This window comes from Seriola aureovittata, chromosome 9 (genome assembly GCF_021018895.1).
Source record: "Seriola aureovittata isolate HTS-2021-v1 ecotype China chromosome 9, ASM2101889v1, whole genome shotgun sequence".
NCBI classification, from domain to species: domain Eukaryota; kingdom Metazoa; phylum Chordata; class Actinopteri; order Carangiformes; family Carangidae; genus Seriola; species Seriola aureovittata.
Window position 1 is genome coordinate 18,579,250 of NC_079372.1, and position 72,089 is coordinate 18,651,338.

General features: G+C 40.9%; 3 protein-coding genes across 3 annotated transcripts; 2 read left to right on the plus strand and 1 right to left on the minus strand.

The window, feature by feature from the left end:
* Positions 1–468: 468 nt before the first annotated feature.
* znf341 (zinc finger protein 341) lies at positions 469–9,049 on the minus strand. Its single transcript, XM_056386129.1, has 16 exons — positions 8,996–9,049; positions 8,049–8,159; positions 7,602–7,792; positions 6,972–7,121; positions 6,474–6,791; positions 6,101–6,284; positions 5,714–5,807; positions 5,522–5,612; positions 5,150–5,333; positions 4,676–4,932; positions 4,156–4,364; positions 3,732–3,828; positions 3,479–3,611; positions 2,888–2,999; positions 2,671–2,741; positions 469–2,287 (listed from the first exon to the last, which is right to left on the minus strand). The coding sequence occupies exons 1-16, from the start codon at positions 9,024–9,026 to the stop codon at positions 1,698–1,700; spliced, it is 2,823 nt and encodes a 940-aa protein (XP_056242104.1). The 5' UTR covers positions 9,027–9,049; the 3' UTR covers positions 469–1,697.
* Positions 9,050–9,652: 603 nt separating this feature from the next.
* On the plus strand, positions 9,653–19,899 carry e2f1 (E2F transcription factor 1). The gene is made up of 7 exons (XM_056386170.1): positions 9,653–11,032; positions 11,389–11,488; positions 13,198–13,417; positions 13,590–13,742; positions 14,627–14,741; positions 14,831–15,116; positions 16,134–19,899. Exons 1-7 carry the CDS (start codon positions 10,781–10,783, stop codon positions 16,373–16,375), a joined length of 1,368 nt encoding a protein of 455 aa, XP_056242145.1. The 5' UTR covers positions 9,653–10,780; the 3' UTR covers positions 16,376–19,899.
* Positions 19,900–22,830: 2,931 nt separating this feature from the next.
* On the plus strand, positions 22,831–36,477 carry LOC130174315 (protein-glutamine gamma-glutamyltransferase 5-like). The gene is made up of 17 exons (XM_056384036.1): positions 22,831–22,907; positions 23,522–23,713; positions 23,971–24,207; positions 24,305–24,423; positions 24,512–24,640; positions 24,816–24,993; positions 26,089–26,224; positions 26,480–26,583; positions 26,733–26,972; positions 27,139–27,165; positions 27,645–27,698; positions 28,217–28,273; positions 28,807–28,863; positions 30,308–30,523; positions 30,658–30,818; positions 32,419–32,558; positions 33,771–36,477. The coding sequence occupies exons 1-17, from the start codon at positions 22,832–22,834 to the stop codon at positions 33,919–33,921; spliced, it is 2,274 nt and encodes a 757-aa protein (XP_056240011.1). The 5' UTR covers position 22,831; the 3' UTR covers positions 33,922–36,477.
* The last annotated feature ends 35,612 nt before the right edge of the window (positions 36,478–72,089 follow it).

Consider the following 72,089-nt stretch of genomic DNA (forward strand, 5'->3'; position numbering starts at 1 on the left):
AATTTAAATGACATTTACATACAGAGAAGAACATGTTTGTCTGTGTAAGGGAAACATCTGCAGCAAGTGTGGACAACCCAGAAGGATTGACACTGACCTCACTCACATTGCAGGTGTGTCACACTGTGACTCTGGAGGAGTGGAGGGAAGAGATGAAGAGAAGACAGGAGGATTTATAACTTTTAATTGAAATTATTTATTATCATTATATTTTATTTGTTGCATTTGGAGTGGTGTTTGTCACCTGATGTCTCATGATGATCTCAGTCCAGTGTTCCCTCTCTTTTAGCTCTGTGTTTGGTCTCCACCAGCTTCTGAGGGAAATCTGTCTCTTTAGCTTCTTAATGCTCCACTATGTTCACCAACTGCACTGACAGTGTCTGTCTGCTATTTAATGCTGAGGAGGTCGTGGACATTGGCTACAGCCTAAAAAGTCTATATATTCAAAGATGACAAAGACTTTTACTGCACTGTTCTGTTTCTTTTCTTTTAATTACATTCTTAAATTGCATTCACGATGGCCTTAAAAAGGTCTTACAAACTCTTCAACACCAAGATAGAAAGTTAAAATGAACGCAGTGCAAAAACTGGGCATTGACTGTTTCCCTGGTAAAAATGTTGTAAATAGTTTCCATTGGGCACAATGCTGTTACTGTATGTAAGAATTAATTTGTAATTTGTGCTTTCTTTTATTCCTGCAGCTCACATCATGTGCTGTGGTACAGTGGATGGATGGGCATCGGTTAAGAAAACTAAGGTCATCACAGGGTGAGGAGCCCTGGAGAGAGATCATCAGTTTCACCTGTACCTCAAATTCTGTTAGTAAGTTATATAATAAGTTTATCGCACTACAGTGACTCACTATCGCCTCTTGAGGAACAAAGTGGTGTTACAAGATGAGATGGACCGTTCAGGACATCTAGCACCAGTTACACAGTGAAGCTTTTCAAGGCAATCTGCAGTCACTTATTTCTGCCCCATTAAAGCCATTACCATTCTGTTCAAATAACCTTTGAGACACGAGTAAACTTAATGATAATAATAATTCACTTTTTGCTACATAAAGTTGTTGTTTTGACCTCTGTGGTTTGAAGGAGCAGTGTGTAGGATTTAGTGACATCTAGTGGTGAGGTTGCAGATTGCAACCAATTGAACCTACAGTGGCCTTAAGGTAATGTAAAAATGTGAAAGGACCCCTATAGAGCCAGTGTTTGTTTTGTCCCTTCTGGGCTACTGTAGAAAACATGGCAGTGCAACATGGTGGGGGCTCCGTGGAAGCAAACCCGCTCCCTCCGTAGAAATGAATGGGCTCATTCTAAGCTAACGAAAACACAACAACTCTTAGTTTCAGGTGATTATACACCAATGAAAACCTAGTTCTGAATATTATATTTAATTTCTGCCAATAGATCCCTCCTAAACTCGACACACTGGTCCTTTAAGTTGCACAAAATCTGTACTTCAGAACATGGAAATGGTTTACTGGTTATCTTGGCAACACAGATCTACCAGGTAACATATCCCAAAAATCATCTTCATTTACAGGAAAAGAAGTAAAATGCGTGCATATGATTTTAAATAGCGTTTTAATTTAAAACAAATAATGAAATCATTCCCCAGACTCTGATTGTTTTTTTTTAAATGATGGATAATTGGTCCACGTCCAGGAAACGCTCCCGCAAAGGTGATGTTTAAAACTACAAACATGGCTGCTGCAAACAGTTTCGGTCATTGCTCTGAATCTGCTCCAGCGCTTCGCCGCCATGTTCCACCCCGTCATCTTCTTCCTCCTCCTCCTCCTCCTCCTCTTCCTCCTCTTCTTCTCTTTCTGTCTGTCCTTCGATGGTGATGATAGACATCGCAGCCTGACAGCCCTCATCAATCCTCCTCCGCTCTCCCTCCTCCTCCTCCTCCTCATGTCTTTCCACCTGCTCGTGGCTGCCCTTTGACCTTTCGTCCTCCTCTCCGTCGTCTCCTCCTGTCCCCGGCCTTTTTGCTTCTCTCGTGAACCTGCTTCTCCTCCCGTCATCCTCTCCATCTTTCTCCTCCGCCATCGGCAATCCTGCCACCTCGTCTCCGTCCGCCTCTCCGGCCCCTCCGTCACTTCCTGTCCCGTTCCCCGCTGCAGGACACTTGTGGTCTCTGTAATAGCTCTGCCGGGTGAATCCCTTGTTGCAGGTGGAGCATCTGAAGCGGTAGTTATCTGTGTGGGACTGCTGATGCTCGAGCATGTGAGCTCTGCGGCTGAACGCCTTCTGACAAAATAGACACTTGTAGGGTTTTATACCTGGGGGAGAGACAAGTTTATAAGAATCATTTTTTGCTACAAGTTTCAGCGCATGTGCTGTATGCAACTGCAGAATGAACAAACAATTCTTGGATGTTGAGCTGCTGCGGAGGTAGAAACTGGCTTTGAGATGTTATTCCCATCAGTTGTATCTCTTGGTCTTACAAACATGCCATTAGGATTTGCAGTCAAGCCTTGGGTATGTCCAGAAAAACAGCAATTATTCCACATCTGGATCACTATTAACATCTAATCTGGTCGAGCTGTTCACTCAGTTTTTAGTTATTCTAACAGATGAGCCATTTAAGAGACAAATCACGTGCGAGAGGAAGTTTCAGCGATGCTAATATAAAATATTAATATTATTGGCATTAATTACTCACCAGAATGAGACAGGATGTGAGCTTTGAGTTTGTCTGGTCGGTTGAATTCTTTGGTGCAGCCAACATGAGTCCTGATGAGAAAACACACAAACGTCAGCATAAAATTAAATGGAAAAACTCACAAGACGGTCCGAAAGGAAAGAGTCAAAAGAAAAGGTGGCATAGAAGCACAGGTGAGAGGCAACAGGAAGAAATGATATCCACTGAGGAGCCTCACCTGAAGGGACACTTGTATTTCTTGAAAGGTTCGTGGATGAGCATATGTCGCTTCACTTTGTCCTTCCTGTTGAACGTCGCCTCACAGAGGGAGCATTTGTATGGCTTTTCACCTGGGAATGGAATTGGCATCAAACTTAATTTGAATCATTAGTTAGATTACAGGACAAAACTGTGTTGCTAGACTTTTAACTAAAACAAGGAATATTATTATATATTATCATTATATATTTTTAACTCAAGCGTTTGCTTTGGCAAAATTCTTGCAATTGCACAGCCTTCCAAAGCATTAGAGATTCATCATTAACTTCGCATTAATCATTAATTAGTAGCCGCGGAGTTTCCTCAGGTATTATTATGGTACTATTAAGCATTTCCTTTTTCTGGTGTAACGGAACAGAACTGGGTTATTAGTCTAAGTCAATGTGGTCACAGTGTGTGCAGACATCATCATCTCATCTCCAGCGTTGTGACTGCAACAACATCAATACATCTGCCCCTGACTCTAGCAACAGAACTAATAAAAAGCACAGTTCTCTAGTGGCTAAAAGTTTTCCTGTAAAATAAGTGTTTTCAGAAAAGTCGTCCAGACCTGAATGAATGCGTGTGTGGAGTTTGAGGTAGTGCTCTGTCTTGAAGGCCTTCTTACAGATCTGACACTTGAACCTCCCTCCGGTGCCATGAGTGGGGAGGTGGCGTCTGAAGTACCTTTCACACGGGAAAACCTGATGGTCAGAGAGAGAGAGATTGGATCAGACACTGCTGGGTCTTTACATGAAGACAGATTTATAAATTTGAAAAAGGTGTATAGTCTGTGTTTGTTCACGTGAGTGTGTGTGCTGCACCTTTTGGCAGTGTGGACAGGGGAAGTTGTGTGAGGCAGTGAGTAGATGTTGTTCCAGAGCCTCATGGGTAGAATATCTGCTCTGACACTTCACACACCTGGAAAAGAAAAAGAAAAGTGTTTTAATTTTTTTATCAGGAGTAAGAAAGATGTTCTGAACCAACTGACCACAGTAACATCATCATACCAGACAAGTAAGAATCAAATCAAGTCTATTTATAAAGCACATTTAAAACAACCAGTGTTTGAAGATATAATCTTTATAAGTGGCTAAAAAATATAAAGTTTCATTTTTAAAAAGGTTAAAACAGCTGGACACTGATTTTTATCAACTGCTCCTCAAACAGGATTAAATAGTGAATTTATTAGGGACTATTTTTCCTGTGTTCTGTCATAATTAATATGTAATGAGCGGCTGAGCTGACCTGTAGACGGTGGTTTCCTTGCGTGTGTTCTGCTGCGGGCAGAAGCAGTGGGAGTACTGGTGGACGCCCAGTTCGAACAGCGAGGGGAACACCTTGCTGCAGAGGTGGCAGCGGTAGGTCAGCTGCTCCTGGTGCGTCCTGATGTGCTCCAGAAACTGATCCAGCTTCTGGAAAGTCTGGGAGCAGGACTTCAGCACACACTTGTAAACCTGTAGGGGAGCAGACATGTAGTCCAGTTCACTGATCCAGTTTTTATCCCATTTATTCAACTCCCAGTTACCAAGTAATGTATAATTTACCTTACTGCCCACCATTTTCTAATGCGTACCCTATCATGTATTTATGAGAATGAATAGGAACTTACAGATACCTGACATGTGCATAAGAAAGGTAATTTATGACAGAGAGCATCATACTCAATTTTAATTTTGCCAGAACTTCTCTATCGCTGTGCTCTGTTGGTCTCATGTGAGTCTGTACTGCTGGGAGACTCTGAGGGCTTTGGTATGCATGTGCTCACCTGCTCCCCTTTGTGCTGGGTCAGGTGCGACTTGAGCTGGAAGTAGGTCTTGAACTTGTTGGCGCAGAACTGGCACTGGTAGGAGCTGTCGATCACGACGATCTGTTTGGTCGGAGCTTGGCACTGTTGGCTCTGGTTGGACGGCAACTGCATCTGTGCCTGAGGATGCCCGTTCTGCAAAGCGTTCTCCCCAGCTTGGCTTCCCTCCTGATCAGCCCGAGCCTCAGTCGCACTCTCCTCCAAATCCCCCGCGGCTTCTGTAATCAAGGATTGCACTTACTGTGATGACATACAGAGCCATAAATCTGATGCTGGATCAGTGAGCATTCATACTTTTACAAGTGGGACCAGCTTTTCTCAGTCCTGAATTAGTAGCAACCTTAAACTAGATAAATTATGAACGACGTGTTGATGATGTAACTGGTTTATTAACTTGTCGTCATAATGTCATCAGTGTCATTTTACAGATTTTACCTGTTTGAGCTGCTGCTTCCTCTGCTTGTGTTTGACTGGTCTGCTGCTGAGACCCCTCCTCCTCCTGTTCACCTTGCTGCTGCTGCTGCTCCCCGCCTCCCTCCTCCTCATTGGACGACACTGGCACTACCTTCACTGTGACTGGTAATCTTGACACTGTGCTGGCCACACCCATAGGCCATACCTTGAAAATTAAAAAAATCAGTTGTTGTGCCTGTGTTGGTTGCCTTCATGTTCAGGTTTAACATGGAAGTGCTTTCTGATACATTTTAAATTATGTTCTAGAGAAAACTGGATATGGCAGTTTATTCAATGAATACATGTCCAGAAATGCAACATTAGGTGAAAGAAACTGCAGCTGGTCGTGTGAACCTTGTGCGTCTGCATGTGTTTCTTCACGTTGGACTTTTGGGCAAAGGCTCTTCCACAGACGATACACTGAAAGGGTTTCTCCCCCGTGTGGCTGTGAAAGGAAAATGGTTGTGAGTCAAAACCGAGTCACTTTCTTTCACAAGCATCCATTTTGTAGTTGTGTACAGTTTTCGGTGCCGGTCGGTAACTCGCCTTCGGATGTGCTGCTGGAGATCAAAGTTTTTCGCGAAGATTTTGTCGCAGAAATTACACTTCAGCTTCGGACCTTTTCCTTTCAGCTGCTCGGCTGCGGAGCGAAATTTAGAGAATGAATATTAATCCTAAAGTCATCATCGTACAAATCAGTGGTAAATCATTATGTCAACATTTTAAAACTGATCAATATTTGTTGATTTTGAATGGATCTGACAGAAATACGCAGGAATACATTATACACATTGGATGTGTTGTGTCTGAGAATTTTCCTTCATGATGGTTTCGTCATTTGATATTAAAATGGGTCAAATATAAGTTTAGGCGACAGCACAGAATATCACCTGTGAATAGCTTCAATGCCCTTTAACCTTTTTCCTCACAGACCTGTTGCTCCGTCGGGGCTCTTCTTGTTGCTCCTCGGACGTTTGGGAATGATGACCTTTTCGAAATCGCCCAGCTCCGTCAGGTTGGTGGTGATGCTGCAGGTCTTTGTTTTGGTGCCCTGCTTCCCGGGGCTGTAGACAGGAGGGGTGGTGAATGACTGGCTCTCCACACACTGACTGGGCACCTGAGGGACAGACACACACACACACACACACACACACACACACACACACACACACACACACACACAAACACAAACACAAACACACACATAGGCTCAGTGCTTTGTCTTATACTGCCAACAGCTTTGGAATTAAATGATGCATAACATATTTAATACTGCGATTGTAAACAAACAGCAAACTTTTCTCACTTGTACAGGATGGAAGGGCTGCAGACCCAGCGTGTGGATCTCTGCACCACCACCACCACCACCACCACCACCAACCCCAGCCATATGGGGCATGGCGCTGTACACCTGGACCACTGAGTTGCTGTGGCTCGCTGGGACTTGAGAAGAGAGCGGCTGCTGGGAAGGCTGGCCGGCTGGCAGGGGGTGGGCCGGTGTTTGGCTGGAGGGCAGGGGGTGGGACGACTGAGTCTGTTGCTGTTGATGGTGATGATGATGATGGTGGTGGTGGTGATGGTGCTGAAGGTAAGATACGCCGGCTGTGTGCATGCTCAGGTTACTCTGCAATGAAAAACAAATACATTTGATAATTGCTGTATGATTTCATGATTATTTCATTCTTTAATTAAAGCTCCTAATGGACATTTCCAGTTGTCCCAGTTTAGCTCTTAATGAATCATCTCACAGTTTTGGTCATTTTTATCTCGGGTTATGGTGTAATGCTTCCCCCTGCTGGTTTACCTGAATGGGCGTCTGCATGGCGGCCATGGGCTGGTCGATGGAGGTGAAGGCTGAGATGGCCGACATGAGAACGTCGTCACTGACCAGCACGTTGCCTTGGACCAGAGTGTGTGTCAGAGGGGAGGGAGGGACTGTGATGTAGGTGGACACCTGGTGTAGAAGTGCAGAGTAAAACACAAACATGAAACCTAAGTTGGTGTTTGTTATTTGATCCAGAAACGATCCACTCCAGGCGAAAAGAAGTGCACGATTGCGTCAAAAACTTATAATCCTTAATACTTTGCTAAATACTGTAATCATCATTATTAATCATACTTATTTACAGTCATTCTGTCACTGTTGTCATATTTAACACAAATTCAAATATAAAATGACATGTATTTATTCAGTTTTTTTTTATTGTTTTAATGTTTATTTTTTGTCCTCTCTTTGTTTCCTGTACCAGTGATTTGGTCACTTTCTTTGTTCTCTATATATTATTAAAACCTATATTTAAAATCCTCAAAATAAATGTCTAGTCTCTTTTATTACTGGTTTATATACTGCTAGTGTAACAACAAACTGTATGACCTGACCTGAAAGAAATTGTTTCTTTATTATCTGATGGAGCATTAAATTCTCTATCCTCACCTGTCTGTTGGCAGGAGTCTGTGGTCCGGAGCTGATTGACGGGACGGGCGTGTAGACGTTGGTGGAGGCCAAGGACACTGTGGACAGGGAGGGGGCGCTAGACTGGCACTGCTCCCTCTTGTGTGTCATGAAGGCTGGCAAAGAGTTAAACTGTTTTTTACACTTCCCACACAGGAAGACGTCCTCGTCGTCTGCAGGAAGGACAAACGAGGAGGTTTGAGAGAAAGGAATAACACACCTACACTGCTGCACACTGCAGTCAGAACCTCCAGCATGTTCACACAAAATATATTCACTTTGATAAGATTAATGTATTTCGCATGTGAATAAAAAGAAGGAAATCAGGCAACTTGTCATGAGCAGCAAACGCATCCCTGGCTGCACAATCAAAGACAAAAGCAGGAACAAAGTCGTACTGTCACCATGTACTGTATTTGTTGTACAAACCCATAGACTGGATAGTGGGTGTGCCAGAGACGTTCTGGTTGTTTGGGTCAGGAACTCCGCCTTGGCCATCCAGCAGAGACTGGACCGCCAACACTGTCTGGTTGTCCATCCCTGAAGAGGAAGAAGAAGAAGAAGAAGAGGAGGGTGGAGAAACAGCGTAATAAGTAACAAGCTCAACTGCACTCTGAGCACGTTGTTCACTGAAAACTTCAAATATGAATGTAGTTTTTATGTCTCTAAAGGGGTCTGGGCGAATAAGGTGAAGGGGAAGAACATTGATTGGCCCTGAAAATGATAGAGAAACCGTATCTTGTTGAAGGACACTGACTGATCCATGCATTAACTGCTAAATCCTCAGTGAAAAGAAATAATATTATGTGCCTTAAGTCAAGACTAGCAGCTTTATATAGGGTAATCTACCAGCCACTGCAGCTCCACTTATAGTTACCATATTATACAATGTGGAAGAATGTACACACATCTATTAATAATAAGGATTAATACCTCAGGAGATTACAATACACAAAGTATACGGTCGCTTTAAATTAATTAACTCAGACACACTATTAATCTTTACAGGTATTGTATAGGGATATTACAGTGGGATTTGATCAAGATGGCCTGCTGCAAAGATTTAACATGCAGTGTGAATAGCAGCTGGAGGCCCACATCATTTTTGCTGCCTGACTCCAATAGATGAGACCAATTTACAGTCACTTGCTGCTCATAAGGTCTAAGCAATAATCAATCTGTTTGTTTGTTTACAGTCCTAGACACTCTGCCTTCCAGGGGATGTTTTGATTGTTATATCAAGAGTATACGCATTGCATAGTTTTATACTGAGTTTTGCGTACATCGAAATGGGCCCGGTATGTTGACGTTGTTTAAAATAACATTCACGTTTTATTCTTGCTGTAGTAACGTGGTTATTAACAAAATATTCCTACCTTCAAGCACTTCAAATATTGCCTGCGCCATCTTGTAGCTCTCCAGCTGCGCGATAGGCGCTCGATTGGCAGGGTCTGCCTGTTGAGGTACGCTTCACTCAACTGATCGGAAAACACGATGGAAACCCTCAAACTCAGAAGTTAGAGGCAAAACATTTGAATAATTAATGTCCACACTACACTGACGAGGGTATATAAATATATACCGGCTGGAAGTACAGATTGCTTGTCTAAAGGCTCAAAGGCTGGCAGATGAGGTTTTCGTTTCTCCAATGAACATTTTCCCCAAGTAAAAAGACAAATAGACTAAACATAGCACCTGACAACTGAGTACAGCAATGTCAGGCATTGCAGTTTAAATTATGAACAACTTGTGCAAGAGCAAGTGCAATCAATCATCTGTTAATTTGTAATAATATAAGAAAATGAAAGTGATGCGAGTAAGTTTTTTTTCTTCCGTGGAACATGAACGCACCTTTGGATCGACGAATCTGCGCTCGGTAAACGGACAGACACCCTTCTACACCAATCAGAGAGCGTCAATCCCGCCCTGCGGAAAGAGCAGCTTTTTGACCAATAGCAAGCGTCGGATCGGTGCACGTGCCCGTTTCGCGGCAAAAAAGATTTCGCGCGAAAACCGTCCAAGCCTTGTTTAGATGTAGATCAGCTGGGACAATAACAACAATAACAGCCGATAACGAGGTCGCGACGGCGCTTTCACGTATGGACCGCTCCCGGTGCGAACAACCGAAGGACCGGCGGCTCCTGTTGTAAAGGATGCGTGTGTATTTCACCGCTTTATTCCTTTTATTTCCAGTTTTGTCGGACTGCTTCCTGCGTGCCCCAACAAAACGAGGGGGTTGAAGAACTGCGGCTAATAACTTAGCTAGCATGCTAATCTGCCATATAATTTCATATGTAACGATTTCTATGTATTATCTGCTGAAATAGTGTCGCTCTCATACGTGTACTGTCAAAGATGCTTTTGAGATACGATGATGCCTTTTGCTTAGTAGGTATTTTATTTCGATAGCTTACTTCTGGAAAGCTGCTATAAAGTTTTAATAGCCTTTTAACTAAGCCCCGTCTCAGGCGTGAGGAGAAATAATACAGTTTTATAGACGTAAAGAGCTAGTTTAGTGGCTGCTCCGGGTTGTTTGTGAACTTGTGTCAGTCTGTGTTGTCAGGACAGAAGCTAGCTCGTTAGCAGGGTCGGTAGCTGTGTTGAGGGCAGTGTGGCCAGGCCTCGCGGCTGTACTGTACTGACAGGAGAGATGAAAACAAAAGATTAGCTTGCTCCCTTGCTAGCTCGCTAACCTCCAGTTTTTATTACTGCCACGGCCAATGCATGACTCTTTCTTTGATAACATATCAGCTTCCGAGCCTCGAGGCGCAGAGTTGGTAATGCATTTAGCAATATTATTTTATTTACCAAATTTCCTGTTAGGCAGAACACCCTGTCTTGCTGTTTCACCATAAGCGTAAAATTGATTTAGCACGTCGCCTGCGATAGTTGTCACTTAAAGTTATATTGTTAGTCAGGGCATGTGTGTAGTAGCTTCTTTATAAACAATAAGGCAGACAATAGAGAAAGAGAAGCATTTTATAGAGATGTTTGGGAACACCTGCAGGAAAACTTTCAGGAGGTTTCAACATTGTTCCTTAAATTCACTGAGTACAGCAAATGCAAGTAGGTGCTGAGCCTCTGTGTAACCACAACGTCTTAGTTTGTGATCCCTCAGCCCCCCTCAAGTCCAGTGAAGGGGTACTCAGTGACACACTGCAATGTCAGAAACTCTGATAACAGGGCAGACATCGGAGGATCTGTTGGCCGACTTTGAGACTCTGCTGAACTCTGGCAGCATTGACCTGGGCGAGGACCATCAGATAGTGATCATCACCAGCCCCAGCAATGAGGGACTCCACCCTGCCGTGGCCCCCACCAGCACAGGGGAAATCCTGCTGTTTGCCACACCCCAGGGCCCCGCTGACGTGGGCATCCAGGACAAGAGACGACCGGCTCTGGGAAGACCTCCGGTGAGGAGGGAGGGATGTGGTGTGGGAAGGAGGGACAGGGACAGATGTAAGAGAAAGTGAAAGAGCGAGATGGGAAGCGGTCGGCTGAGGAGTTGTCTGTCAGCGTAACGCTTTGAAATATTTACATAAACGTGCATCTGCCTGCATAACATAACTGTACAAATCCCTCCACCTGTTGCTTTAAGACATTTAGTTTTGCTTTCCATTCACCAGGGCATTTCTTTTCCAGTCATGTTCACTTTACTTTTCTCTTCTCAATACAGAATTAGTACATAATTGTAATAACATGTAGTTTATAATAATGGTAGGTTTTGACAAAGTATTTTTTTTTTCTTCAAACATTTGTATTTGTTCAGGTGAAGAGAAAGTTGGACCTGGATAGTGACCATCAGTATGTCAGCACCACTCGACCGTCCGTGGGCCAAGCACCACCCTCCACACCTGCCCCTCCCAGAGGTATACACGCACACGCACACACACACTCACACACACACTCAGCACACTCTCAGCTGATTTGTCTTTCATTGTTACAGACATTCAGAAGCTCCACATCAGATGTGAGTGAGCGCTCAATCCATCCATCCTGTCATCCATACTCTTACTTCACCACAACCCACAACTAGTAGAAATAATATAACTTTGTGGTCTGTTCGAGTCAGAAAAGATCAAGGGAGACAATGGTTATTATTATTTGTGATTTGAATTATGTTGTTTCCTCCCTACCATTAACATTCACCAATCATTGTGGTTCACAAGCTCAAAACATAAAGTATGAGATTTGAATGGTTGATTATTGGAGTCATGCTTTACTTCATGCCTTAAAGGGAAACAAGAACTTTAAGTGTAAAAAGTGGTAATGTACCTACCGATTATTTTCATGATCAAATAATCAATTGATGGTATAGAACATTAGAAAACAGTCAAAGGAGGCAGTTTATTTTCTTTCAATCAACTGATCATTGCAGATTTAAACGGCGGACAGGATCAGCTATTGACATCTGACACATGCATTTCTTAGAGTTAACATTAATGGACATATTTGTGGAAATAGAAGCGCCTGTGTTCTGTAGGACTGATCACTGACACACATCAGACAACGCCTTAATTGTATTTCTGTTGCACTTCCTCAGCATAAAAATCAGCATTCTGAACAGTGTGTGGAATAAAGTAGATATTATTTTAAAAAGAAGAACATGAGAGAATTGGTTGTTGGGGAAGTTTCACACAGAATAGGACTGGAACTGAACTTTTTTAGTACAACACCGAAACTACTTAAAAAGTGACACGGCTCATCCGAAATTCTCTCTTAAGTCACAGTGGTAGTGAAACCGAGAAGCTGCTGTGAATGGTGTGAATTTGAGGAGAAGCCGTTCAGCTTTTTATATATTATTCATCTGGCGTTCAAGTGTTTTTTGAATTTTATATTTATTGCCTCTCAAATTGCCAAAGACTTGATGTTTTATACTGAAAGGGCATTTGTGAAAGATTTCAGCATTTGCCTTCTGGCCATTTACCATTACCATTGTTCATAAAAAAAAAAAAAAAAAAAAGGAGGAGAATGAAATATGTACCAGAAACAAATCATGGCTCATAATGTCTAACTGAAGCTTGTTTCTCAGAAACTCGGACATGTATCTGAGGAAATACCTCCGTTCTGAGGTGATATGTTCATTATGCTTCGGATGGCTGACATAGATAACATGTTTAATCAAAGTTATAAGCAATAAGCTGTAAGATCACATGTAATTTGTGCTATAATGACGTTAACAAAAGTAAAATGACGGGCACCTCCTCTGATGTAAATGTTTAATTTGATAGAACTGAATATCCTGGAAATATGAAAATCTGCAAATGACTGACATTTGTTTTTAATTAGATGTAAAGTATGATAAAGAATATTAACTAGCCAGTTAAAACTTAATGTTTCATTTAAATGTGATGTACAGTCATAATCCTTTACCCCTGTTCATCCACCAAACTCTCCCCTTTTTGCCATCAGTGGCTTTCATGACAACACCACGTGTCTCATTTAATTCAAAACCTGGGAAAAATTTTTTTGATGCATTGACCTCCATTTTTGCTGTCGGCCAATAAGGGTGTAGTATAACAAGAAAAGAAAACGTGGTTATAAACAGAATTTCTAACCCTTTCCTTTCCTTTTCCAGTTCCTAGAACCACCACAGAGAAGTCACGGTATGACACGTCGTTGAACCTGACCACCAAACGCTTCCTCAGCCTGTTGTCCCAGTCAGCTGACGGCGTGGTGGATCTGAACTGGGCCTCGCAGGTCCTGGACGTCCAGAAGAGACGCATCTACGACATAACCAACGTCCTGGAGGGAATCCAGCTCATCTCCAAGAAGTCCAAGAACAATATCCAGTGGCTGTGAGTAAAAAATTTGACAACATGAAATTTGTGTGTGAGACAAGATAATAGGCACAAATGTAAAAATCTGAAGACATGAATGACAGAAAATAAGCAGGAAGTACTGTGGCTGTTGTGTGTTTTATAGTCCATAAACCACTCATCTGTTTTTCTGTGCTGTCTTCCCCTGCAGTGGTAATCGAATTGATGCAGCATTGGTTTCCCGCCACAAGGAGTTGCAGAGGGAGGTGTGTGACCTCACAGAGGCTGAGGAGCAGCTGGACGAGCTCATTTCCAAATGCAACCTGCAGCTCCGACTTGTCACAGAGGACCCGCAGAACAAGAAATATCCTTTTGGCCACGATCAGGTGTCCTAACTGACACGGACGCTAGCTTAGACTCGTCAGACGGGTGTGAATGGAAAGTGATTCTAGCAGCAGCAGTGAAGCCTAATTGCTTCCACCACCTAGGGTATGTTTTCACCCCTGTCTGTTTGTTTGTTGCTGTCCCAGCTCTTTATTCTGAATACACAATTAAATAGCGCAGATCAACACAGGTCGACGTGCGCTCCGGTTGTGTCTGCAGCGCACTCTGCTCCACACACGAGTCACGCTTGTTCAAACTGAGCCATTTCGATGGTGCACCGCTGTGTCTTCACCCGCGAGCCCCAGCACACTTCTGCATATGAAGAAGAAGAGAGTAATTAGTCACCCAGATACAGCCGCGCACTTATTAACCCACCTCATCACTGCTCCCTGAGCCACACTACCACCCCCCACCCCCGCAGCTGAGTATTTTTTTTTTTTTTCCATACAGTATTATGTGACCCAGATGTCTCTGGTCCAGTCCACGGAAGTTCAAGACAAATCTGAAGGAATAGGAGCTGGAAAGGATAGTTAGTGCCCTCTAAAAATGAAACTAAAGTAAAACAATAAAAGCTGGATAAATATGATATAACTGTCAAACAGAACATGTAGATGTCATAGTAGTAGTGTACAGTAATCAGCCAGGTGCTAGCAGAGCAGGGTGTCATGTCGGTGACATTGTGCTGCGGCATCTGTTCCAGCTTGTTCTTCACATTCCTCCTCAAACGTTGTGATTTAGTTAATTTTTCCAATGCCATCAACAGCAAAGCTTTGTTCAGGGTGGTGTTGCAGCCATGGACTCCGCCGGTCTTAGTATGAGACCACTTGTTGCTGTGTTGTGTTCCTTAATTGTTCTGATCGCCACGTTGGGTTATGTGCGCTGCCAGGACCTGAGGAAGTCATTTGATTCCCCGGACCAGCTGGTGATGGTGATCAGAGCTCCGCCAGAGACCCAGATGCAAGTTTCAGAACCCAGCGAGGTACAGGCCTTAAAGATAAATTTGAATGATACTTGTGTCTTTATTTTGAGGCCGTGAGTTTTTCATGTCTGTTTGTCTGCATCTCTCAGGGTTACCAGGTGTCGCTGAGGAGCACGCGGGGTCCAATCGATGTCTTCCTCTGTCCAGAAGACAGCTCCGGCGTCTGCAGCCCCATGACGGGCAGCAGTCCCTCGAAACCCGCCGCTGCTGACCCCTCCCTGGTCCCGCCTCCCACACAACCCACGGACCAATCGCAAGCCAAAACCTCCACGACCCCCCTGGAGGTGGGTTTATCATCCCCAGCGTCGACCTCGTCAACAGTGACGGCAGCCTCCCAGCAAGAGCCCTCATCACTGGTGTTAGGTGGTTACACAGGTGAGTGTCGTTTAATGATTACACATCTAATTAAAAAGTGTCAGCTTCATGTCAGTTACAGTGGATACATATTAGAACAAAGATAATACATCTCTTCTCTTTCGTACTGTCTTCGGTAACAATGTGCCCCGTGTCATACGGTAACATTTTATCATATTAAAAGCAAAAATTGTGGATAGTGTGCACATCCAACCGCAGCTGGATACAAGTAGAGGACAGCAAACAGCAGCGAAGGAGCTATTTGTATGTTTTGCTGTTGCTACAGAGTTAGCGTTAGCATTAACAGTTGTTTACTTACCAGTCTAAAAGAAACTTTACAAGTCCAGTGTCAAACTTCAAAACCAAACCAACTGCTGTGTACAGCTGTGTCCAAAGGTGGAAAGCAACACGGATGTTAACGCTTGTCTCTATCACGTCTTTTCTTCCTCTGAAGTTAGAACGCTAACCAGCTAGCCCTGGCCCGTCTTGTCACTTTCCGATAGCGAGTCACTGTAGCCTCCAATCTGCCCTGAAGATGTAGCGCTGCTCAGAGCGCCATGAGGATGAATGGAGGGTGTTTTTAAAACATCACTTACTATTTTTTTCTTGAATGTTTTCCCCCCCTTCAAACTTTAATATAATAGGGCTTCTTCACCTCAGACATTTCAACACTGCAGGTATTACTAATATTGTTAAAAATAGTTTGGGGGTTTTGTTCCATTTAAGTGCCCAGGTGAGTGAGCATAAACTGTATAACTGTAATATATTGCATGGATCCTGGAACTGACACACCTGGAACACCTGGAATGCAGACACCATAAATCCTTCTAGCAACATTTCTGCTTTTTCCTGCTGTGACATGTCAAAGTGTCCGCTGTGAAAAAGGCCTCTATGAAAGAAATCTGTTACAGGTGTGATATGTACAAAATGAAGACGGTTAATAAGGAGAGTCAGTCGATCAATTATTAGTAGATCATTAGTCTACCTATCAAATCCCAGCACAGACCAGTGTTTTTTACCTTTTACCTTCTGCGACAGAATCGCTCCTGGGAGGCGATCCCTTCTCCGGCCTCGGGGACATGCCAGACTTTGACCTCTCACCCCTCTCCTCCTCGGACTTCCTGAACGGAGAAGGCCTCCATCTCCCATTGGACGGTTTCATCAACCTGTCCCCCCCCCACAGTCACGACTACCACTTTGGACTGGAGGACCACGAAGGCATCAGCGAACTGTTCGACTGTGACTTCGGCGACCTGTCGCAAGTTTTGGGCGACAGTTAGACGAAAAGAAGAGGAGGTGGAGGAGGAGGAGGAGGAACATGGGAAAATGATCAAATTTAGGACTAAATGAGGCCTGGAAATCAACATTTTATGGACAAAATGTTTGTTAAGAAAAAAAACAAAACAAAAAAAACACACAGGCTTAATGTAACCTTAAATTTGGGGATGGAGGAAAATTATTGGCGGATAAATTGCCTGTGAAATGCCCCAAGTACAAAATCTTAAAATTTCCCCCAGATTATACAGCACATTATTAGCACTTCTTCTTTGGCCAATTAAACATTTTAGACCAAGACTTTAGCTTTAGCCTAGCTATTTAAATTATTTATATGAATGTTATTTTGATATTTTGTACTAAGTGAGGTTCCTGTTGTTATTGATGATGTTTTATCCAAGTGGATTGTGCAGGTGTTTGTGTGTGTGTGTGGAGTATGGACTCATTGGGCTGGTTTCCTTAACACTGATTAGTTTGCATGCATAAGGCTCGGCTCCGTAAATGGCTCAGTCTGAGGGGGGGAAACGGTTTGCATCACACAGCTTCAGGCTGGTGCTGCTCTAATGAAACCAGGATTAATATTAGTACAGATCCATTTGCCGGGCTTTCTGAAAGCGTCTTGGAGCTGTGGTGTAGTTTCACACTCTTTTTCTTTTTTCTTTTTCACAATAATGGTCAATATAAGCTTGAAACTAAAGTCAAAGTCTTCTCCCTCACAATTAATTTGTGTCTAAAACTGGAATCCTGAAAAGCTGGATCCTCCTAACGTCCCAGGTCCAGACTAGATTTGCACATGTTCCTCAGCCTCCCACAGTTTGTAATGAACGGCTGATGGTCTGTTTTCAGCCTTTTTTTCAGGGGGGGTGAACACAAACTAAGAACTAAGATGAACCCTCAACTTTCTTCAAGTTAGGTAAAAGGGTTACCATGGCGTTTTTTAATATTTGATTTATTTCTCTTCACATTGTCATGTTTCCACATTTGTCCTTTAGCTGTCCGGAGTTTGGAAGGAAAAATAAGCAAATTAAAGTTGGTGTGTAGGAAACCAGGTGATGATAGACTGCTGCAGTTATGCTAGCGGGTGAAAACTAATACTGAATATGTTGTTCTCTATTAGTTAGCTAGGCGTTTAGCCATAGTCTCAGGTGTTCGGAGCAGAGCAAAATCTGAAATCGACGTTTTTGATGCAACATGAGAGTGACTGTTTTAGATGTGTTTCACAGGTGACGTGTAGGTTGACAATAGATTCTTACAGTTTTAGAAAGCGCTGGAAGGTGGTGCATGAGGTTCTTTTTTTTTTGGTTTGTTTGTTTGTTTGTTTGTTTTTTCAGCCGGGGGTTCAGGTGAGAAAACTTCAGTAGATCCTCACAAGCCGTTCACTCTTCATCGCATGTTTTCTGAAAGCATTCTCTCTATGGTTTATTTATCATTCACGGGCAAATTAAAGCACAGCTGCATCTTTACTTTTATCAATCTAATCAGTGTAGAACAGTGATTGCTTCAGGAGGAAGTTAAGTGGAAGTGATGGGCTCTCACTTCAGCTATATGCACATCAGATCAGTTCAGGAAGTTAATGTTCAAGCCTTAAATCTATGACCTTTACCAAGTAAAGGGACGCACATCTTAGTCTCAGCCCAATAAGGATTAATTCCTGCTTGTTTTTCCACTGTAGTCGGCGTCAGGCTTCGTGTCCACATGCTACTACACATCTTGTTTGTGTTTCTGTTGAAACCACATTGATTTTTTTCAATTGAATTAAGCAGCAATAACAGATGTTTTCTCATCATGTGCTCAGTGTGAGATGGAAAACTGTCCTGCTACGTGTTGTGTGTCGTCGTCGTCATTGTTGTTGTTAGAAATGTCTGCATCAAACTTTTTTTTTTCTCTTGTTCTAAGTTATGTAAGCTAACATGTTTTTCCATTCCTGAAGTGTAGGGTTTTAGTGTGTGTGTGTGTGTGTGTGTGTGTGTGTGTGTGTGTGTGTGTGTGTGTGTGTGTGTGTGTGTGTGTGTGTGTGTGCGCGCGGGTGCATGTGTGTGGGGGGAAAAAAAAAAAATACAAGTTGTTTGTTGAATTTCATATTTATTTAAAAAGGAAAAAAAAGTTTTAATAGAAAAAATGGTACAAAATTTTTTTATTCATTTTCTTGCAGGAAGGGACTTTATACCCATACTTTTATTTTAAGTCATGCTTTGTTTAATTGTCCTTCACTGGTGAAAAGAAGAATTTTGTTTTGTAAATTAGCTTCTCATTAGTAGCACATTTACATTTTGCCATGTTTTTTTCTTTTGTTTTGTTTGTTTGTTTTTGTTTTGCCCTTATGGAGAATATATATTTTCCTATCTTACCTTTTGTGCATGTGCAACCTTCGCATTGGCCAAATGATGCCAACAAATATTTTTCAAGGGAAATTCACAAATAGAGTATATTTGTCATTTTTGACTTAATGTGACTTAATGTGTAAGTTAATTCTTCAGACCCTGCCAGGTCGCGGCGCGGTCAGTCACTTCAGTGTAGATTATTAGACATCGCAGTTGCAGGCAACATTGCTGTTCTAAGGTTGTACATGTATTGTAGTGTAGCCCTTGGGTGCCTCATGTGAATGTGTGAAAAACCTTGCAACCGCAGCCATCTTTTCTTTTCGTTTGTTACGTTTGGAAACCTTAAAAATCCAGCGTATAATTTTATCAGCATCTGACAAGTTTTTTTTTCAAACTGACAGCATCTTTATAAGCCACTGAAATGCGAGGCTTCCTGGAATGTATCTTATGGTATCTTTTTTTTTTTTTTTTTCTGTCTCGGTCTTCAGCTTCCACCAGCGGCTGAAATGATCGACCGAAAGTGAGCAGTTCATGTCGCCAGCCTTTTGTGAAAGTTGTGTGATGTTTTGGTTCTCTGCAGGACGGATGCAGTGCCTTGTTTGGCGTAAATTATGAATTGTTAACAATTGTCAAAATGAGGATTAATTACTCTGTGCGGTCATGGTGAAAGAATGCAGTTTTGTTTCGGAAAAAGTTCAAAGGTAACAACATTTGCACCTTTTTGTTTGAAATCGAATCTCCTTCAGTTAAAACTGCAGAAGGAGACGATGATATTTTTGAAATAATGGGTCGGAGCTCGATTGAATTCATCATGAAATATAAGATTTGATCCAAATGATGTAACACTATCATATCTCTATAAAAAGGTGTTTTTTCCGTGTGTTTAAGTCACCGTTGGGACACAAAGGTTTATAAGCTCAGTCCGCCGACAGAAGCTATGACATTTGCTTTAACAGAACAAAAGCGAATTGACTCTAATGACTCCTGATTTAGTCGCTGTTCAAAGTGCTTTTAAGGGAAACTGTGGCTTATCCAGCAATTTAACAATCAATCACTTTTTTTCCTTTTTTTTTTTTTTTTTTTACAAATTTTATTATCTGTTGCTACATTCTGGGTTAAAAAAATACAGGTTTGTACTTGTGAATTATTAATGGGCTCCAATATGCCCTTTTGTATCACTTTTTCTTTGACAAAAATAAAAAATTAACTATTTTGATTTGACTCATTAGCATGTCGTTCTGTTATATGAAAGAGGATAAAACATCAAACGTATATTATACCATTTTACGACGGAGTATTAGGGCGACATTGAGAAAGAAAAAGAACTTCACAGGATGCTCCATGTTCCTCATTTTAAAGCTGATATTTCCCCTCTGAACCAACATATAACCTAAAATTACCACTTTTTCTGCAATATCATGATTTTATTCTCAAAGTTACGACTTTATTCTCATAATTTCATTTTCTTCCTCCTCAATGTGGCTCTAATACTCCCACCGTCGTACCATTTAACCATTTGCAATTAATTAATGAGTAAAACTGTTTAAACTCACATTTAAAGACCTGGTTCTTCGCAGTAACAGACAGTTGTGTAGTTTTTAATTCAGTTTAATAAACAAATTGTAACTCCAAATATCTTACAGGCATGGACAGCTGGACAGCTGCTGGGTGCCGACATGTAAAAGCACCTCCACACACCTCTGATGGAGGAGCGAGACCCGCACACCGTCTGTTCGTGGTGGTTTTGTGTCTCTTTGTGGTTGTTTTTACGTCTTTGTTGTCGTTTTCTTTGTGTTTCTTTACGGTCGTAGAGTCGTTTGATTCATTTTCCAACCAAAATTATATTTGAGGGAATACACATTATCTTACAATTATCAAAATGATTGACTGAGATTTTTACTGCCATAAAGAAAAAACTGTCTCACCTATGCAGCTAGAGGGAGCCCTTCACCCACCACAGCACAGAGAGGACAGGAAACGAGCCGAGAAACCATCATATGAGGTAAAGGTAAGTAAGGTAAAGGTAAAATATGACCTTACTCAGAGGTAGTGTTTATTACAGGGCTGTTGTATTGAATTGATTTTACATTGCACAGGAGTTTGTGATATTCCAGTCAGCTGTATTTTTTATCACCGAGGTTGTTTTGCTTTATTAAATCCTAATGATTTTGAATCTCGTTCTGTTGAGTTTGCATTGGGTCAGTTAAACTTCGGGTGTTAAAATAAAAAAAAAGTTTGACATCTTGCGCACAAGCGTCTCTAATGAATATGTCTCATCTTGTTTTATGAATCCACACGAAAACCAAAAGATTAAATGATGAGGCCCACAACTTTCTTTCTTTTTATTTTTAATGTAGATTGATGCGTTGAAAGTGAAGTAATGTGGGTCGATCCAAGTTGTCGTTCCCTCAGGCACCTTCACTTCTTCAGAGAAGGGTGTGAACTGGGTGTGTGACCCTCAGCTTCGTTGGTAATAAGATAAAGGTCATAATTATAATGACAATTCGTGTCCAACTCTACATGTCATCATAAATTATAATGATCTCCGTGTTTGTGGTCTTGTTTTGTTAATTACGTGTAATAAATAAAACTTAAATCCCTGCTGTTTGCAGCTCTGAAATGGACGGGTTATGAACAGCGGCTGGGTGCAGACATGTAAAAGCCCCTCTGATGTAGGAACAAGACCCACAGACTGTCTATTTGTGGTCATTTTGTGTCTCTCTTCTTGTTTTACATCATTTTCTCTTTTTTTTTCAGATTGCTCCCCCTGAAGTGAGAAATCCCAGTCATATTTACCTACATGCTTCTCATGATTAATTCTGTGGCAGAATTGGTTTAAAAAGCTTTTTTAACCAGCTAAAAAAAAAAGTAGCTTTCATTTTAATTTGTGAGACCACCAGTGTTGCATGTTTTATATATACGATTATTAAAACACATACATATATATATATATATATATATATATATATATATATACACATACATATATATATATACACACACACATATATATATATATATATATATATATATATACACATACATATACATATATATATATACACACACACATATATATATATATATATATATATGTGTGTGTTTGTTTTAATAATCGTTAAATTGATTGTTAATGGGGTTTGTCTCGCAGCTGTAGACGACTGCGTGTGGAAGGTGGCACAAGAATGTCATTGTGATCGTCAGTGTCAACGAGGACAGATAACGCAGCGTGGGGGGTTGTGTCTGTGTGTGAGTCGATCTTAGTTGTCACTCTTCCAATGAACCAACACTTTTCTAGAGAAAGGTGTGCGTGGCTGTTTGACTGCTGTATATAAACGATAATTATAATTGACACACACTCAACGGTATATGTCGTAATTAATAATGATCTCAGTGTGTGACAGTTTTCAGAAGAATCTGCAGAGGTGAGTTTACGGTGTTCTTCAATTACTCAATGATGGGTGTGTCCTTGTTTCATATTACATGCTGGTTCTATGCAAATTTGAACTTGAATCAGTTCCAGAAAAGACAGATCCCATGGATAGACAGTACATGCAGAAATGCCCTTTTTTTTAATGAATAAAATAAATAATTAATATAGATTTAAATGTAATATTTGTACATATATGCAAACAGACCTCGGACATCGCCCGGGTCAACAAGGTCCGCGTCAGGTGTTGGGGAAGCAGGGCATATACCAGTCAGTAGTCTTATTTACAGTAATATGACAAGTTGAAAGATTAAAATCATCATGATTATATAATTTTGCAAACAACCACTAATTGTACAAGTTTGAATGTAAAACTTTATTACTAACAGGAAAACAAACCCCCTAAACCCCTAAATGGGCTCCCACATACCTCAGGTTTATTCTGGCACTTTGTTTGTATAAATAAATCCTTTTTTTTCCCTTTTTTTTGCACTACATTATATTAAAAAGTTTCTGATGTTGTATTCTTTACACATTAATAAATAATGTAATCTAACAAAACAAGCAGCTGTAAGTGTTTTTACAGGACTGATGCACTGGATTGATTGATAACAGTGAACAGGACTTTCACCTGTCCAGTCACTTCCTGGTGAATCAAATCACAGTGACTTGGGGAAAGAGTGAGATGCTAATCAGTGGGAGGGCGGAGCATGCTTTTTATTCCCTCTGTCACTTGCAGCTCCTGCTGTCACACCATGGACTGCATGCAGCAAACACAGAACTGTGGTGAGTTCGTTCTGGAAATCGTGCTTAACCTCAAGCTTTTTCTTTTCTCCAGAGAAGGACGCGTGTATGTTTCTGAGTTACTTTAAAGTTACATTGACATTTGTTTGAGAGTTTTGATGTAATTTAACATAAACTTTTCATTTAATATTCGGCTATCTCATTTCTGGCCTGACAAGAAACTTTCTAGCAAACTTTGATGAACCTTTAAGTAGATAGACAGAATATTCCATTGAAAAATCTCTGTGTGTTTTTGTTTTACTGTTATTACTCATGTATTTTAGTAAGTAAAGATAAAGAATGCACAAAGACAGGCTTTAAAGCTGGGAATGTAAACAACATAGTTGTAAAGCAGAATGTGAAGATGGTATTTTAAAGTTATGTGACAGAGAGGCAGAAAAAACTCAGAGCTGACAACACTTACTTATTTCATTATTTTCCTGAACTAAATGTATTGTTTTGTATGTTCTATTAACACTGTGCTCCAGAACTCCTCTCTCCCCTTCTTCCCCCATGCACATCTTTTACTTTAACTCCACGGCTCCATGCCTCTATAATGTTTTTCCTACAGTCTCGAGATCAGTGTGGATTTCATAATACATCATCTGTTCTTCCAGGCATTGGCTACGACCTTTGCCAACTAAAGTTAGTCAACCTTGAGGCTCATGATAACCACCTTTACCATGAGACGCAGGGGCTCAGCGAAAAGCACCTGGTGGTGCGACGTGGGAAACCGTTCAAATTCACCCTGATGTTTGACAACCAGTGGCATCCTTACACCGAGAGCCTGGTGCTGGAGGTTCGGCTAGGTATCGAATCCATCTGCTCACATTTTAAGTTAAATCGTTTGAGACGTCACTCTCCAACCAGAAACACAGATAAAACTGAACTAAAACTTGTGTTTCTTTGCTTAACAATACTATTATTATTATTATTATTATTATTTTACTGTTATTAATATGCATCACTGTATTATTGATATTACTGAGTCAATTCCAGATGCCAAAATGGTCTGTTCATTCAAAGTTACATAGTCCTGCTCATTCAATTCTCTTTCACCGCACAGACAATATAGCTTGGAAGGCCCCAGTCCATTTTTCTGATGAACAGCTTTCCACCCGGGATTGGACCGCCAAAATCAACCCAGGCAACATGCATTCTGAGTCGGTCACCATCCACTTATGCTCCCCTGTTTTGTCCCCGGTGGGTGTATACGACCTCCTGCTCCACATAGAGACCGCACAGTACAGGAGGAGCTACGCAGTGGGAGTGTTTGTGCTGCTCTGCAACCCTTGGCTGATACGTGGGTCCATGAAGTCAAACTCCTTCTTGTTATGACTACAGTTTTCCTATTAACCGGTCATAGAAGTCATCCATATGTCACTGCCATTGCTTTTCAGATGATCCGGTGTACATGTCAGACAATGACCGCATACAAGAGTACATCAAGAGCGATTATGGGGTGATCTTCATGGGCACCAATCTAAACATCTGTCAGCGTCCCTGGTCATTTGGTCAGGTATGTGACAATCGTGTAGCTATCGTGAACGGATCTTGTATAATCACAGCATTATTTGCAAGATTGCATTTGTTTTCCACATGTGCAGTATGAGCCTGGGGTCCTAGAGGCATGTCTGAAGCTCCTGCAGGTCAGCCCGCAGCACTTCCATGACAAATTCGGCGACTACACCCATCGAGGGGACCCTGTCTACCTTAGCAGGGTGGTCTGTGCTATGGTGAGTGACAGCACTCACAAAAACTGTATATGTATGCACATGCATTCCCTCTCATGCCAGATTTGTGACAAATATTATCAATAATATGAATAGAGTTTATTGAAGAATAGTTTTCTCTGCAGTTTCACAGTGAAGACAGAAAGAAAGGTCAGTAATGTGTCTCCTCCTGTCAAAGGTGAACTGTCAGGATGACCTGGGCATTCTGCAGGGGAAGTGGCAGGGCAGCTGCGAAGATGGCGTTAGGCCGACAGAGTGGAGCGGCAGTGCTGACATCCTTCAGCGCTGGGTCTCATCCAACTTTAGCCCGGTGCGCTATGGACAATGCTGGGTCTTTGCATCTGTCCTCTGCACAGGTACTTTGAATAACCGGGACACACGAGTTTATTTCTGCCAAAATCACTGGGTAACATTTAAGTTTTACTGAACGTATCTCTATCACAGAGTCGTCACCCTACATGGCCTCAAAGGTCTCAGTTGCTTCCAATATTCCTGATAAGCTAAGCTAATAATATACAGCTTTTTTTATACTGTTGTGATACTTGCATTTACTTTATTGCATATAATTTATTGGTTTTATTCCAGTTATTAGTCTCTCGTCCTTTCAGAGAGCAAATTAGCAAAGCGAAACATAAGACCTTAACTAACAACATAAATTGCAAGTTAAACATAACGAATGCAGGTGATCTGCTACAGGGCAAGTGAATGGTTGAAGTATAAAAATGAGGTGCATCATATGCTATGGTCTTCACGGCAACAAAATCCCAGACTGACTGAACACCTGTGGGAGATTTTGCAGGTCAAATGAAGGAGTATTTTTTTTCTAAGAATGATGCTCATCCATCCACTAGAGCTCAAGTCATAGAGTTTAATTGTAGACTCTATTATAAGGAGCACAGCGAATGAAGCTGAGAATGGCAGAGTCCGACTGGAGGTGAAGGCTCAAGTCGTGGCAAGGTGGTTTGCGGCTGATGACGACGGCTGATGACGACGGCTGATGACGACGTCATCGCGGTTATTTCAGCATGGGCGGGGAAACCACAGATTAACATAAAGCCTGTGTGTGGAGAAGAGTTTGAAAAATAAGACTGCTTACCACGCAGAGAGGAGCAAATGAGATGTTACTATCAAACTGCATTATGGGAAGTGTAGGATACAGTCTCCCAACTGAGGGGATACATGCTGATCTTGTTTATACTAAATGTGAATATTAAGAAATCATATATTTTACCAAAAAATGACAAATAAATAAACATAAAATAAGAAAATGAAAAGTAGTAAACCAACAGATACCAATAGAACTTGGAGGGAAGTGTTTTCTTTGGTTTGTTTTTTTTTTGTATTTTGTTCTTTTGGATACTTCATTTGATGTCTTTTATATTTTTATTAAGCAGGGTTAATACTTCAGGCCTTAATTTGATAATATAAGTGAGGTTTTCTTTCTTTTCCAGTGATGAGAGTGCTGGGCATTCCCTCCAGGGTGGTGACAGTTTTTAATGCAGCCCATGACTGTAACAGCAACGGGAAAATTGAGGAGTATTACTCGAGCACAGGGGAGAAGCTCAACATGTCAAGGGACAGCATTTGGTTGGTGTCACTTGCTTTCAAACCCTAAAGATAACAGTTGGTATTTTAATTGCTTAGTTATCAGTTTGATCTGACAGTTTATAGTAATAGACTTTTCTTTTGACTGTTTTAACATGAACTTAATGAATGTTTTATATTAACGTGTGTGTGTGTGTGTGTGTGTGTGTGTGTGTGTGTGTGTGTGTGTGTGTGTGTGTGTGTGTGTACGTGTGTACGTGTGTACGTGTGTACGTGTGTACACTGTATGTCCTGCAGGAACTTCCATGTATGGGTGGAGTGCTGGATGAGAAGACCAGACCTCAGTGAAGAGTTTGACGGCTGGCAGGTAGTGGACCCGACCCCCCAGGAGAAGAGTGCAGGTGGGTTCCCTGCCCCCAACAGGGCCTCAACTAATGTTAATGTTATTTATTTGGATTACAATAACAGTTAAAGATTTGGACATAAACATCGATTGGAAAGAACAGGATAAGGCGACTGATTGTTGAATGTTAAACATGTTTCTCTGCAGGGACATACCGCTGCGGCCCTTGCTCAGTAGCTGCGGTCCAGCACCGCGTCCTTGGCAACGCATTTGACACGCCGTTCATATGCGCCTCAGTTGACGCCGACGTCGAGCGGTTGATTGTGCGCAGTGGAGCGGTGGTGTCGAGGAAGGTGAACAAGGAGGTGGTGGGGCAGCTGATCTACACCAAGAGCATCGGCTCGGACAGCCCAGAGAATCTGACACATACTTATAAGAGCAAGAAGGGTAAGAGAAGGTCCTGTGTTTTTGAGGCGGTATCAATGTTGTTTGTCTTCTATAATCGATTAATGAAAGTGCAATATGAAGAGACAGTTGAAGTAGGGTATGTTTTGTCTTTGTTTTCCACACATGTGACAGAGTTTTTCTTCACATTTTCTGTTCTTTTTTACAGGGAAGTTCCAATCAAGTTACTCTGAAGGTAATAAAGCATCTCCACCCTCCTTTCGACCATGAAACACATGATACCTTAAAACTGAGTGAACTTAACGTGCAGTTGTAGGATAACAGAAGGAGAAACGTTGCATAACTGGGAAGACAAAAACAAAAGTTAATGTGGTGACATTCCGATGCAAATATAGATTAAATTCTGTCCATCACTGAGACACACTAAATGCAACACTCAGAAAGTAGGGGAAGCTGGGGTCAAACCGGGAACTTGCTGATCAGGGCATTTGAGCCCACGTGGTACAGGCTCATAATCATTCGGCCATCATCACCCCAGTTTCTGTATAGTTCTGAGACAAGAACGGAGTAATGAAACTGCATGACCGACGTCATTTTATGTGTCTTACAACATGTGGTCTAGCTATGCCTCTTGATGAACTCTCAAGCATTTCGCTGTTTAGATTTTGATGCTCTTGCTTTTTCATAATTTCAAAATCTCACTTTCTTTTACAGGAAACATGATGATGATGAACCCTTCATGTCCGATGCCCACCAACGATGGAGGAAGTAAGCTTTAATACTACTCATACTGTCAAAAAATCTAATATATGTATATGTGTATATATGTATCACTGCTTTGGCTTCACTGGGAAGACAAAAACAAAAGTTAATGTGGTGACATTTAATGCAAATATAGATTAGATTCTGTCCATCACTGAGACACACTAAATGCAACACTCCACAGTTTCTGAATAATTTTTTATGCTTGTTTTTGATAGAGACAGTAAAGACAGACAGGAAATTCAGGGAGGAGGTAGGGGAAGCTGGGGTCAAACCGGGAACTTGCTGATCAGGGCATTTGAGCCCACGTGGTACACGCTCCTAATCATTCGGCCATCATCACCCCAGTTTCTGTATAATTCTGAGACAAGAACGGAGCAATGAAACTGCATGACCGAGGTCATTTTATGTGTCTTACAACATGTGGTCTAGCTATGCCTCTTGATGAACTCTCAAGCATTTCGCCGTTTAGATTTTGATGCTCTTGCTTTTTCATAATTTCAAAATCTCACTTTCTTTTACAGGAAACATGATGATGATGATGAGCCGTTCATGTCCGATGCCCACCAACGAAGGAGGAGGTAAGCTTTAATACTACTCATACTGTCAAAAAATCTAATATATGTATATGTGTATATATGTATTACTGCTTTGGCTTCACTGGGAAGACAAAAACAAAAGTTAATGTGGTGACATTCCAATGCAAATATAGATTAGATTCTGTCCATCACTGAGACACACTAAATGCAACACTCCACAGTTTCTGAATAATTTTTTATGCTTGTTTTTGATAGAGACAGTAGAGACAGACAGTAGAGACAGACAGGAAATGCAGGGAGGAGGTAGGGGAAGCTGGGAGTCAAACCGGGAACTTGCTGATCAGGGCATTTGAGTCCACGTGGTACACGCTCCTAATCATTCGGCCATCATCACCCCAGTTTCTGTATAATTCTGAGACAAGAACGGAGCAATGAAACTGCATGACCGACATCATTTTATGTGTCTTACAACATGTGGTCTAGCTATGCCTCTTGATGAACTCTCAAGCATTTCGCCGTTTAGATTTTGATGCTCTTGCTTTTTCATAATTTCAAAATCTCACTTTCTTTTACAGGAAACATGATGATGATGATGATGAGCCGTTCATGTCCGATGCCCACCAACGAAGGAGGTAAGCTTTAATACTACTCATACTGTCAAAAAATCAAATATATGTATATATGTGTATTTATGTATCACTGCTCTAATATCAATATTAGAAGTAGTAATACTAGTGTGATGACTCCCTCATCCATTCATTCAACATTTTGTTTTCTATCAAAGGCAAAGCTTTTCATTGTGGCTTGTGCATTTAGTTTTCAGCCTAATCCAAATTCAAAATATTTTATTCATCCCTCCAAAGCATGCTGTTTAAAATGACAGCTTTCTAGTATATGAAACATTTTCCTTTTAGTCTGAATGCATGCAGCTTGCAATGATTATTAGGAGCAGGTAATTTGCACAAATGGCCCATCTGTAATAACATTTGCATCGTTTGATATGTTCTTTTTGTTTAATGTGTTTTGTTTCACCCTGACATCTTAAGGCTTTTTAGCTTGATTAATGAACATGCCAGCCAGACAGTTGCCCTTGTTGAGTATACTGTATGGGCTTGTATCTTGCAGTTGTCTGCACCGGGAGGTCAGAGGTTAAATGTGCTTCAGAAAAGCAATATTTGAAATATTTTACAGTGACACTGGCCCGAACGCTATAGTTATTGTTTCATGACCTGCTAATTGTCTTGGTTAAACTTGTATTACTGTTTGATACAAAACAGTTAAAAAAGCTCACAGGTGCACTCCATGAATTCTGCATGTCAGTGTCCATGATTTTTGTTCTGTCACAGAAAAATAAACATTGATCACCTTTTCTGTCACAGAAAAATAAACATTGATCACCTTGATCAGCTATTGAAGATACAAACCTGTCACTTTTTAATTACTTTTTTATTTCTCATTTTATGCAACAGGTATGGCCCCCTACTTTACGGTTGTGCATTTGTTGCATTAAAGGAGCTATTTGTAAGTTCTGCTATTGCTGCACAGCTAACGTTAGCAGTAACAGCTGTTTACTCACCAGTCTAGAAGAAATGTCGCAAGTTCGGCATCGAACTTCATTCCTTTACTCACAAGAGCTGTCTCCAGACGTGGAAAGTAACGCCAATGTCAACTCTGAAGTTAGCATGCTAACCAGCTAACCCTGGCCCATCTTGTCACTTCCTGATTGTGACTCAGTGTAGCCTCCAATCTGCCCTGAACACTTATAACCTCTTGTCTTGTAAATGCAACGATGGACGAAGCTATTGTCAAGCGACAATCACCACCACCTGCCCCCAAAAACTTACAAACAGCTCCATTAAAGAAACTGTTCATTGACATTTGATGAGTGGGACCCATTCTACTGAAGATGTGGATATATTATTAATTTTATGCACCTGTGACTGGGGTTTCCACATATATTTGTCTACAGTATTTGAGCAAACACAAAAACCGTGTGTTCTAGGACTAAAAGTTTCACCAATAACACTAGTATGTCTTTAAAGTATTACAAATGCAAACGATGTGCACATCTCCCAGATTCAGACTCGTCATCTAGTTTGGAGGTGTCCCTAAAATTAGATGGGGAGCCAATCATGGGTGAGAGCATTCACGTGAGCGTGACGGTCACAAACCAGACAAGCAACCCCAGGGTCCTGATGGAATACCTCAACGCTCAGATTAAAGAGTACAACAGTCACGCACAGGAGAGCTTCTGGAAAACACAGAAGGAGGTGCACCTAAACCCGCATGACGGTAAGGAGGCCTGTAACTCTCCGTATACAAACACCTTCTGATTGATTAGCTTTTTTTTTTTTTTTTTTTTTTTTTTTTTTTTTTTTTTCTATCCTCTCACCTTCATTTTACCATATCCTTTACTTTCTCTGCAGTCCTGAAACTCCAGCACACCATCCCTCCCTCTGAGTATGAGTCGGCCGTGGCAGGTGACGACATTGTGAATCTCTCAGTGGTGATAGAGGACGTGGGGACTGAAGAAAGAGTCTTGGATTCACAGGAGTTCAACCTAACCTCGCCAGAGATAAACATAGAGGTACAACAGCACCCAGCCTCCTCCCTTCTCTTCAGCTCACAGAGTATTATGAATTAATTATGTTGCGTTGTCTTCTTCTCTTTATATTTTTCATTTTCTTCGCTTTGATCTCCTTCATGCTTGTCACTGTTATGAGTTTAATGAAGAGCAAAGACAGAAAACATATCAGAGAAACATCCCACCCCCCTGTGCATCTGTGCCACCTGTGACCTAAATCTAATTACTTATCACACTGACTAATTGTATCATAATGAGATTCAACTGTCAGTATGTTGGTTTTGTGCTGAAAGTTTTCTTTTGAGCAAAAAAAATACAAATTCTGCTCCCTTTGCTGAATACAGACTTGAGATAGATGGTAAATAAAAATGGTCACATGTTGCATGGTCACATATGTTGGTAGTGCAATCACTACTTCAGCTTAAAATTAAAGTGACTCCATTGCAACATATGCGGAGGATATCAAACATTCCCTTAGATCGAATGAGGTAACTAACACAGTTAGCATTCTTAATCATAAGTATTTTGCAATAACCTTGTCTATCATAGTTTTGCTGCATATTTCATTGATATCAGTGTTAAAAAATGTCAAATATGTGGGTTTTTATTAGGAGCCTTCTGACCTCTGATTTAGCCTGCACATGTGCCACATGTGCAAATAATTTGCGCATCTCAGTTCCCACCAAAAACAATGCATTTAGTTTTTAGTTCAGTGTTTGTTCATTTGTTCATTCTCGCCCACTTAGTAATGGTATGCAACTCAACATGCTGATTCTCTGTTTACTAATGTTGTTGAAACACAGAACACAGCTGAGTCGTCTGTATACATAACTACATCAGAATTTTTTATGTGTGGTTCAAAGATTTGAAATAAAAGTGGACCCAAGCTTCTGCCTTGTTGAACACCACAAGACAATGTTTTGCTGTCAGAGCAACCGCCATTCTAAAAATACTGTTGTGATCCACAGCTATATGTTTTTATCTGCTGGAAGCATGAACGCATTTTTTACTTTGATTAGTTGCCGATGTCCGATGTGATTTTTGATGAAATTCTGAAACAATCGTAAAAAAAACACAAATGAGGACTCAACAGCACAAATCAGAAACAAGGGCAGAGCTCAGTGATCAGTCTTTACATGCTGAAAGTGGTTCTGTACACGGGCAGACAGCCAGTAGAGCATGAAACTAAATTGTGCAAGAATCATAAGGAAAACAAACACTAGGAAATAAGCCTGAATTGCCCGATGCATAGGACAAAGACGAACTGGTGCAGAGGAAGCAGAGCACAAAGACTAAATGGACTAGGATTGGGAAGACGGTGACACACAGGTGAAACTAATAAGGGCGGGGCAGACGATCACAGCGGCGGGAAATACGCAAAGGCAGGAAACTAGAGGATATGTGAGTAACAGAAAAAAAGGAAATAATAAAAAATATGAAACAAGGAAAAAATGACCTTAAGACCCAAAGCAGGACATGACTAATCCTATTTAATGGCCACTCAGCACAACGTGGACTAAAGTTTTGAGCACCAGAGCTCAATATCGAGTGAGTAGATGATTTTATCGTCCGTTATCTGATCATGTAACCTGCTGTTCTGCAGATCGAGGGAGGGGACAGCATCCAGATGAGGAGTGAGCACACAGTCCAGGTGTCCTTCACCAACAAGTTCACCAAAGCTCTGCGTGGAGCTGTTCTGACTGTGGAGGGATCTGGCTTGTTGAAAGGCAAACATGAGGCCAGGTGAGTCTGTTCAGTCACTGAGTGAGTTTGCCCCGTGGTCACATTCCAGTGACGTATATCTTTCATTTATGTTTGAGCGCTGAAGAAAACATTGATGTGTAGTTTGAGTGTCTGAGGAATGTGGTTTGGGAATGCGGTCAGGTAAGATTTTGCAACAGCTGAAAGACAATGTTTTTGTGTAACATCTGATGGGGAGAACAAAGCACCATCACACTCTGGGGTTAAATTTACCTTTATACTCATGCAACGATCTCCTCCTCTTTTTATCTGCTTATTTCTACTTCAAAATTTCTTTATATTCAAAGCAGGTTGTGCCCTAGTTACACATAGTGGCACATGTAGTAGTTCAGAATGTAATAAGAAAAGGAAAACAAAGAGTTTTCATGTAAAACATTTTCTTGTCCCTGTTGACCAGTCTTAGGCTCAGGTAGCTTATGTGTTTTGCCTCTGCTAATCTGCCACACGATGTCATCTGTTCAGCACTAAATGACACTGAATTTTATTTATTTATATTTTGTTTCCTTGTTTGTGGTTAAGACTTAATCCTCCTCTTCCACTTCCTCTCCTTCTTCTCTTCCACCAGCTCTTCTATGGCTTTACCTGGACAAACTTTGTCAATGAAAGTGTGAAAACCTCCAACTTTTCCTGGTTCTGGTCCTAATCCACTCTTATTGCAGTCCCCTGGAGCCATGGTGGCTTTTTATTGGCCCAGACACAAAAATTTCACCCTCGAGAGGAATAAGCTAGCTAATAAGAGAAGAGATTCAGGAGAAGTTAAGAGGTGATAAATCCTCATGCTAAATACTGGAGCAATAAAGCTGGGCTGGCATTTGCTTCTTTGGCTTGAGAAGGGGCAGAGAGTGAGTTCTGGGAGCACTGTAGCTGGCACAGGATTGGTTGTATAATTGGTGTTATTAATCACTCATCACTTAAGCGCTCGCCACCCACACACACACACACACACACACACACACACACACACAAACACACACACATTTACATTACAATCACTGTGTGCTGTGGGACAGCAAATCTCTTGTCAATTGCCTCTTTTATTCATTGTCAAATATTATTACCTACTTTTGTGCAAAACCATTAATCTCCGGACTGTTTCAGGGCTGCTCTGGAGACATAGTGTGTGTATGTGTGTGTCTTTGTGAGAGTTGAAAACTGAAAAGATAAAAGTTTCTCCCCTCTTTCTCTCTTTCTCAGCCTGCATCTTCTAAAGCCAGGCGAGAAGATAGAGAAGCAGGTGTCCATCATGGCCTCCTCACCTGGAACTAAACTGCTGATGGTTAAGTTCTCACACAGCAACAGCCCCAACGCCGTTTCCAGGACCTTCCACAAAGTCACTGTCACATAGGGAGCAGTCCGTCCTCCCCAAAGCTTCATTGAGGAACAACCAGAAACAACGTCTTGTGTTTTTTTTAACTCTCTTTTAACTAATTATTTTATCTTACTCTGTATTTTCTTCCTCCTTCAGTGAATACATCTCAAACGAAAATGGAAAGTTCCCGAAGCTGCCCATAATCACTGATACGGAATATTTCATATAACTTATTACTTATTACTATATATGAACGTACAGTATTTGTGTATTTTTCCGTACGTAAGACCATACTTATAGAACGTGTTGGTGGTAAACTAATAGATTTGCATCGGTGGGGTAGTAATCAGTCATTGAAGACAAACTACACCGGGGGTGTAGTCGACGTGACATGCAGGTATACGCTGTAGAAATCTTTCTGTATAACCACTTAAAAAGGCTCAAGGATACGTAACAACATAGTTTTGTGACAGAACTTTGCACTTCAGCTATTTGTTTTTGTAAAAATCTGACAGTCAACTCAACAAATGTCATAAAACTTCCCCCTGCGCGTTCCACAGTATACCCACTAAAATAAAGCAGACTACACTACTGAAATTACATAAAAATAACACGATTCGACACTGATGTCTCACTTTAAATTTTAAAAAAGTACCTTTCAAAATCATCCCTCTGTCAGGTGCAGAGGAATCAAACGGATTCAGGCTCACCAAAGTCTCACCCAAACACACGGCTAGAGTCTCCTACAAACAACCAAGTGTTTGTGTCAGGGTTTTAGTAGCAGTTATTGTGCCGGTTTACTGGCACGGCTTCATGGGAAATTCTGGAAGTGAGTAATTATAAAAATTAGTTTTCCTGCTATGACAAGTCAAAACGCCTGGAGCAGGTCACAGTATCACAAACTAACATAGTATACACAGGGTGTGAACAAAAACAGTTACAAAAGCAATCCATTACACATTTTCAAACATATGTTGAGGCATAAAGTAAAAGAGATAAAACGAGAAAACAATCAGCTGTGGACAAATATCAGATTTTACAAAGCTAAAAGCATTTTTTTTTCTGACAATTTAATTTTCATCGTTAAAATAAAATGCATCTCTAAGATTACTGAGGAAACTCCTTCCCCTGATGAAGACTGTGAGTTGAAAGCTCTGGGGAAAAAAGTGAGCAGACTTTGCATTTATAAGGAGTTTGTCAAAATGTTATTATTAAAGATTAATAGCTTTCACACCCCACTTACTGTGTGTCAACTTATCTGGGTGAATGTAGCCACACCTTTGGGTGAGACAACAGGTTGGGGCAAAAAAACATTCTTTGTATTTGAGCTCATCCTAACATCAATAATGAAGATATATATATATACACTGTAACTGATATAAAAAATGGAAAACTTTAGGACACTCAAAAGTATAAATATAAGTTTGACCGATTAATAAAATTTTATCACAATTACTCGACCTCCAGTGAAACCTATCGCACTTCCTGTTTGTCTGGTTAGTGATTTGACACTAATGAGAGTTGACGCTTAATCTGCATAAATCTGAGATATTGTAACCTTTAGTTCCCAGTGAGGTTCAAGCTCCAAAAAATGTTGACCCTACCTTTCCCATAACATATCTCAATAGCAATTGATATCTAAATAAAAAGAAAACACGCTGTTTATTTTACAACTGATAAAATTCTAATAACTGAGAATGAGAATATAATTTCAGGAGTATATTTTCTTAAGTAACCTCATGTGACCTATTGATCCTGTCAGTCTTGAAAGTGGAGAGTCTCGCCATCCACTGGCTCACACAGAATCACACAGAGATTTGCATATTAAGTCAGGAGCATCAGCCTGTCCTGACAACACCCTTGGATGTGCTTTGTTGCCAGTGTTGTTTTGTGAATTTATGCCTGCGTTTTACTAGACTTTTCCTGCTGGGTGCATGACCTCTCTTGTGTTTCCTCTTATATCAATATGAGAATATTCCAATGATAATAGGTGGATGGCTCCTTTACAGCTTAGGCTGGCCTTGTGCTGCATTGCTGTAACACAACACCACCATCAGATGGCAGCAGTGGAGCATCCACTTGTATGTCTGTGTCTGACTTTTTCTTTTTATTGAGACCCAGATAACACAAATAAATTCTCTTTCGTTACTTAATAAAACCCACCTGTTTTAAACCTAATTTGCCCCCATTTGCATATGTAAATGTAATAAGCTTATAACAGAAGAATGTGAGCAAAAATGCATTTATGAAACCTCATTTGAAAGGTAACATTATAGTTTCTGAAAATGTGCTTGTTTGCATGTGACTACAACCCAACCTAAACTACATCAGCTCATACATGGTATCTTTTAGTATTCTTCGCCTGTAACAAAGTTATACCTCATAACTACCTGCAGGATTTACTTTATACAAAGACAAAAATAGTTTGTGTGGTTCATTTACTAACTCCATCTAACGTGGAAAAGATTTGGAAAGCCTCATCCTCTCGCGGTGCTTCATTCCCTGTGACAGTCTATTGAAAACAGACCATGGATGTAAATAAACAAAATACTAGTGTAAATATTTTTGACACATTTCAATCAAGAGAACATGAATAAAGTCCAAGAAAAATAATTCTGTGCAAAAATATGTGTGGAATCCTGCGCGAGCACGGTTTCATACATGTGGATTTTTTTTTTTTGGTATGTACGCATCTTTCCAGCTTCGTGCGTACGCCAAGATTCAGTATGAATTCTACGCAAGGCTTTGGTACGTGAGGCCCCAGATGTCCCCCTCTGTCAGCTGATCCACACCTGCTGCAGGTGAGTCAGGTTCGGAGCCCCCCCCCCCCCTTACGTCATTATGTCTTAGGCTCGGTTACGCTCTCTGTCTCCCTCCAACCCCTGTGAAGTGAAATCTGATTGGATCTTTACATTTGTAACCTGAAAGCTAACAAACAGTAGCAGACCCCGATCAAACGCATGGATCAACAAACTGTTTTTTACAAATAATCCTTGGAATAGTATTTGGAACCATATTTTTATTTTCATTAAAGACACTGGATTTATAATATAATATAATATAATATAAGGATTCTATAATTCTGCAGTAGGTGGCGATAATGCTCCATATGGTTGCAATTTGACAAGAAGCAGAAGAAGAAGAAGAAGAACTATATACATACCTGCAGATGCACCGGGATGGAGAGAGAGAAGATGTGTGAACGAAGAGTAGCAGATTTCTCGGTGGTCTGCTTTGGATTTCTCATGACGATATTCACAACCTGGAATACTTTTATATATGTAAAAAAATCCTTTTACTTTTTGTGATCTGTGGACCCTTAAGGACTAAAAAGGAATACAAATAATGGAGGAATGGAGCGAGAATCGGCGGTCTACATGTCTAAAAGGTAGGCGGTCACCACTCTCCACTGGTAGGCTACATGATGCTGGTAGATGTTAACAAATCAAAATTTATGTGCTTATGGTTAGCGCAAACTGAACTGAATATTTGGATTCTAGAGACTCCAACCGATCTAAGGAGGTACAACACGTCTATATTGACAAACGTTTACATGTTCAGAACCTTATAAATGGCCCGTGCGTGGGCCAGCGGGCCTTATGAGGTTAAAGCGTTTGAGCCTGCGTACAAGGTTGCTTAAGAGAAGTAGTTTGTTTTGGACTTTTATGTTTTATTTTCTCATAGTTTTCACAGTGTCTTCCGACATTGTCCTTTTAAAGGGAGGGAGACCAGTGTAGCTACACTCATCATAGTTTGTTGTCAGGATAGTTACGTTTCAGCCACTGTAAGAGACTGATCGTCTGTAATTTGTACAATGAGCACAATGTCAAACAATGTGCAGAACGGCGAAGTCCAGAGACATTTACCATCAATTAATCTTAACCCTCGGACAATCCAGGATCACTTCCCACAAGTAGGTTTCCTAATGTGAGTGAAGCTTAATTTCTAGTACAACATTTTCCCAGCTCTAATCCCTCCTCTGTGGTGAAGGAGGCATCAATAGAGACCAAAAAGCCATTTTGCTGTTAGAGAAGCTGGTTTACTGTAAGAGACCGAGATATTCTGTCCCCCGTTCAGAAATAGGCCCATCAAACAGCCTGTAAAACTATACAGAGAGCTCGGACATGGGCACTTTACTGCATTTCCCTGTCAATATAATGGCCTCATAAATGGAAAAACACAGAACATCTCAGGTCGGTGTCACAGCATTTAATTTCAGGCAGACGTGAGAGGTTCAGAGATGCTTTGCAGAGATATGGGGGCCTTATACTTTGTGTCTGTAGGGGTGCAGCTTACAGACAAGGGTTGTTTTAACCTAAAGGATTCCAGGCTGACAGAACAGCTTGTGATCCCACCTTGGTGTCAGGGAGATTGAGGCGGAGGCGTTGGCAGACGGAGACGATAATCAGACTCCACGCTCGCTGATTTTCAGACAAATTAAACGTCAGGGGAAAGCAGAGAGCGGGACCGCTGGGCTGCTTTGAAAAGCTGAGGCTATCATAAATTATTAATGGCTCCCCGTCACGGCCCCCGTCTCGTCATCCCTCACTCTTTTCAGCCATCTTTTTGCTTCATCCATCCCTCCTTCCTGGCTCCTTGATGTTGATCACACTTCTTCCTTCCTCACTTTATTCTTCCTCTTAAGACTCTTTCTCCCTGTTTATATTTAAATGTCTCTCCTTCCTTCATCTTCTGTGCCAGTCACCTCCTCTTTCCTTCCCTCCTGTCCTCCCTCCCTCTGTTCATTCCCTCTTCCCTGCCTCCTTTTTGACTTCACCGGGTTTTCCTCCCTCCCATCCATCTGCTACTCATTAATTGTTCCTCCTTAATCTTGATCACCTTTTCCTCCTCTGAATATCCTTTTTTCATCACTCCTTCCTTTTCATTGTCTTGCTTTCCATCCTCCGATCTATTCATCCCTCCTTCCTCCTCTTTAAAACTTCTCACGTCCTGTTTCTTCATTGTTTTTCCTTCATAACCTCTTAAACCCCCCATCTCCTCTCTTCATCCCTTCATCCACTATCCTCTCCTGCTTGCTAAGTTATATAGCAAACTTTACTACGAGCTGTGCAAGTCAACTTAACCTTTGAAGTTTTAATAGACCCATATGGATTTTGCATCAACGCAACACTGAGTTTTTGGTTCTTTTCTTTTTAAACAGAGAAATTTGTCACTATTTCTTCTGCCCACCGGACCATTAGAGGCCTGTTACCTCCACCGAGGTGGTTATGTTTTCACCCCGTGTCTGTGTGGTGGTTTGTTTGTTTTATTTGTCGGCAGGATTACGCAAAAATGGCTGACTGGTTGTCTAGGTTGGTGCACAAAGTTTGATTCCAAATATAGAAGGCAATTACATTTATTCAGCAATTAAGTCAGAAAAGCAAACGCACCCCGTCCAGCAGCTCAGCTTGGCTACTTACTCAGATCCGTCTCTTTTCAGTGGTTCCCAACCTTTTCTAACTCATGGCGACCTCATAACAATATGGAGGCCAAATAATGCGTTCTCAGAGCACTTTTTATTTTAATGGTAACTATTGAACATTCAGGATTGGATTAAAAGGAGGGGAATCTCAAGTTTTCTATTTTGTTTGATGGGGAGAGATCTCTTGTCGATTCACAGTCTGTCTCTTGACTCTCTTTAACTCTTCCTGTTGCTAACCAGCTCTCCATTTTGATCTTCCATTTTTTTTATCTTCTCACGCACAATCAGACTAAGATAGTGAGGCCAGTGACAACATAAAAATTCCTGGCACATCACAGTGATAGATCTTAATATGAAAAAAACAATGAGAGGAGTTCTTCAACTTTTTAAGATTTTATAATATCTTTGTTTTAAAACATTTAAAAACATCATTTATATTTTTTATTTTATATTTACATCTTTTTACCAAAGTCATAATGGTTTGCAAACGATTTGTCAACCTACTTGCAATACCCCCGTGGCCCACCAGTGGGCCCGACCCACAGGTTGGGAACTACTGCTGTAGAAAACAAAACAATCCTTGGAGTAAATAACATCAATACAAATGTACATTAGTCCCATTTTTTTTTCCAGTTTTCCGAGATAAAACATTTATGAATCTTCTAACTTCATTTCAAGTAATGTTAAAATGCTTAAAGTGTAAAACCCAATTTGATAAATGAAAGGTATGACAAACACATAGCCTTACAATGACATGAACAGCAATGATTTCTTCCAGGGGGAGTAATCCATCGAGTCACATGATAACTGTGAAGTTAGGATTACATTTTTGATGCACTCAGCGCTGCTAATCCACTCCGCTCTCTGTCTTGCAGCGTGAGAAGCAGAAATTTGTAAACTTTCCGCTGCAAGTCAACAAGCGAGGGAGCAGATTGATAGATAGGCATTTGATGGATTTTGCTCGACAGATGGAACAGCTGCAAAGCCCTGAAGTGGCCGTCCATCCTCAAACCCGTGTGAGCGAACTGAGACAGGATTTGTAATGGGCCTATTCACCAGATTTAGAGCTCGGGCTTCAGCCTGTTATGGTAAAAGAAAAAAAAAAGTAAAGGAAAGAATCATTCAAGACTCTATGGGGCAAAATGGACATGACCAAATGTTATTTGAAAGTATCAGCCTCCTCATTATAGCAGAAAACATATGAGGGGATTCCAGTCAAATTGCTCCAAGCTATCGTATGGGCAAGGAGATAATTTCTCACAGTATTGTAATGGTCTATAACTACTTGTAGCACTCTCTGTCTTGTGCTTTCATTCACACACACACAGGGTCTCACACACTCACACTCACACACACACGCATGCACACACACAAGCATGCACCACTACCATCAACCCCAGCGAGCTGCAATAAAGGCGGCGCTGATAATTATGATAATGAATCTAGCTTCTGTCTGCCGTCTATTGTCACCTGGTAATGAGTTTGTCCCGAGGGTCACTGGTGTAATAGCTCATTAGCAACGCTGGCTAATGCTGCTCTGAGATGTAGCCCACAATTGCCAGAGGTGCATTGGTCAGCCGGACTATTTGTTTGCTGTAGCGGCTGAACTGCTGCTTAACCGGCCTCTCTTTCACCATTGATCAGTGTGGGTTTCATTACCACTGAGAGACAATGTTGCTGTGTGTCTGTGTGCGACTGTGTGTACTGTAGACTACCTATGTGTGGTTTATGTGTGCATGAATGTCTACATATTTATCCATGTGTGCAGTGTATTTACATGTTTGAAAATATTTATATTTTTTGCTTGTTTATATTTCCTCTGTGTTTGCTCATGTGTAAATTAGCAAGAAAGTGAAACTGAAAACACAAAATATATGAAGTTATGAGGTGACTATTTTGGAAAATACATTTCAGGAAACACAACAACTTTTCAGAAAACAAAAAATTTCACAAAAACGTTAGAATAGGCCTGCACATTATAAAAAAGTTTTAGAAAATGCAGCAACATTTCAGAAAACACAACATTTCAAACGACGATTTAAAAATAAAAAAACACGATTCCAGAAAACACAACATTAAAAAGAAAAGTTTAAAATGCGACATCTCAGAGAATCTGATGACATTTCAGAAAACAAAATTTGACATTTAGGAAAACACAACATTTCAGAAAAGACAACGTTACAGAAAACCTAATATCTCAGGAAACACAAAGCCTAGATATATTACAGAAACATTTCATTTCTAAAACGCTGTTATGTGTTGTTCTTTAGGGCCACTGTAATCTTGGCCTGTTTCTGTAACCTGTGTCCATGAGTAAGAATGTGTGTGTCTTCCAAAATGACCAGTATTCACTAACGCAGCACTGCCTCATTAGCTCAGTGCAGATGGATGTCCCCGGTCACTGCAGTTTCCCGTAGACAAACTCTACAGGGCATCCTAATATAAATGAATTGGCCCCAGCAGGTTCTTGCACAGGCACTTGGCAGCCTACCGATAACACATTTTCTCTCTAATGTAGACCTTATTTTTCAGCCTGGGACCCATATGACAAATTCATCCTCATTCTGGGACCAAGACTCATGAAAACATATAGCTAATTTTGCCGTTGGAGCTTAGGTCATTGCATATTTTATATACAATGAAGAGAAGACAGGGAGTTCATATAATGGTTATAGTTCTGGACCTGGAAAAAAGTCAGAGACTCACTGTTGCTGGATTCCTGCATGAAAAATAAAATTTTAACTGAGTATTCAGAGTTGGAGAGTAGAGTATCTGTTAATGAGCATTATTACCTCTTGTTTGATCTTGCGCTACAAAACCAGTTCGGCCTATGTGTCAGTTATTCTCAGCTTGTTTAAGTCTTCGGCCATGCTAATGCCTGCTAACGGCCTTCAGGCTGTACAACAACGCCTCAGTGGTGTTTCGAAGTAGATGCAGCAAGCTAACATGCTCAGTGATAATGCTGACATGCCAACCAGTGTTGAGCGGGTAACGCTTACCATGTTCACCATGTTCATTCAGCATGCTAGCATCTTAACATTTGCTCGCTAGCACTAAACACAACATACAGCTGAGGCTAGTGAGAATGTTTGTGTTTTGATGGTGCTAGATAAAAGGTTGACAATCCATAGTTGTTGAGGCATTTCACTTTTAAATACAATGTCAACCTCATAAGCCACTTCAACATGTCATCATCAGAGAATTGATTGCTCCATTAAGAGGATTTTAGGGGCCAAAAGAAGTTTTTTTTCTCTTCAGGCTAGTGCCAGTAGGTCCAACAGTTATTTTCCCCCGTTTATACTCATTATATACCGAGTGCGAACTTCTAAATATGGCGCAAATATAGCTTATAGTTCAGTGAACACAGATTCATGTTCAGTTCGTGTTCATAGTTCACAGTCCTACAAAATTAACTATCATGTTCATTTCTTCTGTTCTTTTTTCATGAGCTGCTCTGGGCTTCTCCTATCTATCAGTCATCACTCCCCAAACTGAATGAATAACTACACACAGAATCACAGACAGATTACTTTTAAAATACAAGTGTGTATATATATATATATATATATATAAGTATATGTTTATGTAAACGATGTGTCATAACGCAGGAGATCTCACAACAGATTTGTATACGAATGTGTGTATTATGTGCAGACAGTGAAAGAAGAGGTGCATTAAAGGAATATACTGTGGATGCAATCGAAATTTTATTTAGACTGTAGGAACCGAATCACGCAGCAGTTCAGAAACATTTAATAGATTACAGGCCAGTACACGCTGTACCACAGGCTTCATTACAGTCACTGGCTGAAAAATGTGCCTGGATTTCAGTTCATATACCGGGTGCTGTAAATCCTCAGGTGTAAAACACAGTTCTTCTTCTTCTTCTGACATTTTTTTTTTTGACATTCATGTTCATTAGTTGCTAATGAATACGTTCAGTTCACCGTTCACCAAAAACATGAACGCGCAGTTTTAACCAAATTCATGCACTGATATCAAGCATTTCGAGTATTTGGTATTGTGGATTAGATAGGAGAAGCTGGATCCAATCAAATACGTGCTCGTCCCAATTTGGGATCCTGTTCTGACAGATTCCCATACTTATTAAGCCCCAAATTAAAAGAAAAAGCTTCATTATCCTCCCTGAAAGCTGTAGGCTACATAAAGCTGATGAATTATGAAATTGATCTTTACTGATCTTGCTGTGGTAATTGTGTAGATGCTGTTTGTATTTTGAGAAAAACAAAACTCTACCAACTCATATGTTGTATCACGACAGTAGCAGAAATAAAAAAAATAGCCTGGAGACAATAAAAGTTTTTCTTTCAACTTTACCGAACTGCTGCGGCAGCAAGTCCCTCCAAAGTCAGGCAGCAGGAATCGGGAACAATATCCACAGGTGAACAGGTTAACAAGCTAACAAGCAGCGAGTACACTGTCTGAACGAATCTAAGGAGCCCCGAAGCTCCCAAGCAGTCTCCTCAGTATACTGGCTGCAGTTCAGCATGTACAGGAAGTGTGGAGGGGCACCAAGGATTGTACGAGAGCTGGTATCAGCAGCAGGTGTGTAGTACCCATAGTACTCATAGTACGCATAGTACGCATAGTACGCATACAGCCATGGTGAGCCCCGAGAGAAAACATGTCCGTCAGTCACCACCTGCACTGCTATCAGACTTGACCCGGATGTCTACAGTCAGCGTTGGTGGTTGCTTCATGCTTAACTTCTGACAGCCCCAACAATGCTTCTGTATCCTTTTCCCCTTCACTTTCTGTTGAATTTTGAGTTTCTTCTGTCTGTAAGTGCACTTTCAAACCCGTGTTGTTTAGTGAGTTTAAATCATCTGGCTGATTTTCCAAGCTTGGTATGATTCCTGATTCCTTTGGGCAGATCTGAACGCAACAATGAGACGAGGGCGTGGTTAGCAGTGTTAGTAGAGGTAGTGGTCTTTGTCACGAATGAATTCTGTACTGGTTCGTATGTGATGGAGGGAAAATGAATCCAACCTTGATCTGAGCCAACTCTTCAAGGCGTACCCTTCAAGTTTGAGCGAAACGGCTTCCGTAGCCAGGCGCACTTTGTGAGGATGATTCGAGGTCTCACCAGGACTAGCGACGAAGTATGTAAGCAGATACGACCTGCAGGACCTACTTCCTGTGTTAACTCTTTCACTTACAGCTTTTAATGATGCATTTTGATTTAGCTGATTTTTTCTTTTTTTGGGTAATCAAGTTTACCAACTCATTCAGGTATTTGGACGAGAGCCAATGACCTATAGGTTTAAAAACAACCTCAGGTAATAATGACTGTGGTCTCAAATGCTGCCCAGTACTTACTTTTTTTTACAATCTTGTAAACTACATTTTCCCCATCCGTCTAAAACAGAAAATGCACAAGCTTTTATAAAAAGCCGCTAGTTTGAAGGTCTTTTTCATGAAAATCAATCCGTGAGAGTAGCTCTTTAAAAGTTAACATGTTTCATGATTTGCAAACCGAAATATGCAAATATGTGGTCATACAGAAGAGACCTATCCATCTCCTTATTGAAAGAAAAGAAAAAAAGATTATATTGCCCATAAAAGTCAGGGATGTTGAATTGCAGTCAGCCATTTTGCAAGCAGAATATGTGTCATAGTTTAATGAGTCAGTCAGCCATTTTGGCTGCTGGAGTCATGACTTAATCAGTCAATTAGAGCGGCGGTTGATTAATATGACTGGACTGGGAGCAACCTCAGCCAAGAGAGAAATGGGCCGGTGAATGAATAATCACCACTGGGGTGCTGGAGCGCTGCTGCGTGAGTTATAATCATCAAAGATTAAAGGGGAAATAAACTCAAATTTTAAATATGGTCCCGGCTCTCAGCGTCTGAGGATGATGATCCATGGGCAATTTCTCTGAATCAGTGGAGACGGAAAAAAGTTGAAAGACGGTTATTTGCCAATTGAACAATAATGATACCTCTGGGGCTATAAGGAACAAAGTAATTAATAAAGCAGGACTGGCCATAACTCTTTACGCTCTCCTTCTTCTCTTTCAAAAGGCTGTGCAGCCCTTATATGAAAGAAAACTGGACTGTATGTTTCAACAATCAATAATTTATGAGATGGAGTAATTTTCATTTCCTTTTCAGTTCCATGTTGGTCATCTTCGAAGCAGGATATATCATCATTGAGCTGCTGCTTTAGACGGTCCTATTAAACTATCAAAGCTGATCGATTACCGAGGCAGCAGTGCTGGAAATTCAATACCTTAAATTTATATACCGGAACTTTAGACCCAACTTTCATACCTTTCAAATAACAACTTATTTCACATAGTGCTGAAACTGCATCCATTGCTCCCCTGTGTGAGGTCCCGCTAATATCAACTACCATCAAACCATAATGTTCTGCAGTCCTCCTGATGCCATTTGACAGAGTCATATTCTGTACATGAATGAAAAAGCAGATAACGAAGGACGAAAGACCCCAGATATAAAAGTGACTACAGTCGTTGTCCGCACCAAAATATCGCTTCAGCAATGCAGGAGTGATTTCTTAATCTGAAACCTTCAGTACCTGCGTGGATGTTTCTATTCCTGTCACTTGGCGTCAGCGTCAGTGCTGAATGGCTGTTATATTTGGCTGTGGGATGAGTGAGTTTTTCTGTATGGAGTGCATGCTCAGCAGTCTTTTCTCACACACAGTTTTTTCGGTGCGGGTTGAAAACAACCACAGGGACATTGAATGATGCTTCAGTTGCGATTTTAAATGTCTATGCCATTTCTTCCAGGTGGTATTTGAACACCAAGTTTCATCTTTTGGTTACCAACAAAAAAAGAGACTAAAAAGTGAACATCCTTTATCTAATATCTTCATAAGGGCTCAAGGGTTGGTTACCTCTGTCCCAACTGTGGGACAAATTAATCATGCTTATCACTATTGTTATGACGGGCCTGTGACAGCCTAGTAGCGCCGCTGTCATGAATTGCTACGCAGCTATTGCGTCAAATACAAAGAAGAAGAAATGGAATTTGTAATTTTTTGTGTATTTTTGTGGCTTTGTAGAAAACAGGGAGTCACGTTCGAGCTGTGAGAACAATTGATATCTAGATCCTGCGAATGGTCGAGAGAGGAAGAACCTATTTTACCTCAATAGTGATTTTGCTGCATTTCTTAAGGATGTGTTCCTGCAGAATGGTTCTTATGTTTCTTGCTGTGAGGAAACCCCCCTCTGGTACCTTTATGTTTTCTTCTTTATCTCTAATTCATCCGCTGAGTAAATTTCATAATTTCAGGACCCATGTATGTAAGGCTTAAATCTGCACGGCGAAAATGAAATACTTTTCCCCTTTCATAGAAAAACTGGTTAAGAAAAACAAGGATCCTGCAAGACGAGAGCTGCGCGCAAGAACAGAAAAATTAATAAATTGTCAGGGAAAACAGCGAGCAGCAACAGTCCCAGAGGAGAGAGTCATGTATGCCGAACAATAATAAGCAGTGGATAATTTCACCATGAAGGAAAATAAGTGTAAAAAGCGTTTTCATCGCAGAGCCTTGGACCAACTCCAACCTCATCAGAGGGGCAAATTTATTTCAGTCAGAAATGCATTGGCTTTAATTTCACGCTGCACGCATTTCGATACCGGCAAGAGGGCGGAAAACGAGAGGGACAGGGAGCGAGAGACAAAGAGGCAGAGAGAGAAAATATGAAGTTTAATTTTCTGCCAAAACTCACCATACCAAAGAGAATTAAGGTTGATACACTTACAAACAAAGGAGGAAGAGAGGGAAAATAAGATAAGGGGACAGGGGGAACAGTTTATATCGAGGTTATGTAAATTCAAGGGAGGTAATTGGAATTTAGTTTTGAGAAATAATTTAATTCATTCACTGTTTGATTGTCTTTAGCTTTGTGCAACTGATCATTAAGAATGCTGCAGTGCTTTTAAAATTGCTTCATTTCATTGCCGCGAGCGGAGTCGAAGAAAAGTTATGATCACGGGGAAATGGTTGCGTTGATGCTGCTGTTGTTGAGAAGGCTGCGTGTGTAATGAAGAGACAGACGGAGAAACGCTTAAGAACATACTCATGGTTGGAAATTAAATGTTTACCGCCATGTTTTTAAAAAAAAAATATATAAAATCACACAGATCAAAACTGTCCATGTTACAGTCCTTATTGTTGTGAGGCTGATGTGTGAGTGGTTTCTTTGTCTCCCACGATGGATGGAGATCTTCAGCTTTTATCCCCGTGGACACACCGGACCTCCCGCTGCCTCACAGCATAACGACACTGTCCATGTAACACTGGCTCACAATACACTGTCTGGTGCAAAGACTTTTGCATAAGAGGATGAATACAATGCCAGAAAAGGAAGACGCTTTCGGAAATTGAGATTGATAAAAAAGAACAATTTGATGATGTCATACACTTTAGGTTTTAGTGACGAAGGAGAATAACCTGGATGAACTATTTTAGATTTTCATCATACACTCTAGGTTTATGTTTGTATCTCAGTAATGCCTTTAGGGAATTTATTCAAATTTGGCACAAACATTCATTTGGACTCAAGAATGAACTGATTAGATTTTGGTGGGCGAAGGTCAAAGGTCAATGTCACTTAGACCTCACAAAACACTTTTTTGTTGTTGTTTTTTGTTCCCATAACTCTCAAATTCGTATGCTAATTATCACACGGTTCAACACAAATGTCTAACAGAATAAAATGACAAAGTGATGACATTTTATATCCAAACGGTAAAAGGTCAACTTCACTGTGACATCATAATGTTCTACAAAAACACTTCTATCCATTATTCAGTGCTGTAAGACCCTATTTTGTTTTGGCCTGTCCCTGTGTTTTTATCAGGTTCTTTCTGATTGCCTGACTGGCTTCACCTGGTAGGAGGTCTCTCTCTCTCTCTCTCTTTCTCTCTCTCTCTCTCTCTCTCTCTCACACACACACACACACACACACACAGCCTGACTGGATTTTGTTTGGTTGTATATTGTGTTTAGTTAACGCCTCAGTTCTTGTACACGTGGTTTGAAGTTGGCTTTCATATCCTTGCACCCAGCACCTACACTACTCTAATGACTTCATATTTGTTAGTTTGCTTCGGTTGAATTGAGCTATCCTTAATAAAATTTGGTTTCTTTACGTGGTTACTGTGTGGACCTCCCTTCTGTGTTATGCTCCAAACAAGCTGGTCGCAACAAGAAGGGGAGATTGTGACCTTGTTTCCTGCAACAGAAGCATTTATTTAGCTGATAAATCATGAAGTATGTGATTTAAATGTCTGCTGAAAACATCAGATATGTAAATATAAATATCACATTTCCTTACACTTTTAAAGTTTTCCTCATTTTGAGGTTTGACTGTTGCTCTTTTAATGACATCGTCTCGTTATGTTCTCTTCCTCTGCAATGATTTACGCACCCGACTGGAGAATTAGTGCCACCTGCTGTTAATCTCGATCTTGATGCACCTGAGTCCTAACACTCACATTACAGCAGTGGATGGAAACACGTATTAATTTGCATTTTTCTTTTGCAAACTTCGCTCTACATTTTGGGGTGTGTGTGTGTCTGTGTTCGGCGTCGCCACTGACTGAACTCAGCAGGAACTCCAGTCCTCTCTGTTGTAGGAAGCTGCGTTGTCATGTATGGTATGAAGTGAGTTGTGTTGATGGAGTCGGCTGTCTGTCGTAGTTCAGTGCTGAGAGTTGACCGGTTTTGAATGTGCATTTCACTTTTGACAACGGCTTTGTGTTGCTGCATCGGCTCGTTCATCGTGCGGGCTGATACATAATGTCATCATTTACCAGCTCAGCTCACACACATACAGGTGTAGGGCTTGTCTGTGAAGAATTAGGATGGATGAGGGAGAGGGTGGCATATACTGTATATATGTGTGTGTGTGTGTGTGTGTGAAAATGTCTCAAGTACTGCACAATAGAATAAATGGAAACAAAGCTGTGAGTTGCACGTGTTATTCCAGGTTATTACTTGGGGCTTTATGGAAATAGGCCTTCTCTTTATATTTATGGTTATTTGTTGTTTTATGGTTATTTCCAGTGGCTATAGAGTAACAACCATCAGTACTGAACATTAACAGCTGATTAAATAAATCAAACAACAGCTGTCTCTGCAAAAGGAGCCTCTAATTCTGGCATTGTCAAGTTGCAATTAAGAGAAAACCACAATACGTAATACGTTGCCACCCCCACCCCCCCCCACCCCCCACCAGTGGAAACTACTAAATATATCCTCAATGACTTGAGCATCCATCCGCCTGTTCTTTCTCTCACAACTTCCCTAAAATCCGTCGTTAGCCATCGGAAAGCCCCTCCACCAGCTTTTCAACGCAGCCAACTGCAGTCAGCCTGTAGCTCCTCTGCAAACTAAAATCCTCCCTAAAATAGCAAAAGAAAAACCAAAAAAAAAAACCTTCCCCGCTGCTCTCTGCATCCTGCTGCTTCCTGCCTGCTTCACTGTACCTGCCAAGAGCTGCTTCTATTTATGGAGCAGAGAAAACTGCGTGTGATACAACATGCATGACAATACAACTCAGGCTATCATACAGCAACACTGTCTTTATGTGACTGTTGTAGTGATGAGACAGAAATCAATGATCACAAGTTCCTCAAAGAGTAAATCTGTGAAAGATCTTATACGACAAAATGTTGATGTAATCCTCTGATCAGCTGTGACCCCGTCTCTTTTTATAATCTGAGTCTAGACTGAAGCAATATGCTTTTACATGCTGTAAAGATGGTGACTCTACAGGAAGCCTGTTCCATGGCAATGGCTGAGTCACTGCTCTGCTGCTCTGTGTGGGAGATGCATGTACAAGGCAGATGTAAGCAGGGCATGGCTCTACACACACAAACACACACACACACACACACACACACAGTTTAGCCACTATAGACGATTGACCGCGTGAAGATTTCCAAAATGAAACTAGCCAAACTCGCGGCGTGGCTCTTGGTTGGATGTTGATTGGTCCAGACTGAAATATCTGGTCAATATTTACCAAGACATGGTAAATGTCATTTGCCATTAACCAAAACATTTAAGAAGAGAGAAACAAAAAGCAACATACTATATAACTAACTTTATCTCGTTTTCCAATAGATAAAAACATGATGTAACAGAACAAACAACAAAACACAAGTAGTTCAGGCAGTTAAAATAAACAAAACCAACAAAATAAGCTGGTAAAAGTATGAAAATGTCCTTTTTTTTTTTTAATGAGAATGGATTAGATTTTTGTATATTTAAAAATCCACTTAAAATCTCACACAACTGGTTTGGAAACCAGTATGCAATTTATACAAAGTGTGATGTGGAAACATGAAACCTCCAGTGCTCATACACTGAAATCTGACATGTCAGTGAAGGACAAAGCAGCTGGCGTCCAACAGTTTCACTTTTGAAATGTATATATTAACATATATTAACTATATTATTAACATATTCATAGATTCTGGATTTTGCAATGTGAGGGAACGATTAGATGAAATTTTGCTCTTTTTTTTAATAAGATAGTTGAAAGAAAAAAACCCCAAAAACTCATTATTATTCAAGCAATATTTTTTACACGTCTTAAAACCAACGTTTGGATCAATGAGAAACTGGATCAAATGCCTTTTCAAAGACAAACCTACAGCACCAACTTCTCCTAAGCAGAGATTTATTTGATGGAAAGCTTTGATGATATTTTATTATTAAATATTTTTCCAAGCACTTTCTAGCTAGCTGCTGTTACCTCATGAAAATTGATGCGGTGATATGAAAGGAAGGATCAAAGAAGCAAAGATGATTAGCCTGTTAATTTTGCAGCTACATTTTACTGTATAGATATCATCTGAGCCTTGTGTAAACCCATCAAAATGTGAATGCAGCTTACTCTATAAGCACACACACACACACACACACACACACACACACACACACACACACACACACATACTTGGGTATCCCTCTTGATGCACACAGGAGGAAATTGTGACATAATACGCATCTATCTTCACCACACATGCTCATTTTAAAATGTAATACGTGCTGCAAACTGTGTGATGACACGCGGACAATGATGGATGACTTTATAAACCGTGTCCAGCATGAAGAAACATGGTCTACATGCACAAGTGAGAAAAGCAATTACAGCAGAGATAATTCTCATATTCACACACATGTCAACTCAATGGTCTCTGTCTAGTTCATCCAGCACTCTGTCTGTCTGCGTCGCCCGTCCCCCTTTTCGAATATCGGAACTACTCCAGCTGCACCCTATCTGACACCATCATTCAGTGGGTTTGGGATGAAATATATCTGTGTATGACAAGGAAAGTAGGTTATGTTTTTCGAAACTTATTTGCACCAAACTTGGTGGAGGGATGTGGCATGGGCCAAGGAATAACCCATAAAGTTTTGGTGTGATTCCGGTCAAAGGGGAATTTTGTTTTTATCACTTACCTTAACATTGCAAGATATTTGAGGTACGTGTTGTACTGAGTGCCATTCTAGTTATGTGGAGCATTTGAATCATAAAAATGTCCAATGTTTCTTGTGGCCGGAGGAGGTCGTAACACTGGCCGATTAGTGGTCATATAGAGCAGGTCTGCACTGTGCTCTTGATAATATTATTTACAGAGATAATACAATAATGATAATAATAATGAGGAGACTGATTATGATAATTGCAGCAGGTGTTGAGCAGGATCATGGAGACAGTAGGTGGTCTGCAGTCACAGACCCAAACTCTGGAGGCAGAGGTACCTGCAGAAAGCAACAGGAGGATGGAGGGGAGAGACATTAAAACTACAGGAGGGAGGAAAAACACCAAGTGGAAACAGAATACGACTTTTCTCGATCAAACAAAGTGCTATCTCTAAACACATCTGTTAATATCCGTATATTCTAAAGGTCTTCGGTGCGTTTAAACCACCTTTCTGCAGTGCACAGTTGAATTTTGAATAGGTTAGCTACTTAACTTTGCAGTTGCTGTTTTCATTGTGATTGCACAATAGTCTGGAAGACACCATCCGTTACTCTGATGATAATAATTCAGCGATTTGTTCTGAAGAAGTAAGTAAGTAAGTAAGTAAGTAAGTTAGAAATGTGTTTGAACGCAGTAATTTTATTTTATTTCAGCCTAGAGGGAAATTGTGTTGATGGTGTCTTCCCTCTGAATGCTAATAGACAAAAGGTCAGGACTAAAAAGTAGAACTAAAAAAAAGAAAACTTTGCATATAATCTTGGGCTTCTGCAAATTCTGGATTCTTCCAAATGGGTAAATTCATCTCTCTTATGAAAAACCAATTTAAAACTAATTTAGCACCCTGTTTTGGTAGCATGTGGCTTAAATTTGTCTGTGCACCTATTACTACAGGAAAGGAATTTTTAAAAAAGTATAATGGTGTCTTGGTCAACATTGAAATAGACCTACAAACATATAATTAACAAGACAAGGTCAACACCTAGTAAGTTGCTGGACCACATACGGTAAATGTGCGAATTGAGGACGTCAATGAAAACTTTGTGGAACCGCCGTAAACAACAATCGTCTAGTCTCAGCTCGTTTCCGCTCTTTGTGTGTTTGCTTCTCTCCCTTCCTCTGTGCTCACACACACTGAATTTCCAACAAAGCTGTTCTCATTTACACGTTTTTCTGTCTCTGTTATCAGACGACGGAACAAGTACGAAATAATGACTGAAATGTCGCACGTTAAGACTACACGTTAACTTCCGAGCCATTTCCAAGCTGTTGCTCTGCTGCTGATAAAATCCTGATGTTATAACCGTGAGGTCGTCTGAAAAAAAAACAACCCAACACCTAAATTAAAGACGAAGACTGTGATTTCGGCTACGTACTTGCAAAACAATCCCTCAGAGAGGAAGTTAAAAGTAACAGAGTGATTTATCGTCATTGCTTGTTGCAGCATGTTCATTATCTTTGTGCCCACTGTTAAGTTCTGTAGCCAAAGCTATTATATTCTATTTAATAGTGTGACGGCCCCCTGGCCTGTCGTCTGCGGTGATTTGTTCATGTTCTGCCTCGCAGGTAGTAAGTGGGTGGACCATCATTTGGGTGAGGCTGAACACCTGAGCCCGTTGTGCTAACTGCAATCAATCTGGTTTAACTCTCCATCTGCAGCATCTGTGTTTGTTTGCTACTTGTTTTTTTTTGTTTTTTGTTTTCTCCACTCAACACCACTGCACCAAACCTGTAATGCATCCACTCATACACCCACTGTTTCCACTGATTCACCCCCCCCCCCCCCCCCACACACACACACACGCCATGCTATGATTTCTCTGATTCTGCATTATTTTCACTAATTTTTTCTTATTAAATCACATTAGGTCCGTAAGATTGTAGTGAGTTCTGGTAGTCAGTGCAATCCAAAGGGATTTTTGAAGTGTCTATGGAGAAAGTAATGGAAATTGTGAATCTGCAAACATGGGGGGGGGGGGGGGGGGGGGCACATCAGACATGTATACCTCTATTTTCTCTCCTGCTCAAGTCTCTTCTTACTACTTTTGTCCTTCCTCTCCTCATTCAACGGAAGCAGTACACCACAAATGTCTTACACACACACACACACACACACACACACACATACACACATTCTCTGTCACACACACACACACACACACACACACACACACACACATATAATGCATACACATACAGTGCTGCATTAACCCAAGTTAGTCCCACATAGGATATGCAGACTCACACTACGCCAGAGATAAGAGATGCACATGCACACACTCTGCAGAGGACTGGGTTGCTATAGTAACATCAGTAGAGAGAAATATCGAGCATCTTGTTTGGTCACTGCCCTTTTGAAGTGATCGTCCCCGGAGGCGCTTTTCTGAAAGGATGAGAGTGCAGACTAAAGATACGGACTATGAGGCTACTTCTCCTGCATCTGGAGAAAAGATTTACAGGTTTTCTGCTGCATTTCTGACAGCGAGCTCGCTCAGACAGTCAAGTGCTGGACTATTCAGAGTTTCTCTTTAGATGTAAATTACCAACAGATTTAAAATACTTAATGAAAAGACTATTTTTGAGTTTATACACTCAGGTGCTCAGGTCGACCTACCTGAAACCAAATCACTCTGATACAACAGTCCTGCAACAAATCCTCCCGTCATGAAGGTTATAATGTTCAGTTTTTTGTTGGATGTTCATTACACTCTAGATTCATTCAGGAAGCTGCAGTGTGTGGTGCTGTTAAACTGTATTACATTATTCAGAGAGGTATTTATTTTTATTATTTAACCCTCCAATGACGCATATTAAAAAAAAAACTGAACATTGTAACCTTAATGTGGATTTATTGGCGCACTGTTGTATTAGACTGTGTTAGCTTTAGCTGGGTGTACCTAATAAACTGAGGGTATTCAATGATTGTTATGGACATTTTCAAGTATTTTGCAGGGCATTCGTAGTAATGGTTTTACAATGTCTTAACTATGTGTGAGTTCAGGCTTCATGTACAGGATGGTTGTGAGTGATTGGAGCTGTAAACTGACTCAGCAGTGAAGAGAAACCTCCAATGATGAACTTTAGACACTCACTCTCTACTCTACACCATGTTGTCAGGTTTGAAGTTACCTGGACCCAAACGCAGACAAACATGTAGGCTGGGAGGGTGGAGTGAAAATACTTTAATAGTGAAAATTGTTGAAACAACTTACAAGCTCGTCAAACAGAAATTCAGAAGATCCAAATTTAGGAGGCAAAACTTGTGGAAACTTAGGCACAGGATCAAAAACTAAGAGAACCAAACCCACAGGGAACACAGGAGCATGACGAGGCAGGTGACGCTTCCCGAAGGCACACAGAAGCAAAACAGACAAACTGACAAAGACAGAGACTTAAATACACAAGGGAGGCATGGGTGACTGAACATAAGTGAAACACATTAGGGCGGGGCAGACAATCACTAAAGAGGGAAAACACAAGACAAAGATAGGAAGTAAGAAATAGCAGACGCACCAGGAAATCTACTTCAAAATAAAACAAGAAATGAACCAAAAGGCCAAACAAGAGTCCGAGAGTCAACAGAAACAGTCCTTTCAGGGCAGAGCCTGACAAACCCGAGCCGCTGTGGTTAGGACTAACACCTTATGGTACACGCTCTACCAGCTGAGCCACCGGGGACGATTGGATTCAGACATATTAAAGAAATTCTGCTTCGTAAAAAACTATGGACCATGCAGATAAAATAAACGCATCACGATACAAAGCATTGGTAAGGACTGGATATCATTTATTCCGAGGACATGTTTAAAACGATCAGAGTTGCGGTGAGCAGCTGGTAGCGGCTGAAGTGTAGGACTTAGTCACTACAACACCTGTAAAGTTCACTGACTGTATCTTGAGCAGTTGCAGCACTTTCAAAACCGCCTCCATGTTGACGGCCTGTGTGATCCCATCACAAGATGGCCTCTAGTCATGTTTGCCTAAACAAGGAAGTAAAACTGGAGGTTTGTTCATAATCTGTGGAACACTGCTGTTTCTTTGCCTGGTTGTAGAGATTTTGCTTCATAGGAATTATGTCCCAAAACTATGGGATGTAAAAAGATGGACATTTTTTTTTTAAATCCACCCCTCTGAGCGGAGGGATCCAAACGAAGATAGATGCAAAGAAGGTTTTTGTAACCCTGAAAACGACTCAGTGGAGAAGACGGTGGTGCTGTGGCTCTGTGCGCTCGGTGTGTGTGTAGCGAGCAGGTCTTTATGAATGCAGGCTGAGCGGGTGGTGATGCACTGTGGTCGATAGGATTCACACTGGGCCCTCAATATCACAGCATCGCACAGTCTCTTCAGCTCAAAGCTCCATCTTAACAGAGGTAATCATTTATCCTCTTTGGATCCACTGAGACGGCGTCTGCGCCACACACACACACACACACACACACATATTAGTCAATTCTCGCTCCCTGTGCTGACACCATCACAGATAGAGTGATGAAATGATTTTCTCCTCCAGTGCTTTTCAATTCACATTAAGGGGAATATTGTGCTCCTCTTTTAAAACGACCGCAGGTAAATCAAACTATATTGGGTCCACTGAAAGCCGGCCCTTGTCTCTTTATCAGTGTGATCTAGAGAGGGCCATATATGTGATTGCATGTCTAGCTTTTTTAAAGTGGAGAGTAATTTTTATTATATAGTATAAGTGCAATGGGATTTTTATGTGAAGCCTAAATTATAATCATTTTCCCAGCTATTCCCCTCCATCTATTGATTCTACAGCGTGAATTGTTTTAGAAGATCCCTGTGAGGGTGTCAAACTGCATTTGCCACGGACACAGCTGCAATATAAAGTCTCAATGGATGCTGGATATGAAGAAAGAAATCAAGTCTATAGCCGTTTATATTCATTTTTTTCCCTCTCTTCAAAGTTTGCTCAGATCTGGAACTGGTACAACTTTGTTAGCGTTTGTTAGTTTACATAAATCTCACACACACACACACACACACACACACACACACACACACACACACACACAAAGTCAAAGACAGCAAATTTCTGTTAAAACAGACTGCAGAGAAACTGATGAACAAAAAGCTCTCTGAACAAGAACAAAGCACTACAAAGCAAATCAACACTAGATGACTCGATGCCAGAGTAATGACATCAGGGAATTAAATCACTTTGGAGAGCTGCAGTCAGGTATTACCATCCTGCACTAACTCCAAAAAAAAAAAAAAAAAATGCACCAAACAAACTCTGGAATTCAATCTGACACCACAGAGTCAAAACATTTTTTCTCTTTCTCTTCCCACCTGGCAGCGGACCGATCACCTGGCAGCTGCTTTTAGTTCTAATACTAGCCAGCAATTCGCTTTACTGGCTCAGTTTTACTCCGGTGATGATCTCAGAATTTTTAAAATGAAGTTTGCATTTGACAGAATGCACCTTTCTTTACCTCCTCCGGACGACTTACACTGCACCAGACTTTAGATTACTCCTGCAGAAAACAGTCTTACATAACCTCCTGAAATAAACAGAAACTTTTGTCCACTTGCTGTTTAAATAATGACAGGAAGGAAGTAACCACATTTGGGAGATTGTAGTTTTAAAGATGTTGTTTTCTTCTAAGGAGAGAGGGTCAAATGAAAGATGCTTTGAGTTGCATCATGGGAAATTTAGGACACATGCTGTGTCTCCAATTGGATACTTGTAGTAAGTATACTGTGTGCACACTATACTCACCAGCGTAGTGCGTGCACTTAGAGGAAATGACGATCGCAACATGTGACCCGCGGTTGTCGCCCGCCTACCGGCTGCTTTACTCACTTGACTTAAATTGAACATTTTGCTTTATGTGTGTCCCCGTGTGTCATGCAACGTGGGAATTGACGACGAGTCCTCCTTCCTCTGTTACTGTTTTCACAAGTTTGAAATTACGTTGATGGTCCCCTCCCCTCCCGCTACGTAGTCCAGCTGGCGACCGTTGAAGAGGAGAAGTGTCCATCGTTTCGCAATATGGCAAAAAGCGATATCGAAATCGCAGGAAAATGTGTTACAACATCATTCATGTGATGAGGATGATCATTAAAAAGAGGCATATATTGGTTAAATTGGAGCAGAGCTTTGACAACACTTACAGGTTAAAATAGCAGCTTTTATGTGCCTGCAACATCATCGTCATGTCAGCTTTTCTATTTATAGGAGCTGACAAAAGGCCTGGCCACATCACACCTCCTGCAGTTTGGTTTACCACTGAAGGTAACACCCACCTCGCAGGTTTTAGGTCGAGACAAAGAGCTGAGAGCTCTCACACGCACAGATCAGCGTCTGAAAAAGAGCAGGAGGTGGTAGCTGTTGCAGCAGCGATACACACACCAGATACAGGACACACAGAGACGTAACAGTCAGTGATCATCACTGGAGGAACCTGATTATTGACCTCCACCGATAACTCTGGTCAAATTCACCCCAAAACATAAACACAACAAACTTTCCTCTCTAATTTTTTCCTCCCTTTTACTCTTAATTTAGTTCCTTTATCATCCCAACTGTTCACCAGAGACTCTGTCGCATGAGCAGTTTACAAAATACAAAACACAATCTTTAGATATCAAATCATGCTGTGAGGATTATTTGGATTGAATTGTCTGTCATAACAAAAGACTCCAAATGTCTGTATCTCTCCCTCATCCTCACTTTTACATGCACACAGACAGAGAGCGACAGGAATGATGGGAGTTGCGGTGGCCCTGTGTAATTACCCATAGTTCTCTGTGGGACGTGTGTTTGTCTGATAAGACTGAGGTTCATCTATCTCTTTTAAAAATCATTCAGCGCTGAGAAATTGGTTTGGACCCCTGGCATGAAATGACCTGGTGTGGTCTGGGTGTGTGTGTGTGTGTGTGTGTGTGTGTGTGTGTGTGTGTGTGTGTGTGTGTGTGTGTGTTTTTCCAGTTCTTAGAGAAAGTGAACCCTCAATCACACTGAGCACCATGGCAGCCCTTCACTGTACCATCTAGTTGTCCATGTGTTGGCAGTAGACAGGCTTTTAGAGATGTTCTCTCATCGCAGAACCATAAACTAACATCTGACTAATGACCGAAGAACTCTTGTAAAACTTGTTTTTTTTTTTCATTTTATTAATTCTTTTCATGGTTCAGTTACATTTTCTGTAAATTGTGACTCCCTAAATGTTGTTTTAAAGCCCCTTTCACACGGCCAGGATTTAGCATTTAGCAGCTATAAGCCAAATATGTTTCTCTGGAGATGAAGACAGAGCTAAAATGAGGATGAATATTTGACTTAAGCTCCTTTTTATATTGGTGAGAAAACCTGCTCAGATCTGCTAACAATGGGCTTTTGGCGGAAATGTGAAAGAGTAGAATCAGCATTCACTCCCGGGTCAAATGACTATTGATCAGCAGTGATATTAACACAACACCCGGGTGAACCTGATTCATTTTCACCCCTTTCCTGTGCTGTGACGTCTTTCAGGGCACACACACTGTAAACACACCGGCCACCTGCTCAGCACGATGCTGTGTGTGTGTGTGTGTGTGTGTCTGTGTGTGTGTGTGTCTGTGTGTGTGTCTGTGTGTGTGTCTGTGTGTGTGTGTGTGTGTGTGTGTGTGTGCGCGTGTGTGTGTGTGCGCGTGTGTGTGTGTGTCTGTCTGTCTGTCTGTCTGTCTGTCTGTCTGTCTGTCCGTGTGCGCGTGTGTGTGTGTGTGTGTGTCTGTCTGTCTGTCTGTCCGTGTGCGCGTGTGTGTGTGTGTGTGTGTCTGTCTGTCTGTCTGTCTGTGTGTGTGTGTGTGTGTGTGTGTGTGTGTGTGTGTGTGTGTGTGTGTCTGACATTGGTGTAAAAAGGGTTTCAGTTTTTCAGGTGGACAAAAACACGACTCCTGATGAATGATAATGTTGCACCATAATGTTGTGTTCACAGCTTGTTCTGCTTTTCCCAAGTGGCTGAAAAGAACATCTGTTAATTCAACTTAGATTAAAAACAAAAACAAACAATTAAAATGTTAATGTTAAAATTTATATTATAAAACTTGAGGATTAGGGGTTGATGAGAACTTTGAGATATAGAACATGCAAAGTCTAATTGGGATTTAATCTTTCTACCATATATAATCTTTACCGCTGCTGCTTCATGTGAGAGTTGAGAATTGGGTTAATGCCACTGCAGAGAGTGAAGCTCAGTTTTTCTGTTTGTTTAAACACAGGCAGCCCAGACGCTGCTCATCGCAGGGCTTGTGCGGGTATGATCCGGTTGCCTGACTGAGAACCCGCTGTGTGACGAGATCCACATGCTCTGGAGTCTTAATTTTCATCAAAGTTAAGCAAACATCCCGCGTCTGTATGAACACACAGACAACAAAGAGCTGTCAGCCTTCAGAAGCAGAGTAGTAGAAATTACATCTCTGCCACTGATCTCCACTGATAAGCATTTGATTAAAAAAAAAAAAAAAAAAAAACTGTAAGTGAAACAAAGCCATTTGGAGCATTTCCTGATTCGCTTATAGCAGCAGAATTAGTTGCAAAGAATCTTTCCTCTGCTGTAAAAATACATATGAGATTATGAATCCAATGCAGCGTGAAAAGGAAATAATGTAATATGCTGCAGCATTATGAGCAACAGCTCTTATTGCAGTGGTTAAAACAAACAAACAAACTCATAGCCATACATTTGTTTCATTTCCAGGGCAGAGAGAGAGAGAGAGAGAGAGAGAGAGAGAGAGAGAGAGAGAGAGAGAGAGAGAGAGAGAGAGAGAGAGAGAGAGAGAGAGAGAGCCGTAAGCCACAGTAAGAAGCCGGAGGATAAAGAAAAACACTGTACAGAAAAGACAGGCACGTTAAGAGAAAGAGAGATTGCCACCTTCAATTCTCTGCCCGGGGATAAAGAGATCGCTACCCTCCATTTCACAAGTCTGTCCCTGATGAGCTGGTTTAGTCGGTTCTGCTTAGAGGTGGGCCAACCACAATTACTGGCAATCCACTTAACTCATGACAGCTTCCCTAAACGTGATAAATTACACTGGCGGGGCAGAAATAACATTCTAAACTTTTGTTTGATGAATCTGGTCTCTGTTTTGTTCCAAAACTTTGGAAGGTAACGAGCGAAGTCCCACAACTCCCGAGGTTTTAATTGGTCTGTTCCGCCGTGATTGGTTTTTCAGAGGGGTGTGCGAGAGTGTGGAGTGTGTTAGAGACACTGATTTATTTCTTATCTATCTATCTATCTATCTATCTATCTATCTATCTATCTATCTATCTATCTATCTATCTATGGGATGACTCATTCTCCCTGTTACTTAGTATTAGAATCAATGTTTTATTATGTCATTATGTTGAGCACAAAATACACAAGAAATCTTGGAGTACACAAGGATGAAGCACGAACTGACTGTGACTGTGACACAGTGTTTGTTTTTGTTTTTTGTTGCTAAGTTTCATCTGCAAACGTTCAATGACGTTTTCGATGGCTTTGTTGTTTAAATGCTGTCTCGTACAACTGTAAACCGCGTCCAAAACACAGACAAAACGTAACCGACTATTTCCCGGAGACGTTCAAATTCTTCCTCAGCCAGCCAGGAGAGGTCAACGAAATGCTGGAATGCTTGTCTCCATGTTGTCACGGCAAAATGCCAGTTAATATGTTCATGTTAGTGAGGAGGTGAAAAATAACAAACATATATACATTTTTGTAATGTTTGTAGTGCTGTGGCGTTCCACAGTCCACAGTAGTACAGTTACTGACAGCGAGGAGCCAAGTCACACTGGGATCTTGGCTGCAAAGGCCTGGCAAAGTCAAAAGCCTTGATGCCTCATTGTGGATGCAGCAGCAGTGGATTTCTCTCTCTCTGAATACCAAAGACTTCATTAATACAAGTGTACACTCATTATCAGCATCGCATTCATATAGTAAATATAGCAAGTCACTGTCTCTCTTTGTCTGTCTCTCTTTGTTTACTGGGACAATAGTTCCTCCATTTCCCATCCGTGATTTCATCCATCCATCCATTTGCCACACGCACAATCCCAAACACTGCTGATCAGATTTTGAAGACACTGGGGAAGTGAAGCACATCACCACGGCTCTCCAGTATCTTCAGAACTGGGTGGGGAATACAGTAGGTCAATATTTTGGGAAATGTGCAATTGTTTTCTTTCCAAACGTCAGACAATGAGATTGATGGCAATCTCGGTGTGTTAAGTGCAGAGCTGACTCTAGCTTAGGACTGTGACAAGAGGCGGAGGGAAACAGTTAGCTTGCTGTAAAGATAAAGATTCGGCTCTGTCGGATGACATGGATAGACTGGAAATCCAAAAATTAACCAAAATAAAATAAATAAATAAACTACAGAATTGTTTCCTGGCTTTCAAATGAAGGTTGCACATTTTTTCATAACGGGGTTCTTTAGCACAAACTGGACGCTACATTGACTCGCTGTCGGAAAGTGATGAGACGGGCTGACCAGGCCGGGGTTAGCTGGTTAGCATGCCTCTGCACTAATTGTTGTTTTTATATTTGTATTTATGTAACAAAAGAGAACGTGCTTGTTGCTTTTAGAGTTGACGGCGAGAGTATTTTTTTAAGTTTGGACAGAGCCAGGCTAGCTGTTTCCCCCCCGTTTCCAGTCTTTATGCTAAGCTAGGCTAACCACATCCTGACTTCAGCTCTGTACTTAAGACACAACCATAATACTGATATCAATCTTCTCATGTCACTCTCTGAAAGAAAGCAAATAAGCATATTTTCCCGCTGCTGAACTATTCCTTTAAAGCAGGATCATGCAATTGGAGTTTAAATCAAATAACATGTTTTGTACAGGCTGAATCAAAGAGGGATAAAGTATGTGGGCTTATATATTTCAGATTCTGTCCCTTAGGCACGTTCAACTTCTGACTCACTCACTCATTCAAACACACACACACACACACACACACACACACACACACACACACTCTCAGCCACTTTCATTCTTCGCCGTTATTCTTTCTCTTTCTTGCGCCCTCCACTGTGTCTGTTGTGCATATTGCCTTTCTCACACACACTCTCACACACACACACACACACACACACAAACACACACACACAAACACACACACACACACACACAGCATCACTGACATTTTCACCCTTTTTTTTCTCCTTCTCTCTCTCTCTATCTCTCGCTCTCTCTCTCTCTCTTTCTTTCTTTCCCCTCCACCTTCACCCAGCCTCTCTCTACCCTCTTCTCCCCCCCATCTCATTCTGATGCGTGGCTGTATATTTGGCCTTTGTAGAGACAGCCTCACTCCTGGAGGATTCTCCTGGAATCAATTTACCCTGCCTGTGCCAAGCCACTGATCAACAATTTACAGGCCATCAACTGCTAGGGCTGCTGGGAGGCTGTTTAACTGGTATATTAGGTGTCTGACATGACTGAGCATTTACAGAGGGTATAGTCCCTGCTTTAAACACAAAAGAGTGCAACATATCAGGGATACCTTTGATATCGGGTTGCACTGTGTTTGCACAATTGCATATTATCTACACCGGTTATATTTCACCCGCAGTCAGTCAATCCTTTCGGGACCTGACTAGATTTAATTTAATAAAGTAACACAAATGTTCTGCCGCAAACAGAGCCTGGTTCTTGTTATTCAAATATTTTGAGATGTAGCTGATCAGCCAAGTTTTTTTTTCTCGCAACCTCGGATTGTATTCGTTAAGAAAACATCACGAAGAGGCAGAAAACTCTACATCCAACACGTCTGAGTATGATTTTAGTGGTGGAGTTGAAGCCTTAATCGATATTCTTGCCACAGACCTCTATGTTAAACTGATTCAGACATGTAAACCCCATTACAGAGCCCTCACATGCCTTCGCCGTCTTTCGTTGAGCTGTGCAAAATAACAGTATGTAGTTTAAAAACACAGCTCTGTAGTGCCGTATCCATGGAGATTAATTAGATTCATTGGGGCTCTCTCTCTCGTTCTCTCTCTCTCTGGACCCTCTGTGCGTGTAGAGAAAGGAAAAGAGAAAGAGGGAGAAAGAGCAAGGAAAAAAAAAAAACAAGAGAGGAAGTGAGAGACACAGTCAGGAGGTTCGAACGACAGACAGGCAGATAGGAACGTGTTGGTTGCCATGCGACGGCCGCATTAAGTGGTGATGGCCAGGGTAATGCTACCTGGCGTTCTGTTCAGTGATTTAATCAGCTCACCCAGCCAGCCATGAATCATCATCAGGCTGAGCTACATAAGCTAAAAGGAGAAACACCAACAAACAGCAGAATTCACGTCACTGATGCTGAAGGAAAAGCTTGTTGCCCCGGACTTCTGCGTTTAACTTTAACAATTACATGGTCCAGTGTGTGGTGACTGGTAGTCCTCAAGATCTGAACGCACAAGCAAGTTTTCAGTCCAGTGCTTTCAGTCCAGGCTTTTAAAGACATGCTTGAAGTCAACTAAAATTAAAGCCAGGTTTTGATTCTGACAGGCAGTGTGGGCAGTTTGATTAGTGTGATATGTGTGTGGTCGCTGAAAAATAGTTTGCGATATCAGTCCAAAGGTCACACAGGCAGTTGGGCGTTGTATTGTTGTTAAGCTGTTGTGTAGGTCCCATCTGTGATTTAGAACACTCTGCGTTACTCCATATGTTGCTCTGTGTTGTGATTAAAATTGCAGGGTACTGGATGGAGTGCTGAGGTTACAGAATTGGAGTCGGAGCAGGTAAAACACAGCGCTTATATGCTGAGGAGATGACAGTGATTCAGCAGGTGTTGAAACAACCTGAAGAGCTGACATTAACAAACTAGTGTGCGTGAGTGTGTTACAAACATGGCGGCGTGTGGTTCCTCCCGAATGTGGTTGTTGTGTTGTCTTAAACTTCTACAGTATATGGAGTTGCTGATTTTATATTAATATTGTGTGGGTGTTGAGAACTCTCTAACCTACCAGTATTTAATTGTTTTGTTTTGTTATTCTATTTTCATATTTTTATTTGACTGCTGTAATATTTGGCACTTTGTGTTGTACAAATAAGTGAAATCAGCAGCTCTATTACAGTAGATTGTACAAATAAACAATTTTAATACATTTAGGGAACAGGGTGTTTTGACCATCTCACTTTTCTCCAAATTTGTGTCAACAACTCCACAAGTGTCCTATATCCTTTTATCATCTACCCCTGCATGACTGAATCATGTAATACCTTAAACGTTGTTCCTGTAACGCGTTTTTCATATTCGCAAAACAATCAGTCTTGTAAATAAAGGGCTATTTCCTGGATACAGCACGCATATCTGTTGGATCACTTTGCTTTATGTAACAGGTGTATACCCTGCCATCTAGTGGGTGGACAAACTGTAACGTTGGCTTAGCCACGCTCTAAGAGTCAGAATACACCAGCTGCAGATATCACAGTAATTATGGTTTGCTTATCTAACATTAGTCAATAAACAAGTGGCTCTCAAATCTAGGGGCACTGTCACTAAGTGGCACTTTAGTTTCTACCTTATATTTTGTTGTTACTGTTGCTGTTTGAGTCCGACAGCTGAGCAGAAGCAGCACTGATTGCATGGCGTCCACAAATATGTCCAAAAACCTGCTATTAAATGGAAAAAGGTGAACAACAGCCTCAGTATCACTATAGTTCTTATATTTCCTGACACAAAACATTCCCAAATTTCAGAAGAAATGGCTCCTTAAAGGTTTTGAACAATAGCCAAGGCTCTAATTTGTGGTACAGCACTATGGAAATTATTGATATCAAATAAAATACTTTCATGAAGTTTACACAAAACTTTAATATAACTGTTATTATTGTTATTATCATTGTTATTATTATTATTATTATTATCCATATTATCATCATTAACTCGCTAAATGTGCTGGAAATTCTGCCTCAGTCCACACCACCGGTCTCCTGCTGTCTGTGGAGCAGCTCCTGGCATCATTTGATGGTGTCAGAAATTATAAGCTTTGTTCATTATTGTCAGTTTATGAAACACTCACAAACATGATGACAGGAACAACATGGGCAAATTGGATTTTAGTTGTGATCTGTAATTAAAAATCCAACCTAACAGGCGCTTTGGCAGGTAACTCACTGGGTGAGGAGATGAGATGCGTTCCTCTAATGCGTCTCTGTTAGTTTGTGCCTGACTCTGGTGTGTCCAACTAACAAACTCCATGTGCTACAGAATAAAACGTCACAGTAGCTCAATTTTACTGCCAATAATTATTTTTGTATTTTCAGAATTTTAAAATATACTGATGAGTCATGAGTCAAAATTCCACCAGCAAAGAAAGAGAAGTGTTGGCACTATTTTATCTTGTTTAGCATTTAAAAGCAGTGTATAAACAGTTAATAAATGGTATTTAAGACACTGAAATATGCTATAATGTAGTAAATATAATTTTTTTTCTGCATTTATCAGGCGTATATCTTATTAAACATCCAGAAGTGTATAAACATTTTTTGTTTTAAATGCAATGTAAGGATTTGCCCATATATCATTATGTTTGATTACATCCATGTTATACTGTGTGTGACAAATATACTTCTTAACACTTTAAAAGGGGGCCCTTATATCAGCTGTCAACTATACTATAGTGTGTTACAAACCATTAAACAGACATGTTTTAAATTATGTTAAAATACTGTGCTATGATTAATATTTTGTTTAACATGGTATTCACACATAAAAACTGAAAAATGGAAATCTACGCTTTCTTCCTCATTCTGGATCAGGCCTTGTGACCCGCCAACCACTGCTTGCATTTGGCTGACGGGTAGAAAGAGCAGAGAATATCAAGATGGTTAGAGGAGGAAACATCAGAGAGACTCAGCCATGTTTGTGCCACAGGTGAGGAGTCTGTTGTGACGCGTATCAGAACAGTTAGCATGGTTAGCGTAATTTATTTGTTTATGTTGTTTGTTAGCTTGTAACTGGCAGTGACTGACACAGTGTTAGTGGTTGTGCTAATGCTAACTCTCTTCCTCTGAGTTGACATGATTGGTTCCTTAAGTTTGTGATGTATGCTTAATATTGTAACGTAAACCTTTTGTTTTTGGAAGACAAAGTAAAAAATACTGTGTAAAACAGAAAATCATGTCCAACTTCAACTTGCAGTATTTGTGTTAACATTGAATCTTTAAGTTTGTAAAGTAATATTAAAAACCTGTAGAAGCACAATCTAAATACAATATTTACTGATTCAGATTCAGATCAATTTTCTTACATTTCTCATAAAATACAATATACTGAAGAAATGAAAATTAAACTGTTAAGTCTCCGTATGTAGAATTTCAACTAAAGTGGGGTTGGAAACGTAATTACAAATAACGTACACACCACTGTTGACTTTATAACACTTTTATTTAATATATTCAGATATTACAATATCAACCAATTATTCACAAGTAGTTCTAAAAACTGGCATTTCTCCATTGGTCTATCTTGCCTGTTAAGGTTCCTATAATGAGGAGGTGATGATGTCACCTCTGAAAGAGGGGGGCTGTGGAACTGAGGGGGCGTGGTCTGTTGTTTTTTAGCTTGTATTTTGTTTTATCTTGTTTTCCACAGTATTCTCCATATAGTTCTGACAACATATGTGGACAAACATTACACTATCTTTTATGCCAGAATCCCAACTATACAGTGTATTAATAAGTCAAATCAAAACATACCACAAAGGTCATGACTCTTTACTAGAAGTGACGGTGCAACGTGGCAGATGAAGAAAAATCCACCTTCAAACTGCCAGTAATCAGCTGGATCCTTGGAGCATCTGGGGGAAAGAAATAACAGGAGACACAAAGATTCACTGTAAAGTCCTTAAAAGTATGACTTAATTATTTTTTTTGTATGATCTAAACACATTTTCCTATCACACGTTTGTCTGTCAGAACCAGAATTCCAGTCTAATCATCACCAATGATGGACCAGCACCAGCCTTTTCTTCTACATCTGGCCTCATCAATCAACAACCACATTACATCAACACCTTGAGGTATTATCCCTGCACATGACAGATATTGTCTATACTGATCTTTTGCACATCCCCTAATCAATACCTTTTGCACATCTTGCCCAGCAGGAGTTTTGTCATTCTAAAACACTTTTGTACATAGTTGTGTAGTATCCTTTTTATTTTGATATTTTTATTTGAGTGTTGAAGTATTTTACCACTTTTTTAAATTTATTATTTCCTATGAATACGTTAATTGGATACTACACCAAGCCAAATATCTTGTAAGTGAAAACCTACCTGGCAATAAACCTTATTTTATGAGTCTGCCTTTGTGATGTCGTCGTCATCATCATCATCCCTTCCTCATGCTGCTATAGCCTGCCCATGTGTCCTGCAGTATCCCCTTACCCTCATAAATCTGCAAGTGTGTGACACTGAGGTTACAAGTAGAATTCAGATCCTAGTTTCACACCTGAATTTAAATTCTACTTGTTACCTCAGTGTCACACACCTGCAGGAACTTTGAGCACCACGTTTTACAGTTTTGTGCTTTGCATGTGTTCAGACGTTGACAGAAGCTCTTCCTCTTTCAGTGTCTGTGTTGCCTCACCACTGTCTTTTTAGGAAGGAATCTCTTCTACAAATTCTTCACATGTACATGAATCAGTTATTCATTAAGTCTTGTTTTTATTACAGTTAATGCTAAATGAGGTTTAAGTGGATGATTGATACGTCTTTTATGTTCTGAAGTCATTACACTGCCTCAAACATTTCATAGTCAAGAGACTCTGCTTGACATGTCCTTATTTTTCTTTTTGTGTTTTCATAGGGACGGCAGAATCCACCTCGGCCCAGAACTCCGCCTTGCCCAGCAAGAAATGGTAAGTCATGCGCATTACTCCACCCCATACGTGTATATAGACTGAAATTAGGGTGAAATGATTCTGAGCTTGTAAAGTGACCTTAACAAATAATTCCAATGTTTGTAGTTGTAAACCAACACTTGGTAACCTGTAAAATAAATCTCTATGACAAATTCAAGTTTCTGCACGTGTAGAAGAGATTTGTATTTGTTAAAGTCTAAATGTAAATTATGAACAAATGATCAGTGGTGAAGTTAAACAAAAACATGTAACGGGAAGAAATGGTTTTGTCAACGTCTGTGTCCTGATACAGAGAAGAAAACTGTAAAACGCTGTTCCCACACACTGACGTTACATCTTACGTCTTTGTTTAACCTCACCACTGAACATTTGTTTTGATTCTTATTCTTCTTAAACAAATACAAATTTCCCCACATGCACAAACTGATTCATTTCACAGGTTTAAAAAGGTTGAATTAAACTACAAAATTAGTTAAAACGATTATTAATTTCTGTTAAAAGCAGTTTGTATTTTGTGTAATTGCATTTCCACACAGATCATAGTCTAACGTTTAAGATGAGTTAAAATGATATTCTGTTTATTACATTTAAATTGTTGTCATATCCAATGCATCAGAAAACAACATGGATGTGATTATTAATATTTGGCTTGAATATTACAATTAAAATACTTGTCTGGAAACTTGCTGTGTCTGATTTGTTGTGGAACTTATAGTGGTGATGTAATGAGGAACTACTCAGTAACAACTACTTATCAATTCACTGACCAAAGCTCTACAAAGATTAAAGTACCAGTTAAACCACAACCATGTAATGTATTCACATTTATTTTCTGTAAAAATTTGGATTTTTTTTTTTTTTTTTTACAGTGTATTGCTTATAAATGCTAAACGAGGGAGGTTAAATTTGCATGTTACCATTTTTGACAAGCTGCCAAAAACAGAAATTGTCTGATTATTATATTTACCTTCACAGACATTTGTAGTTGACCAGAGCATGTTCTGTAAATCCTGACTTTAAATGCTGTGTCAAAGCCGTCACGCCTCCCAGTCTCTAGGCATTCTGTTCAGCCTGGAGAACCATGGTCTGTGCATGCCCGCAATGCCCTGCAGAGAGACTTGAAAGCCCTTGACAACACGCTCAACAGGCAAACAGCATGGAAGCCCCCCCCCCAACACCACCACCACTCCTCCCCGCCTGTGACACCCATCCACCGAGCCCTCATATTTGGCGCTTTACCTCTTGTTGGCCACTTCAGTCTTCACAGGGGGAAGAGGCTGCTGCTGTGTTCCCAAACACTTTGATATTTCAACTATTCCTGCGACAGAGATATCTCATCTTGTGCCTGTGATACATGCGAGTCCAGTCGAGACAAATCAGTCTGGAAAGGGTCGAACTGATGTTTGAGGGTCATTAATTAATCTGGCCTTTATGTCTTAACTTGTGTGTCAGCAATTTTGTGTGCGGTTTGACTGGGTGATATTGTTGGATTTAGCTTTAAGCGCTCAGAAATCCTCATGTCTGTCTCTGAAGTAGCGCCCTCCAACTCCCCTTTAAGTGCAGGACAGATGGCTGCTGTGTCAAGTAAGCTGTTTCAGTGTAAGAAAGCAGCACGCACACAAACGCACACATGCACACAAACACACCTGCAGTTAGACTTGAACCGTAGGTCTTATCAGGCTGCCCCAGCTGTGTTGCCAGACGCTGGCCTCCACTCTCCGTCTGTCTCCTGGAGTTAAACTGGGGGTGTTTAAAATTAGATTTAACATCGATCATTTCCCCGGCCTGAATGGGGCCCAATGTCAGAGGCTGGCAGGGGCAATCCCTCACCCACCGTCCGTCTGCCTCGCCTCAACACACCATCAGTCAGGCCCGGGAGAGACGGAGGGAGGAATGGAGAGAGAAGGAAAACAACTAAGGGACAGAGAATGAGTTGAGTCAGGAGGAAGGAAATAAAGGGAGGCGAGAGAAGGAACGAGGGAAAGATGGGGAAGAGAGATCGAGAGGGAAGGCAGGAAGAGATGATCGAGATTAGGAGAGGAGGGGATGATGAAGAGACATGGAAGACTAGAGAAGTGAAGGAGGGGAAAATGAAGACGCTCTACCCACCAGGTGGATCAATTTAGCTCTCTTTGATTCGTTAAAAAAAAAGAAAAGAGAGAACATATAGAGCAAACGCAGGTTCAGAGAGAGTTTAAAACTGTTACTTTAATGTATTAATGTCGTGCCTGCCTCTGAATGGATGGCAGAGATTAGACAGCAGTGATAGAGACTGCAGGTTCTCAGCAGTGGTGTCATTTTCATGACTTATTTGCATGGTAATTGTGTTTTCATGCTACGTTTCCTTTTATGCAGAGTCACAGCTGAGCGAAGGAAGGAAGGCGATCTGCATATTAACAAGTTACATGGTGGCTAATGGCGGCACAGTGTTGTTTAATAGAATGAGTATACATGTATATTCTAGCTGCTCCTGGATTAGCTGCCCCCCCCCACCGGTGTAGCTGTGAAGAAGACTTTAAGGGGCTTCAGTGGAGCAGGAGAGGGAGATGTGGTTAAAGACGTGAGATAATGTCACCTCGAACATTTCAGCTCTTCCAGGTGCTGATACTTTATTTCTCTGTCTGACAATAATGCAATCTGAGACTTGTTCAGCTCCCAGAGCAGCAGCAAGTCCAAAAAAAAAAACATTCCCTGCGGTGCATGGTGGAGCATAATTTTTACCTGTTTTATTATGCCGCTCTGTTCCTTGAACCAAACAGAGATGGCAAGATGAATAGAGACACACCTGGAGAAATTAGATAAAACTCTACTTTACTTAAACAAGAAGGGATTTCCTTTCACTGGCGTTTTGGGGAAGCTTTTCCAGATGAGGGATGTGTCTTCAGAAACGAGTTAAGGTGTTGCTATGACACAGCCTAGTGCATTTCTTAAAGGTTCTTTTTTTTGGCTTTTTGCTATTTCCTAAAAGATTTAAACCATATTTCTGTCACTCAAGTGTAATCATCAACACCACAAGGGACTGGACGTGGTTTTTCAAGCTTCCTCTTACTGTCATATTGAATATGCACACCTGGTTCTCATCAGCTTCACCTGAGGCCTGTAGTTCAAAGACCCAGTCCTTCTCTCTACTCATCGCCAGTTTGTTCAGTGTGTCCCTGTGGTACTTACACTACGGCCAACTTCCTTTGTCTGCCAATGCTAAGCTCCTTGTTTGTCTGCTGTGCCTGAAGATCTTCACCCCAGCTGCCGCACGCCAGTCCTGACTCCACCGCCTGAGTCTCTGCCTGTCCCTCTCCAACCGTTCAAAGACCCACAACTTTTCTGCAAGTTTTTGCAATAAACATCCTCCACTTCAACTTTGCTTGAGTTCTACGTTTGGCTCCATTGAGCTGAACAACAGGAGCTGTAGTATTTTTTTCTCTGTGCAGTGAATGAGTGAACAAGGCAG

Bases quoted from the DNA above. Each gene is read 5' to 3' on its own strand.
- znf341 (XM_056386129.1), bottom strand. From the start codon at position 9,026: ATGGCGCAGGCAATATTTGAAGTGCTTGAAG. The intron at 8,160-8,995 runs GTAGGAATATTT...CTTCCTCTTCAG, and splicing joins AATATTTGAAGTGCTTGAAG to GGATGGACAACCAGACAGTG. The intron at 3,000-3,478 runs GTCTGGACGACT...TTCCATTCCCAG, and splicing joins CCACACACGCATTCATTCAG to GTGAAAAGCCATACAAATGC.
- e2f1 (XM_056386170.1), top strand. From the start codon at position 10,781: ATGTCAGAAACTCTGATAACAGGGCAGACATCGGAGGATCTGTTGGCC. The intron at 13,418-13,589 runs GTGAGTAAAAAA...CTTCCCCTGCAG, and splicing joins AAGAACAATATCCAGTGGCT to TGGTAATCGAATTGATGCAG. The intron at 14,742-14,830 runs GTACAGGCCTTA...TGCATCTCTCAG, and splicing joins AAGTTTCAGAACCCAGCGAG to GGTTACCAGGTGTCGCTGAG.
- LOC130174315 (XM_056384036.1), top strand. From the start codon at position 22,832: ATGCTTTTTATTCCCTCTGTCACTTGCAGCTCCTGCTGTCACACCATG. The intron at 23,714-23,970 runs GTATCGAATCCA...TTCACCGCACAG, and splicing joins GGTGCTGGAGGTTCGGCTAG to ACAATATAGCTTGGAAGGCC. The intron at 30,524-30,657 runs GTAAGGAGGCCT...CTTTCTCTGCAG, and splicing joins GCACCTAAACCCGCATGACG to TCCTGAAACTCCAGCACACC.